Raw genomic sequence first — 72089 nt, 5'->3', positions numbered from 1 at the left:
TTAAAATATTTTAGACGTTGTGCGAGACAGTTCAAGCTACTGTTACATAAAACTTATTATTTTATCCATTTACGTACAATAAAGAACAGTAATGCCTCGAAAGTGTGTTAATACCGCGGACAATTTTTGCTATATTTGTGGGGAAGTGACATTTGCCAACCAGAAGAAAAGTATCAATTCTCAAGTGAAGAAGGCATATCATCTTTACTTCGGATGCAAGGTTGGTGACCAAGACAAGCCTTGGGCTCCGCATATATGCTGTGCTACATGTACAACACAGCTTTCACAGTGGTTGAATTGCAAAAGGTCATCAATGCCGTTTGCAGTCCCAATGGTGTGGAGAGAGCCAAGCAACCACCTAAATGACTGTTACTTCTGCTTGGTTCCTCCTCTTTCCGGCGGAATAACGAAGCGAAAGAAGTCGAGAATAGTCTACCCAAACATTCCGTCTGCATTGAGACCAGTTCCACATGGTGAGGGACTTCCTATTCCAGAACCTCCAGCAGAATATTCTCTTGATTCATCTGACGAAGACAAAGGTGAGTCGACCTGTTCTTCTCCTGGTCCATCAGCATGCAGTGATCCAGATTTTCACTGTGGTGCATCATCAACCCCACACAGAATAACACAGGAAGAACTAAATGACCTGATTCGTGATTTGGACTTATCAAAGAACAAGGCAGAATTGCTAGAATCAAGACTCCAACAATGGAATCTTCTAGAAGAAGATGTCACAATTACTGCATATCGAAAGCGCCACCAGCAATTGGAGCCTTTCTTCAGAAAGGCAAGTAATCTGATATTCTGTTCCGATATTGAGGGCCTCATGAATGCTTTAAAAATCACTCATGACCCACAAGAATGGAGACTATTTGTGGACTCTTCGAAACTGAGTCTCAAGGCTGTGCTTTTGCACAATGGAAACATTCTTCCATCTATTCCAGTAGCGTATGCTGTCCACATGAAAGAGACATACGATAACTTAAGGCAGCTACTGAATTCCATTGAGTATAACAAGTACAGCTGGCACCTCTGTGGTGATTTGAAGGTAGTTGCCCTTTTAATGGGACTGCAGCAAGGATATACAAAATACATGTGTTTCTTATGCGAGTGGGATAGCCGAGCAAGGGAAATGCACTACATGAGGAAGGAATGGACTCACAGGCAGAATGTAGCCATTGGAGAGAAGAATATCCAACACCCAGCTCTGGTTGAGGCTCAGAAAATCTTGCTACCACCCCTTCACATCAAACTAGGTTTGATGAAGAACTTCGTGAAAGCCATTGACCGGACTTTGCCAGCATTCCGATACCTGCATGAAAAATTCCCTCGACTCAGCGAAGCAAAGATTAAAGAGGGAGTTTTTGTGGGTCCTCAGATTCGAGAGCTTTTCAAAGATGACCGGTTCAACAACTTGCTGGAAGGTGACGCGAAACAAGCATGGAATGCTTTTCGCCTAGTTTCTACAAACTTCCTCGGAAATGTTAGGGCAGAAAACTATAAGGAACTAGAAGAAGACATGTTGATGAAGTATAAGAAACTTGGCTGCAACATGTCTCTAAAGATTCACTTCCTTCATTCCCATTTGGATTTCTTTCCTTGCAACTGTGGTATTGTTAGTGATGAACACGGCGAATGTTTTCATCAAGATATCGCAACAATGGAACAAAGATACCAGGGAAAATGGTCCACTACAATGCTGGCTGACTACTGCTGGACACTCCTCAGAGATGCTCCCGAACAGCTGTACAAGAGACAGGCGAAGAAATCTAAGATGTAGTCAATGACTTGATTTTTTATAGGTAGGCTATTACAGTTGACCTTTTACTATTGGAATGCATTTCGGTATGTAAACATTAATTTCTTGCAGATTACAAAAAAACTAGAGCCAATTTTGCAATTTGACTGTCATATTCGTGTTCAGCACATAAAAATTGATAAGAATTGACTAATTTTATTTCAGTAACATGACTTTTGTAAAAATCTGTTGTCCAGTGTTATTTCTTTGGAGGAAATACGGGGGTGAATTTTTTGTTTGTAGGTCTGGAGCTACCTTGAGCGCATGTAGCAGTGTCTTCTGCATCCATGCTCTCAATGTCTCCAAACCGGTTGTAGAGTTTTATGGGGTCATCTGACTCCTTTTGTTGCCTGTTTTCGTGAGATTTTTTTACTTTTTGGTGATTTTGGTGGTTAGGTATTATTAAATGTAGTCTGATTAGATGCCATGTTTTTCTGTGCTTGGTAATGGTGTATGTGTGTGTTTGAGCTTGGTATTGAATCGGGTGTTTCTGTCTGTGCGTCCTTTGTTGTTTTCGGATGGTTTTTCACTACAGTGGAGGATGTGCCAGTATGGGCTGTTTTGGTCTGAACGAGATGTCTGGCTTCTGGATAGGGTAAGTTAGATGTATATTTTACCCTCTAAATTTCCTTCTCCTGTTTCCAGGTATCGCAATCCTTGGAATTGGCGTGGTGTTCCTTTCCACGTTTGACACAATGCGGAGTTGCTCTATAATCAGCTTCCTGATGAGAACTGTCTCCACATATTTGGCTTTTTGAGCAACGGTCTTTGTGATTGCTGTATATCTGACACTTATAGCACCGAAGGGTTTGGTATGTTAATCTCGACCTTCACTTGCAAAAAGCCAATCTTTACCACTTTGGGTACAGTTGGCCTGTTGAAGGTGAGTACAATGGTGTTGGTGTCAGGCAGATTGTTATTACGTTTAATACGTATTCTTCGGACTGCATTGACACCTTTATTTTTCATTCTTTTAATGATATCTGTGTCGCCGACTCCAGCCAAGTCACGACAGCGAATCACACCATTGGACGTATTGAGTGTGGTGTGAACGAATGAGGTCACTCGGATATCAAAGATAGTTTTCATTTTCTTGATGCTCTCTGTTTGACCTCGTCGCTCACACTCAATAAGAAGACAACCCGATTTCAACTTTTCAACGCTGTTTGGTGTGCCAATCATCTTGTGATAGAGTTTTCGATCGTTTATTTTGATTTTTTGTGTGGGAATTATCCATACTGGCTTAAATAAAATTCAGCACCCGTGCTCCACGCCAACCATAGAGCCCAACAAGGGGACACTTTTCAAATGCCAGGGATACACAGATACCATACTCAGTTGATAAAATTACCTTTGATTGACCCGTGAAGTCGCCAGTTTCTAGGGTCGGTAAAATTACCTCCCGATTTACCCGTTAAGCCACCGCCTTCTAGGAAGTCTTCTAAGACTTGGGAAAGGGAAAGCAACGGTGGTATCAAGAGAGATACAAGGAGAAAGATAAAGGTGAGAGTAAATAAAGATTTCCTATGGCTCGGCGTGACCAGCAGATTTGTCGAGACCGGGCCCATCCCGACCACCCGTTTAAGAGAATTAGCGGCCAAAGTAGTGTATTGCATCAGAAAGCCTCTGCTCTACTACCAGGATCCTTTCCTTCCCCGACACGGGACGCAACCCACGGCAAACAGGTCTCTCTCTACATAATCGCCTTTTACGACACGTAGCGAGGCATGTCGGGCCAATTCTACAACCGCGGGCCCGCAGAGGGAGATATTTGTTAACAAATCCATAATTTGTAAAACATTTACAAACGGGTCGATTTAAATTTTCACAAAAGAAATTAAAAACTATTATTGTTTTATAAACAAAGACTGAATTTTGCTGTAAAATCAACTTGTTCTCTTGTAATTCGACAAAACAGTCCCAAAACCTTTACTGATACAGCGGCTCGTATCCCTTTTAATATACGAGACACCAATTTCGCATTCCTTCTGCGTTCTGTTTAAGATCTTAAACCGATGATTTTAGCTACACATCAGTGTAGTAGTTTCGCACCAAAGTTCAGCTTAGAGAGTCGATATTTTGTACCAAATATTTGGCTTAAAACGAATAGCAGTCCGTTTCCTAATCCGGGTTTCCTCTACATATTCATAACCCATTTCGACATTTAGGATGGAATGTGGGGTCTAAGAAATTGCATATCGAAAATCTGGAATTTGCCGCCACCATGCGGTAGCGGTGTATTGTAATCGCATACCAGCGGGACCATCAAATTTAAACATTTTATATCTTCTAATACCTGCATGAAATTGATATGAAAATTATTTTCTCAGAAATGGCAAGTATTAAAGTGGTTAGGTCTTTAATTCGCTGACAGACATGACGAAACTACAGCATCGATAAAACCCGACTTGGTGATCTGCATTACAATCACATTACTTCGCAAAATCTCAAACAACGAATGCCACAAAAACACTTTAAAAAAGCCATGTCAGCTATTAATTGCGATATTTAGGTTGAAAGTTGTCGTTCAATCGATATTGTTACAGACTCGGAGCTTAAAAAGGCAAATGACAAGTTAAATGGAAAATTCAAGTTGAACACATGGAAAATTCAAGTTGAACACAAAGAATGGCTTATCAAGATCAACTCAACCCAAAACAATTACTCATCAGACATGAATGTTGTTGTTCTATGGTTTAACGCCATTTTGCAGCACAAGATAGGAAATACATGGAGGCCAGTATAACTGGTGGAGGAAGAACCCTGGAAAACCCAGCGACCCACGAGAAGCTACCGGCAGGCTTTCCCAAGTACCAACGTTAGCCGAGCCATGGACTCGAACCCACGCAGACAGGTGAGATGGCAGTGATCCATAACGGAGAGCGCTTTAGACCACTCGGGGCCTCTCAGACATGAATGCAATCAATTAGTACTTGCTGTAAGATAATCCTACCACACCAATCAATATACAGAGTCTGGTTATACCTCATCATCCACTATGTTACACGTGAATTAGAATTCCACAGCCAATAACACCTACTAGTCTTGAAATCAGGTTTGGCGAAACCGGGGCTGAAAATGTCTAAATTAAACTATGCCAAAAAATATCATTAAGGGAGACTTAGATGCCAAGGAAGAAAATTCTGACGAGACTATATGCAAATGGTGGTTACAACTGCCCAGTCAGATCAGTAAAATGGTACTTCACGCATAAATCCAAAGCCTGAATCAATCAAATATGGTTCACAACAAAACGTGTTGGACAGAGAACATTTAGCTGCTTTTTTTATTGTCGTCTGATGTTTGCAAAAATGCGCACATATCTGTAAGAGATACTGCACACGATCTTCGTGCCATATCTTCGAATGCAATGACAAATGCCGACCTTCCTGCTAGGCACATTATGTCAGTCTTACCACTCCAACGAGCTTTCACTGAAACGTTACACAAGGCCCATCACTCAACATAACAAATGAATATCATTCTTTGCAATATATATTCAAATGTAGCATTGTCTCCTCAAGACTCGTCTGCAGTACTAACTCCTGCATCTGTAAATGTTTAAATGACCCCAACACACTCAAGTGGTACTACTCAAGTAAATGTTACTGAATCTGCTCATAATCCCATAGAAGCGCTATCACATAATACAATGAACTCTTATGCCAGGTTTCATTACACAATCCACCTGTCATTTCAATAAATGCACCTTCCAGTTTAATTCCAACTTAAAGTAAATGCAAACAAGATAAGGATGTACAAGATTTTCAAGTGCCCCATGTCAGCTATTCGTGCTAGAATAATAATTTACAAAATATCATGTATCACTTCTGGTTTTTATTATACTTTAATGGCAATTTACAATGAATAACTATAAATAAATCAAGAAAACGCATAGCAAATACACACAAACATAAATAATACATTAGTAAATACATGAATGTTATAGTTTTTCATCTTTATATTGATATCATTGATGCATTGTAATTATTATTGCACTATATTTAGAAGCATTTGTAAACAATAAACACACTTCTTACAGTACACAAAGAGCATTCTACACCATCACCTGCCTCTATTTGCACGTCCTTTTTCTACATTGATGTCACAAATGTGATGAGGGGGATCAGGTTACTAAAAAAATAATCATGGAATAACTATAGGGTTACAATAAGTGTTCCATTCTTTTAGAACGGTTTGCATGTGAGTCTGAACCAAAAAAGCTTATCATACACCTTATATAACCTAACCTCATACACATACATGGATTAGTCCTGCCTGTTTATAAACACAAAAATGTTTTAAAGAACGAAATTAGACCACTCACGTGTCCGAAGGGTGATGACTCTATCAAATCCATATTAGTCGTTCCATGAACGTATACATCAGTGATTCCCAAAGTGGGCGGTAACGCCCCCCCCCCCCCCCGGGGGTGTTGGGATTATATAAAGGGGCGGTACGAGGCAAGAGGGCGACGGGGGGCGTTACGAAGCAAAGGGTCGGTAGGGGCAAAAAGAGAAAAACGTGAACATGGTGGTGGAAATACTTCATTTCGTCTTTGTAGACAATACAATGTAACTTATCTGAAATATGGATTTTCCAATGAAGCGATGAAGCCTTCCAGACTGATTGATCATTTGAAGAAAGTACATCCTGACAAGGTAGACAATTGATTGATTGATTGTTTGTTTTTTAACGGCGCATGAGCACTTTTAGGCTATTTAGCGCCAAACAAAGTGTTACTTGTATAATCTTTTAAAACTTATAAAAGGTTCTATATCGATCAGCGATATAAAAGAACAAATGGTTGAAATTAAAAACGGTAAGATGGTAACGGTGCAAAATAAAGCTTCCCGATCAACGGGTTGATTGATTGATTGATTGATTGTTTTTTAACGGCGCATCAGCACTTTTAGGCTATTTAGCGCCAAACAAAGTGTTACTTGTATAATCTTTTAAAACTTATAAAAGGTTCTATATCGACCAGCGATATAAAAGAACAAATGGTTGAAATTAAAAACGGTAAGATGGTAACGGTGCAAAATAAAGCTTCCCGATCAACGGGAGATGTAAAAAAGATGAATAGGTATTAAAATGGGACGGTATATATATTGCATAAAACTGCACAAGGTGATAGCATAAAAGTCAGAGTTTAGAGTAAATATTTACGGCTTTCAAGAACTCGATAATACGAGTGATGTTTATATTATCAAAAAGTTCTTTCATGTCATGCACAACGTAATAACGATCGCGCGTTGGTTGTAGGTCAAAGCACTCTATCATAAAGTGCTTGACAGTGAATGGTTCATTGCAAGAAACGCACTCTTGTGGGTCTTCACCTTTTAGTATGTGGGTGTGGGTGATATAAGTATGACCAATTCGGATTCTTGCAATGACTACCTCCTCCCTACGAATGGTTCTGTAGGAAGGAGTCCATTCTCCTAGAGTTGGTTTGATTGCGTGAAGTTTGTTATTTACAGCATCATTCCATGATGCCTGCCATTTCTGACGTAAGAACTTTCTGATACAAGGTTTAAAATCAGTATATGGTATTTTAAAATCAGATGGTTCTTGAGAAAGGGCCATTTTAGCAGCGCGATCTGCTTTTTCGTTACCTTTAATACCAATGTGGCTAGGTAACCAACAGTATATTATATTGTGGGAGACACTCAGCTCGGTAATTTTTACGAGTATGTTTTTCAATAATGGGTTCTCCAGTTTTCTATTGTGTAGTGACTGGAGTACTGATAGCGAGTCGGAGAAGATGATACTGTTTAAAATACGGTTCTTTTCTATATGTTGCAGAGCAAGGTCTATTGCTCTGATTTCGGCTGTAAAAATTGATGCTCCATTTGGTAAGCGAACTTGCGTTGTGTGATTTCCACAAACAAAGGCTGCAGCAGCCTTTTCATCATCCTTTGATCCATCAGTGTAAATTCTGGTATAGTTTTTAAATTCGGTGAGGAGTTCATGGTAAGAGTTGTGGAAGATAGAAGGGTTTGTTTCGGACTTTTTCCCATCGTGTAGCGTAAAACGTACTTTTGGTTGTTTAATTAGCCAGGGTGGTGTTTCGGAGATGGATGTTTTCTGAATTTTAGAAAGATCTATATTTGTAGTGTCAAGGCTGGATGATATTCTAATGCCAAAGGAAGGTATGGCGTTTGGTTTTTTTTCGTATAAAGTTTTGTATTTGGGTTGAAAAGCAGCCGAAAAAGCAGGATTCAGAGGGTTTGATTTTAATTTCAGAGCATACTGTGCGGAAAGCATTTCTCTACGAAGCGATAACGGTGGTTCATTCGCCTCAGTTAGAAGGCTTTCACAGGGGGATGTTTTAAATGCTCCCAGAGCCAGTCTTATTCCCTGATGATGAATTGGATCAAGCATTTTAAGATACGATTTTCTGGCAGAACCATACACAACGCAACCATAGTCTAGTTTGGAGCGAATAAACGTTCTGTATAAATTTAGGATGACTTTTCTATCAGCACCCCAGTCAGTGTGCGCTACTACTTTAAGTAGGTTAAGTGCTTTTAAGCATTTAGCTTTTAAGTTCTTTAGGTGTGGAATAAAGGTCAGTTTTCTGTCAAAGATTATACCTAAAAATTTGATTTCCTCAACAACTGGAATAGGTGTTCCATCCAGTGTGAGGTTCGGTTCATCGTGATGTTTTCGTAACTGACAGAAATGCATGCATACCGTTTTTGATTTCGAGAATTTGAAACCGTTTGCATTGGCCCAATTTTGAATTTTGTTTATATTTTGTTGCAGTTGTCTTTCAATTGTATGCATGTGCTTTGACCGATAACATATTAGAAAATCATCAACGTATAACGAACAATCCACACCAGGAGTCAAACACTTGGTGATGCTATTAATTTTGATGTTAAAGAGCGTCACAGATAAAATACTGCCCTGGGGCACACCCATCTCTTGCTCGTGCAGATCTGAGAGGGTAGAGCCCACTCGTACTTTGAATTCTCTGTCGGAGAGAAAGTTGGATATGAAAGAGGGCAGACGGCCTTTTAGACCTAGATCGTTCAGGTCATTTAGTATCCCGTACTTCCATGTCGTGTCATAGGCCTTTTCTAAATCAAAGAAAACCGCTACTAAATGTTCTTTCTTAATAAATGCATCGCGAATGAATGTTTCTAGTCTAACCAGATGATCATTGGTGCTCCGGCCATATCGAAAGCCACTTTGGAAAGGAGATATTAAATTGTTAGTTTCCAAATACCAGACAAGCCGAGAATTGATCATTCGTTCCATTGTTTTGCACACACAGCTTGTGAGTGCAATTGGTCGATAGCTGTTGGGGTCTTCGCTATCTTTACCGGGTTTGGGGACTGGTATTACAGTTGCTTCTTTCCAGATTTTTGGTACATTACCAGTAATCCATAAATCATTGAAGAGTTTCAAAAGAGATGTTAATGATGATTCTGGGAGGTGTTTCAGAAACTGGTAATGTATCTCGTCAGGCCCAGCGGATGTATCATGGGCCTTATCTAAAGCCTCCCTAAGCTCCGATAGCGAGAACAATTGATTATAACTTTCCGAGTTGTTGGATGTGAATTTTAAACGTGACTTTTCTTTTTGAGTTTTAAGTTTTTGGAAGGCTTCTGAATAATCAGATGATGAGGAATTTTTCGAGAAACTCTCAGCAAGAATATTTGCAATGTCACGTTTTGAACTAAAGTTGTTATTGTTCAGTGTCAGATGTCGGAGAGGGTTTTGCTTTCTCTTTCCGTTTATTTTGCGTATAGTGTCCCAAACTTTTTTAACACAGGAACGAGAGTTTAAAGAAGAAACATACTTCTTCCATGATGCTCTTTTACTTTCTTTGATTATGTGGCGAGCTTTGGCCCGGGTAATGCGATATATATTTAAGTTTTCGGGCGTCGGTTGATTATTAAATTTCCTTAATGCTTCTCGGCGTAGTTTAATGGCTTCCTTACATTCCTTAGTGACCCAAGGTTTTTGGGTTCTTTTACAATATGGCGAGGACTTGGGAACGGATTCTTCTGCAATCGCTATTAAAATAGATGTCAAATGCTGAATGGTGTCGTCAACATTGAAAACTGTATCCTCATTCAGCCTAGTTTTACAGAGTGTTTGAAACTTGGCCCAGTCGGCCTTCTTTAAATTCCATTGTGGAATTACTTCATCGCCTGTAGAGTTAAGATTTACAAGAAAGATTGAGAAGTGATCACTGCTGTGAAGGTCATCAGCGACCTTCCATTCATAGTCCAAAAGCAGAGAAGGAGAACAAATTGTCAAATCGATGCTTGTGTATGTACCCGTGCCTGGGTGTAAATATGTAGGTGTTTTGGTATTATATAGACACAGATCGTGTCTAGAAATAAAGTCTTCAACTTTGTGACCTCTGTCACTTATATGATTTGATCCCCATAAAATGTTATGGGCATTAAAATCCCCGAGTAAAACAAAGGGTGCGGGAAGCTGTTGAACAAGATTGTCGAGTTCGTTTGGTACTAGGTTAGTGTTTGGTGGTAAATAAATAGAGCAAAATGTAATCACTCGATGTAGAGTGACGCTTACAGCAATGGCTTGTAAATTGGTGTTTAAATGAATGAAGCTATGAGGAGCTCTGTTGTTTACAATAACAGAAACTCCTCCTGATGCCCTATCAACATTTGGAGAGCAGGTGTTAAACAGGGAGTAGTTTTTAAATGTGATATTGTCTGTATCTTTCAAGAATGTTTCTTGAAGGCATAGTACCGCAGGATCATGTTCGTTTAAAAGCAGGAGAATATCATTGTAATTTGCTATAAGTCCTCGACAATTCCATTGTATGATAGTGTTTTTCATTATAAATTTAAATTAAAGATTGTGGAGCTAGGTTAGACCTTTCGCAGACGGAATTTGTTTTGTTATTTCTCTGGAGTTAGTACGGGGGTGAATTTTTTGTTTGTAGGTCTGGAGTTCCCTTGGGCGCATGGAGCAGATTCTTCTGCATCCATGCTCTCGATGTCTCCAAACCTGTTATAAAGTTTGATGGGGTCATTTGACCCCTTCTGTTGCCTGTTTCCGTGAGATTTTTTACTCTTTGGTGATTTAGGTTGTTGGGTATTATTAAATGTAGTCTGAGTAGATGCCGTGTTTTTCTGTGCTTGGTAATGGGGGGTGTTTGAATTTGGTGTTGAATCGGGTGCTTCTGTTTGTGTTTGAGCGTCCTTCGTTGTTTTAGGATTGCTCTTCACTACAGTGGAGAAGGATGGGCCAGGATGGGCTGTTTTTGCCTGTACAAGTTTTCTGGCTTCTGGATAGGGAATATTATTTGTGTATTTTACCCTCTGAATTTCCTTCTCCTGTTTCCAGGTATCGCAATCCTTGGAATTTGCGTGGTGCTCTTTTCCGCAGTTGACACAATGCGAAGTTGCTCTACAATCAGATTCCTGATGAGCATTGTCTCCGCATCGGCCACATATTTGGCTCTTGGAGCAGCGGTCTTCGTGATGGCCGTATTTTTGACACTTATAACACCGAAGGGGGTTGGGAATGTAAATCTCTACCTTTACTTGCAAAAAGCCAACTTTTACCACTTTGGGTACAGTTGGCCTGTTGAAGGTGAGTACAATGATGTTGGTGTCCTGCAGATTGTTATTACGTTTAATACGTATTCGTCGGACTGCAGTGACACCTTCATCTTTCATTCCTTCGATGATGTCAGCGTCGGTGACTCCAGCCAAGTCACGGCAGCGAATCACGCCTTTGGACGTATTCAGTGTGGTGTGAGCGAATGAGGTTACTGGGATATCAAAGAACGTTTTCATTTTCCTGATATTGTCTGATTGACCTCGTCGCTCACACTCAATAAGAAGACAACCCGATTTCAACTTTTTAACACTTTTAGGTGTGCCAATCGATCCTGTGATAGTCTTTTCGATGACAAATGGAGATAGTGCGGCAAGCGGTTTCGTGGCATCTTTTGACTGTATGACCATGAAGCGTGGAAATGACTCCACACTACATGGTTCATCGTCAGACTCTGATAAGGGTTTCGATCTTTTATTTTGATTTTTTTTGGAATTATCCATGATGGCTAGATTAAAAATTCAGCACCCGTGCTCCCCACCCACCAAGGAGCCCAACAAGGGGACACTTTTCAAGTGTCAGGGATACACAGATGCCATACTCAGTTGATAAAATTACCTTTGAATGACCCTGAAGTCGCCAATTTCTAAGGTCGGTAAAATTATCCCCCGATTGACCCGTTAAGCCACCGCCTTCTAAGACTTGGAAAAGGGAAATATAAAGGAAAAGAATATAGGGGCAACGGTGGTATCAAGAGAGATACAAGGAGAGAGAGAAAGAAGGTGAGAAAGTTAATAAAGACCTCCTAGGGCTCGGCGTGACCAGCCGATTTGTCGGAACCGGGCCCATCCCGACCACCCGTCTAAGAGAAGTAGAGGCCAAAGTAGTGTATTGCAGGGAAAGCCACTGCTCAACTACCAGGATCCTTTCCTCCCCCGACACGGGACGCAACCCACGGCAAACAGGTTGCCTCTACTTAGTCGCCTTTTACGACACGTAGCGAGGCACGTCGGGCCAATTCTACAACCCCGGACCCGCAGGGGGAGACAAGGTAGACAAAAACTTATCTTTCTTTGAATCACTTCGCGATAAATTTCAAAGCAGGCCAACGCTGTCAAGCATGTTGTGTAATACTTCAGAACAAAACACTGATGGTTTGCGTGCATCATGCAACATTTCGCTGTTGATTGCTAAGGCTGGCAAGCCACACACAATTGGCGAAGAACTCATTCTACCAGCGATTTGTGAAGTTCTGAATACTGTTCTGCACAAGTCTCCACACGATGTTATTAAGACGATTCCTCTAAACAACAATTCAGTACGAAGACGCATAGATGAAATGGCTGACAATGTGTAAGATATGTTATGCAACATACTAAGGTCAACCGAGTTTTCATTGCAACTGGATAAATCTCTGCTTCTAGCTTATGTGCGCTTTATTATAGATGAAAGTTTGGCTCATGAATTGTTATTTGCAAGGGAGCTGGAAGCAGACACTAAAGGGGAGTCAATATATCAAGTTGTTGATAAATTCTTCACAGAAAAGGGAATTCCACTGACAAATATACTTGGTTGTGCAACTGACGGAGCACTATTGATGACTGGTCGCCACCGTGGGTTTCTTGCTTTCCTGAAAAAAATGCTGCCAAATTCATTTTCTATTCATTGTGTCATTCATCGCCTGCATCTGGTTGCAAAAAACCTTAGTGATCGCCTGCACAAGTTATTACAAACTGTGATTACTGCAGTGAATAAGATTAAAGGTCACGCTCTCAAAGATCGACTATTCCACAAGCTCCGTGTTGAAAATGATGAAGATTTTAAATGTTTGTCATTTCATACTGAAGTTCGTTTGCTCTCCAAAGGCAACTGCCTGTGGCGCTTTTACGACCTTTTTGAGACTGTTGTGGAGTTTTTCAAGACCGGGAACCCTGTCTCAGCGTGGAACTCAAACAAATTAAGCACGATGTTGCTTATTTAACAGAAATATTTTCAAAGTTCAATGAGATTAATCTGCAGTTGCAAGGAAATGAGGTGACTCTTATTAAAGCCAAATCTGTTATCTCTACGTCTATATCAAAGTTACTTCTATTCCAGCGCAATATGGGCCGTCGTGACCTATATCAATTTCCAACCCTGTCTGAGCTTAAAGATAAAGGAGAAATACAAGATGATGATCTGCGTGTGTATTGCGATCATTTGGATATGCTGAATAAATATATGTCTGAGCGATATCAGGATATTCTATGATTGGAAATTCCAGATTGGGTGATAAATCCATTCTCAGATATTGAGCAAGTTGGAGTAATGGAGGAAGAAGTAATTGAGCTACAAAATGACATTGAGCTCAAACCAAACTTTAAGTGTAAGAAATCGTACCAAGAGTTTTGGTTACAGAAGACATTTCCACCCGCTTTCCAGCGTTATGGTCTGTGGTTAAGAAGCTTCTTGTTGCATTTCCATCATTGTATCTGGCAGAACGTGGCTTTAGTGTGGTCGCCCACCTTCTATCCAAGCAAAGAAATCGACTCCAAATTGTTAACTCTGGTGATTTGCGACTCGGGTTAAGCGACTTTAAACCGGACTCGGGTTAAGCGACTTTAAACCGGACATTGGGGCAATAATCTCATGTCATCAAGCTCATCCGTCACATTAAGCAACTACTGAACTGTTAGGAACTTAAGATGAAGAATCGATTAAGTACTTGGGTTCCAGGAATCTAGTATAATATATACTCTCTTGTAGCTTCTTACATTACTTTCCGACTTTCAATTAGAATTCATGATTATTAAAACAATACGTTTTTAAAATTTGATTTGGAATAATTGTGTTTTTGTACTTTACTCCTCAGAGTATAAAAACAGTTAATCATTCATTTTCCCGGTATATTAGTTATTTCATTCCTTACTTGTACTCATAACCACTATGTGACTATACTAATAGGCCTATGTGATTAAATTCAAATGAAACGTTACTTCATATAATATAGGAATAGATGTAGATGGGGGCGTTGTGGGTCCGTTTCTTGAGCCAAAGGGGCGTTGGCTCTAAAAAGTTTGGGGTTCAGTAATGGCGGCTATAGGTGGAAGCTAGTAAAGTGGGCTCTGTAGATTTTGGCAGTTATAAGTGGTTATTTTTACAGTGAAATGGTTCATACTTGTTGGGATTATGTGTGAATATTCAAGGAATGCAGGACATACAACATTATTGGTAGATGTTAATCAATTTTGAAAAAAAATGTGTTTTTCCACTCAAAATTCAAATATGATGGAATAGAGATGGAAGTTTAGTGGTGCAGTTTTGAGACATTCCCTACCTGATCTGTTTGACTCATTTACTTACTTCAGTGTAGTTTGCCTTCAACTGTAAGAGTTGTTTGGCACATGGTGAGTAATAAATGTCAGTGTCACAACTGAGTAGTGAGAAAAAATTAGTCCAAACAAGATTATCTACAAGTATGAGTGGAAAGAAAGATCAAGGCAAGCAACAAATAAAAACCAGATTACAGAGTGGCACCCTAATGGAGACATCTGACACAAGTATGAGTGAATCAACCTTGAGTACAATTCAGCTGGACTTGGACGAAATAAAGCAAAGTCTCAGAGGGAGCATTTCAAAAGCAGATTTTACATCTGCTATTGCTGACTTGGTGAAAAAAGATGACCTAACAGAAATTGTTACAACTATTGTGAGGAAATTGTTAGAGAATGTGAAGGAAGATCTGAGAAAGGAGATAGTAGCAGAAAGTGAAAGGGTAGTAAAGGAGAGGACAGGAGAGTTGATGGATAGGGTGGATTCACTGGAATTTGAAAACCACCAGTTGCTAGAAAAATTACAGGAAGCAAAGAAGGAAAATGATAAAATGAGGATTGATATGAAAGATTATGAGAGGAGATCACAGCAAGCAAGTGCAGCTTCAAACCAATTCGAACAATATTCAAGGAAGCTGAACATAAAAGTTTTAGGGCTGGAGGAGGAGGAAAATGAAAATCTGAGAGACAGAATTCCGAAATTGGTGAAGGAAGTTACAAAAATTAATTTAGATAACAGGGACATAGTGGCTGTGCATAGGATTCCAGGTCGACAGGGACAACCAAGGCCAGTGATTGTCAAATTTTGGAGTCTGGATTGTAAACTTCCAATTATCAAGAAGAGGAAGGATTTTCTGCAGTGCAAAGGAATTAGACTGGTAGAGGATGTAACCAGGCTGAATACTGAACTTATCAATAAATTATCTAGGCATCACGAAATTGACAGTGCATGGTATTTTAATGGATCTGTGTTTGGTAAAACCAAATCAGGAAAAAGGATAAAATTTGACATCTATGATGAAATTGATGAGAAAATTAGATTATAAGTGTAATATGCAATTCTATGAACTTATGAAATTGGCCTTATAGGTATGTGAACTTTCGTTTTCATACTCCTTTTTCTACTCTAATTTGTTTTAATATTTTGTTTATAAGACATTTCTTTCCTTCACCAATTTTATCCTTAATTAATAGGTTTGTTTATTCGCTGGTCCACTGTTATATCTCTCCCTAATAAATTCCCTCACTAGTTTATAAATCATCTTTCACTCTTATACTCTCATATACACATTTACTCAGTTGTTTACTCACTTTTCTCAACATTACTCCTCCACGATAAATCTCTCAGTCTCACTTTTTTTGCTCATACATTCAATCACCCACCACTCCCATGTATGCGCTCTTTCACCCTTTCTTTTTCTTCCCTTTTACCCCTTTTTTTCATTCATTAAGTTGTAATTTATATTCTTTTTAATCTGTGCTGTTTGGTTTACAAAACTGTCTTAGCTCCGGAAAGGTCTGTCAGAGGTGCATAAGAGTTATCGCAAATGGAGTTGTTTCACTTGTTGTCCATAGTATACTGTATCAATGTTAAACGCAGCCAAAGCTACAGCATTTACTGTAACACCATGGATGATTTTATTATGGATGTTTGTATTCTGTGTGAGTGTGAGTGTGAAAGCCATGCATATGATAAACTCAAGGTGATAATTACTTCATACATTCCTGTACAGGAATATGTATGTGTAATATTTCTGCTGTTTTCATGGATAATAACATAAAAATTATATCTATTAATGTTAGAGGCCTGCAAGGTTCAGTCTTAAAACGAAGGAATATTTTCCACTGGGTAAAACAAAAGAATGTATCTATAATATGCTTGCAAGAAACTCATAGTACAAAGAACGATGAAATATATTGGGCAGCTGAATGGGGATACAAATGTATATTTAGCCACTGCTCTAGTAAGAGTGCTGGGGTTGCAATATTTTTTAGAAATACTTTTGAATTTATAATCCATAGAGAAAGATGTGACAGTCAAGGGAGATTTATTATTTTAGATATTACAATTAATGGCAACAGAATAACCCTCGTGAATTTGTATGGTTATAATGATGATAATCCTAGCTTTTTTAGAAAGTTAAAGGAGGAGACTTTATTTTTTGAGAACTCATCAATTATAATGTGCGGAGACTGGAATACTGTTCAAGACTTAGATTTGGATACTTATAATATTTTACATGACAAACACCAACAGTCTAGGGCAGCGATTCAAGACCTGAAAAACGAATTGGAATTAATTGATCCCTGGCGAAATTCCAACCAAGACTTAAAGATGTATACCTGGAGGCAAAAATCTCCCTTGAAACAAAGTAGACTAGATTACTTTCTTGTATCGGATGACATTCATATGAATACACTGATGCATGTATCTTACCAGGGTACAAGACTGATCATTCAGCTATTGTTTTGAGTGTGGCGTTTTCAACGTTTCCAAGGGGAAAAGGATATTGGATATTTAATAACCAACTGTTGAGGAACACTGAGTATACTGATTTGGTCAAAAAGTGTATAACTGACACTGTAAATGAATATTATGTAGGGGGAAATAAAGATGACTCTCTCCATGTTTCTCTTTCCTGTAACGACCAAATGTTCTTTGAAATTTTGAAAATGAAAATAAGATCTGAAACTATATGTTATTCTATTAGGAAATCAAAAGAGAAACGGGAAAAATTAAAGAAAATTGAGCAGGAAATAATAGAAATTCAGGGGGGACTGTCGAATAACATAAATGAGGAAATTCTGGAAAATTTAGAGAGAAAAAAAGCAGAATTAGAGGAATCTAGGAAAAAATACATAGAAGGTGTTATATTAAGATCTAAAGCTAGATGGTATGAATTTGGGGAAAAAAGCACAAAGTACTTTTTAAATCTTGAAAAAAGAAACTATGTTAATAAGACAATAAAGGAAATTATTTTAGATGATGGGACAAATATATCTGACCAAATAGATATTTTAGAAGCACAAAAACAGTTTTATATGGAATTGTTCAAAAGTAGAATAGCTCAGCTTGATGACGAGGCTACTCAAGAAACTCGAAATAGATTTTTTGATCACAATATTAAACTTAGTCGAGAGGAAAGAGAATCATGCGAGGGTCTGCTTACAATTAATGAATTCGGTATGTCTCTAAAACGGATGGAAAATGGAAAAAGTCCTGGCTCGGATGGATTCACTGTAGAGTTCTATAAATTCTTTTGGAAGTCTCTGGGGGGATTTATATGTAGATCAATAAATTACGGATATACTGTAGGAAAACTTTCAGATTTTCAGACTCAAGGAGTCATCACATGTCTACCAAAGGAGGAAAAAGACAGAAGATATTTTAAAAACTGGAGACCTATATCACTTTTAAATACTGATTATAAGATTGCTTCGGGAGCAATTGCAGCTAGGATTAAAAAGGTTCTTCCTTCAATAATCAGCGATACTCAGAAAGGATATATGAAGGGTAGATTCATTGGAGAAAACACCAGACTATTATATGATATCATGGACCAACTTGAGAATGAAAACAGATATGGTTTATTATTGTTAATGGATTTCGAAAAAGCCTTTGACTCAATTAACTGGATCTTTGTGGAAGAAGCTCTACAATCTTTTAATTTTGGTGATTCCGTTTGTAAGTGGTTTAAACTGTTTTGTAATGACTCTAATAGTTGTGTTATAAATAATGGACATATGTCATCTTTTTTTAGACTTGAAAGAGGATGTCGTCAAGGAGATCCCCTTGCACCTTATTTGTTTATCATTGGGGTTGAGATTTTAGCTATAACTTTAAAGCAAAACGTGGATGTACGGGGAGTAATCTTTGACGCCAGTGAATACAAATTGGGTCAGTATGCCGATGACGCTTTTATTCTTCTTGATGGATCTAGTTTTTCTCTTGAAGCAACTATGAATATCTTGCAAGGTTTCTCTCTATTATCGGGACTTAAATGTAACATAACAAAAACAAAAGCTATTTGGATTGGAAACAGGAAATTTTCTAATGAAAGAATATGTCCCGAAATGGGCCTAATTTGGTCCTCTTCTAACTTTACACTCCTTGGCATAGAATTTTCTCCAGATTTACAACAGATGGTGGAAATTAATTATATGAAGAAACTAACAAAGGCAAAACGAATACTGGCAAGCTGGAGTCAAAGACATCTGTCAATAGTTGGTAAAGTAATTGTTGTAAAGACTCTTGTTCTGCCCATATTCATACATCTTTTTTCAGCACTTCCTAACCCATCAGCAAAAGTTGAAGCAGAACTAAATCGCATGTTATTTAAATTTGTATGGGGTGGAAAAGTAGAGAGAATAAAACGTGATATACTAGTTTCCCCAGAAAACGAGGGAGGACTAAATATGATACACATATTTTCATTCATTAGGTATATTAAGATAAGATGGGTTAAAAGATTGCTGGAAAAGGAAGATGGAACGTGGCAGAACTTAGTCAATACAACTATACTCAGAAATAAAAAGGATATTTGGAATTTAGGGAGAAGGAAATTAGAAGAATTTATTAAGTTCATTAAAAACAGTTTTTGGAGAGATGTAATTTTGGCAGTATCTAAATGGAAAGAAGAACCGCAAAGTCCTAACGAGTATCTATCCATGAGTATTTTAAATTTTGTCCCCCCTAAAATGATTTATCAATACAAATCCTGGACAGAAGCTGGTTTTGAAATTCTGAACGATCTAGTAGATGACCACGGTAATTTAATACCTTTTGAGATAATAAAACAAAAAACTGGAAGCGATGATTTCTTGAAATACTTCTCCTTAATATCCAGAATTCCTAAAGCATGGAAAGATGCCATAAAAAACCATCTAGTACATAATAATTTTGATAAGCAGGAGGATAAAATAATGAACTTGCGAAAACAAGATTCACTCAAGTATGTTTACAAAGATCTTTTACAGGAAACTAAAAGACAACACACTACGAAGCAAGAAGCTTGGATGCAAGTATTTAATAAAAATATAAGTAGTGAGGAGTGGTCTGATATATACAGCCGGGCAAAACGCTGTACCAAGGATACCAAGTTGATCTCTTTTAACTTTAAATTAATCCATAGAATAATCGCTACTAATGATTTTCTTAAAAGAATTAACATATTTGATGACAACAAATGTACTTTCTGTAAGAGTGAAACTGAAAGTATTCAGCATCTCTTTTATGACTGCAGTATTACTTCACAGTTTTGGTACCGTTTTATTGAAGATTTTGCACCTTTTTGCCCAAATATTGTACATCTGTCCAAAAAAGAAACATTTTTAGGAAGTGAACAACTGGACAGTTTGGGTAATTTTCTGCTTATTTTGGCAAAATATTATATTTATACTTGCAGATTCAATATGAAAAATCCTTCTATTTTTGTCTTTAAGCAAATAGTTGCAATGCATAAGAACATTGAAAAATACAGTGCTAAGGTAAACAAAAAAGAGGACCAATTTCTTCAAAAATGGACCTCAACAATGAACATTTAACTTGTCTCTGTCTTGATGGTAAACAGGAAAAAAATATTGTAATATCACAAAGGCCATGTCACCTAGATTGTGTGCCATATGCATGTGTATATGCGTGTGTGTGTGTGTGTGTGTTTTCTTTTTTACTTTCTCTGTAGATTATATTTATTATCCCTATTATCTGATAACCAGAAATGTTTGATTGTAAGGTGACCCTGGGATGGTTCCCCGACCCATTGGTCAAGCTATTACGGAGTTAATAAAAAAAAAAAAAAAAAAAAAAAAAAAGTTTGGGAACCACTGGTATACATTCACACAGCTATCACATCGAGACTTCAAAGATTGAGCTTCCACTTTGATGGCACGTGTCCATTTAGGTAAAATAGAAAAATCATGATACCCTTGTTCAAATCCTTATACTGGCTTCCACTGGCTGAAGGACTGAATTATGATAACCTTATTACGATCAAGCAGGACAAGCCCAAGTGCTATAAATCGTTACTAAACAGAAACCCAAAACCTGTATTACTACGCTGAATGAAGTTTTTTGCTATAAAATGAGACAAAAAAATCCCCAAAACATAACCAATAAATATAAGATTTTAACGTTTTCCCCCAGTTTATTGTAGTATAAAGTGTCAGTTGCCGACTCAAACAGCTAACATAACGCCATTTGGGTTTTATTTTTGCTGTGCGAGTCGGCAACTTACAGTTTATACCATGATAAACTCAGGAAAAACGTTGAACTCTTAACAAAAGGCACCCACAGCTCCAGGCAAGACCCTTGGCTGATGTATAGATTAAGAATTTTGAGAACACTCTACTCTTAACAAATGCAAGCAAGTATACCGCTGGTTAATATGGCACGCATCGTAGACTATATTAAACATTTTCTTGATAAACGCAGTGTCCGAAAGTGCGAACGGCAGCACCTTAATTTGTCTACCCGTGTTCTGCCAGTCGTGTTTTACTTTTAGACCTCATCTGCTTATAAACTCCAGTAACCGATTTAAATTATCACATACACGAACAGTCAAACTGCAGAGAGGATGACAACCAGGGAGTCGTTGTTGCAGCTATTAACTGTGGTGTATAATGAACAGGTAAACGAATAGTATTCGAGTTACAATATGATCGCAGTGAAGAGTCCATCAAAATGAATGCAGGTAATGCACTTTATAAGTGGACTTAACTGATGTTCAGCTTTTCGGAACTTTTCTGTCAAACACATTACATTAACTATCAACAAATAAAATTGGTGCTTTATTCCACCTTCAATTACACAAATTTCATGTGCCGATTCCTGACGCAGGTCTACCGTGCACATTCAGAAGTTGTATTGTATAACGTTTTCTTTCGTGGTATCATGTTTCGTCGTTTCTTATTGATAAAACAAACATGGCCAGAGTGGCTGTGGTGTGGTGAAGACGAACTTTGTAAGCCTGGCCTTTAGCAATGTGTGATGCTTGCATTAAACTGTAAATTCTCTTACTTGGACAAAACAATTATGGAACCAGGCCACAAACCTCATACAACACCAAATTCAACGTTTTCTTTTTCTTCAGGATCTGCAGGTACACTTTGTTGTCGTTACAGCCACAACTTGGGGAAATAAAAAGCGAGAAAAGGTGACAAAATTCTTGCAACTCTGAAAAACTATGATCCATGCAGGACTGCTGCATATGTGGGCAGAGGACTGTAGCATTTCAAGAAGCATATAGCTGGAAGACTGCGCGTACTCATGGCTTAACTGCAGTACTATATGGACATTCTACAACACAAGTCTGCACATCTTAAAACTAGTTTGCCTTTCAACCAAATGGTAGAGAACAAAGAGTTCTTAAAGACTGCAACAAATGAAGCAGACGAATAGATACAGCAGCCAGAAGGATGAAAGTAAACATGTTTCTGATTTGAGGGAATGCGAGTTTCAAGTTTTCGCGAAGAGAAGCGATAACAACGTAAATTGGGGGCGCTTCAGTCGTACCGAGTGCCACCACCTTACTAATTTTGAACAGAAAGGTACCCCTTTTGACGGGGCTTCCATTTTTGTTAACACTGATCAGATAATTTCATGAGTAGCAGGAACATTATACGTCCATATCTGCGCAGAGAAAACCATTAGGCTTTTCTTTAAACTTTACATTTTTGGTAAGAATATGATATGGCTCAGACAATATTACAGGAAAATCAACACAATGTGTACATAATGGAATTTTGAGCGATAAAGTTTTAGTTATGTCTCTGCATATGGAACGTGTCTAAAACTTTTTATTATCATCATTTTGTGGGAACAGAAAGCCGTAGTGTATAACAAATATCCCGTCTCATCTTTAACCTGAAATGTGTCAGTTCTCTTACTTGAGCAGCAGGTCGAGGTAGCAACTACAGAGTTTAGCAATAAAGTACAACGAAATCTGTGACAAAAGGAATTCACCTTATTTTCACATAAATGTGCATGTATTAAAAGTACACATAATGTGGTTTATTGTAAGATACTTGACTGATAAAACGTCGGACTCGTTTGGTGGCAACTGTTTACTCAGTGAATATACATATCGTTCCTACCACTACCAGTAATCAATTGTTTTAATTATTAATGCAACAATTCAGTATCAATTTCTCTTGATACATTTGGATATGACATTAATGTATAGCTAAAAAAAGATTTTTTTTTTTTGCTTCATCTCCAAGAGATGAAACGCAATTGTTTTCTGTTAGAAGATTACCCTCCCTCATTAAAATAAACGTTTTTAAACTTACAGCTCAAGCTATTATAGCATCAATGCCTCCGGCATAAACATCATTTGACTGTGATTTTATCCTTATTATAAAATATTTTTTTACAAGTTAATATTGTAATAACGCACAATACTACTACGCAATAATGTACAAATATAAAAATAAAAAGTATATACAGTGCTGCATTGAACTTTTAATAGGAAATATTAGAGAAAAATATATTTTTTATGTTATGCTGCATTCATACTATTAATATTTTTAGATGAATTAGTCTAAAAATTCTCAGACGGGTAGAACTTTATAAAGAACAAATACCTGAATTGTTGTAACATTGTCCATATAGATTTATTTAAAAAGGAGGTGGATATTACCAATCACTTTTGTTTTACCATTTCACATCAGTAAAGGTAAGTTTTTCACATAATTGGCTTTTGAATTGGACACTCGTAAAATTAAAAATTCCAGGTAATTAAAACTGCAAATTCTAGATGAGCCGAGGCACATTTGTTCAAAATTTCCTTTTATACACTACATACATTTGTAAATTATGCTTCAGAACTCTCTGGTCTTATTCAATAGTGACTCTTTCAATAATTAACCCTTAAGTCATTCCATCACCGGATTCCTTTTCAATAGATACTGTGATAAAACGATAACTTTTTGTTTTGGTAGGCAATACAATCAGCTGCTTGCACTTGCTATAAGCAAAAACCGTGAAAAGGATTCTATTTTATTTGTTAATTTGTGACTTCCGATGCTTTGACCTTCAGCTGAAATTAATATTTATGAATCTTACTTTAAAGTTTAAATTCGGCCTGTTAGCCCTACGAACAGGCATCATAGAGGGCGTGCGTTCTGGCAAATGTCGAATTTAACGCCATTTTTCAGCACAAGACAGGTTTAACCTGATGGTCAGTATAAATGGTGGAGGAAGAACCAAGGAAAACACCGGAAAGAACCATCAACCCACAGGACGCTACTAGGAAGCTTTCTCACGTACCCACAGTGGCCTAGCCCGAAGCTCGAACCCATGCAGACAGGTGAGGCGGCAGTGATCGCTAACGGTGAGCGCTTAGATCATACGGCCACTCTGCCACCCCCCCCCCCCGGCAAATTATTACATCGGAGAGGTAAATGTAAAAAGAGAATCTGTATTGACTTAATTTCTTAAGAGCCCTGCATGATAACAGATAACGCTTATCGCTGACTTGATGCAACTATAAGTGAATGCAGATTTTTTGTTTAAAATTCCGGTATTGAGCTTGGCTCGACAAACGGCATTTTTGTGGATGTTTTCACAAGGTTAGATAAGGAATATCGAAGATTCCTTGTACGACATCACAACTAAGCTTGCGCAGAGCTCTGGTTGGCAGAACCACTATGGCGGCGAAAGACGACGAGCTATGAGCTTATGCAAATGGATTACCAAACGAAGCGCGCGCTCGCCATATGCAATAATTAAATAGCATTAAAGATTATAAGGGTCTGCCTGATCCATATAATCTTAAGTCAGGATGAACATCAGACCCCTGCATTTGGCCAGAATTGACATTCGGCGATATTTACTGCTACCTGGTTGACACACCATCTATTTACTCCGCCGAGAAGATGAAGTCTTTTAAATCCCTGAATGCGTGCAGGTAAGATTATCAAACAATATAGTTTTTATCCATAGGAGAACCTACATGAAAAAAAAACTAGACGTGTAATAAAGACTGCTGTAGGTTTGACAGGGAATGGCGTATGGATCGAAATGATACAGTAGTGTTTGCATGAACTAATATGTATATATGAACATATTAACTTTTCCAAATATCTAACAATATTGAGCAAATTGCCCATTTAAAAATACATTTTAATTAAGCTAAAGTTATATGATGCACGACAGACATATGCATTAAGTGGCATTTCTCCACGTTTTAATACAAGAACATTGTTTTTGCATTTCTGAACAACCAGTGCTGGCTGCAAGTCATATGTTTTTCAGTTACGTTGTCAGTGGCCATGTGAAGGAAGTGTATTACCATCGAAGCGGACAGCCCTGTCTGCTTTCTTTCTGCTAAGCTGACACCGCCTCAGAGAATGAAAGACAAGCCACACCATCCTTGGGTGTGTCCAAGAAAGAAAGAAGCTACAGTCCATTGTGCAGATTGCACTTGCATGGCTGGGTAATCATTCGTTGCTTCATGTTTATTAAATAGTTGTTAAATTGATATAAACATCTGGTGATAGAAATATTACATTCTAGACCAGATACTTAAATTTGAAGTTGGAAAGAATAATTTAAAAGTATGAATTATGTAAACGCAACATTGTTATTTTTAAATGCTCTCATAAACTGCATATACGTGTAAATAACTATAGTTTCTAATGCATTTAAATCCCAGCACTTATTTGTTATGAAAATGTCCAACCAATTGGGCATGATAATTACACAAAAGTGAGAAAACTAAATTAGAAAATATGTAACCATGCTCTCTTGGAGGTAAAATTAACATGTTAATAATTATTGGATTATAAACTGTGTAAAAGCATGGGTTTATATTGCAGCCTTGGATAAGTATGCAGCCATGTGGCCGCTGTTATTTTCAAGGTGGAAATTCGAGTTCGACTTGGCATGACACAAATATCATCCACTAGTCAAGCGTGCAAGCGAAACAAAAGTTTTTGTGATGAGGTAATTGATACTGTTCAAGTGTTTCGAGCAAAATGCCAGCTAATATATATATATATATATATATATATATATATATATATATATATATATATATATATATATATATATATATGTATAGTAACAAAAAAGAAATTCGGAGTAAGGCAAAGTACGTCTATGTTCCTTCCAAACCAATGAATCAGTTCATTTTGGTACAAATTAAGAACAATAATGAATTATATTGGATACCTTTTAAACACTATCTGTGCTGCTACTTTAAAAGAATGACAGTTGATGTGTTCCAAAGTTTGGCTGGTTATAAGATTAAATACGTTGACTCCATTATACCAAGTGTTAATAACCAGCTGACATCAATAGAGACATTAAAATCACTCAAGAATGCATGTCCAGATGCTACTTTTTCCCCCCCTGTATCCCACCCCTAGATGGAGAGCCCGACACGGAATCTGTAGTTGGAACAAAGCAAGCATTTCCACCACTTTTAACTTCACTGACTGACGAGACATTTGCAGGCCTTCCAGCAGAGGATAAACGGCTCATGTTAGATAAGATTTGGAGTAATTACTCATGTTCAGAAGGGCAAGTATTAACTTTGGAAAAAATGACAAAATAACTGTCAGTGTGCCCACTGTGGTATAGACACAGGCAAGGTAGGATTACGTGAACAAAACCACACAACGTCCTAGTCAGAAGAGCAGACACTTTGCCGGACACCCTAGTTATATCGGCTTATTCTACATTTGATATTAGCTGAAAGCCGACTGTAAAATGGGGAATAAGTAATGAAGAAAATGCAAGGAATTTGTTCATCAGTACCATGAGCAGTCAACATACAGAGTTTGAGGCAAGAACGACATGGTTCCTGATTAGCGCAGAGAATTCATTTTTGGGTGTCGAAAGCGATGGCATTACCAAATGTAAATGTTGTGGCAAGAGGGTCATTGAAATTAAGTGCCCCTATAAACACAGGGAGTCATCAGTGTCAGATGCTGCACAAAGTGATAAAGAGTATTGCTTGACAGAGGACTTGACTCTAAAAACAACACAGGTATTTCACTCCAGATGCATATAGATGAAATACAACATTGTGACTTTGTTCCGTTTACCAGCAAGGAACTTGACATCACTAAAGTATGACACTGCATTCAGCCAGAAGTTGGTGATGGCATACAGATATTATGTGATCAGCATGATATGGTTAAATGGTACAATGAGACAACGATTACTGCGCATTCCAGTGGTTCCATTATGCATGTGTAAATGTGCGCTAAACACCAAGGGGAAATGGTACTGTCCCCGCTCTAACGAAATTTAGTTTTAAACATCTTCACATAGTGAATTGTACACGTGGCAGAGAAAATGAGAGGTGGTAACATGGATATAGCGTTTGTGCACTATAATAATAATGCTATATATATATATATATATATATATATATATATATATATATATATATATATAGAGGGTGAATCACTAGTCAAGGACTATTCTCCCATGAGGCCCTCTTAACGGGAGTATAACAATGTATATTATGTGAAGATAGCAATAATTACTCTTTATTTTAACATGCTTTGTATTAAAATATTACATTCCACTATATATTATAAGCACATACATGCTCATATCTCTTCATAAATACTCTAATATTTTCAGCAGATTTTCCACATAACTGTACCAGAGTATTGGAAGCTCTTTCTTGGTTTTGGTGGTAGGTTTCCATGTGATATTGATCTCAACTGGTATTTGTGTTGAAAAAGGCCTGAAGATAAACTGGTGCAGTTCCATGTAGACATTTATAAAAGAACTGTCTTGTGAAAATCTATCCTATCAATATATTGTGAACCATTTGCGTTCTGTAAATAATACTTTTATGAGATGATATATGCATCTAAAATTACGTGTGCTGCTCGTTTCTGAAGTTTATAAATCCTGCCAAGCTCATATCTAGCCGAGTTTTCCTATACATTTTAACAATAATCCATTGTTGGAAGAATATATGACTTGTAACATAGATTTCGAGTTTCCATAGGTAAATATTTCTTGATTCTACCGAGTAGGGCAATTTTGGATGACTGTTTTACAAAGCTTATCGATATGGTCATTCCTTAATAAATTATTATCTACGGTCACACCTGCAAGCTTTTCATGTTTGACATTTTCCAATGGATGATTATTTATTGAAATATATAGTTCTGGATTCTCTGACTTGTGTAGCTTTTGTGATGTTCCCAAAACCATACATTTTGTTTTACCTTCATTAATTACCTTCCTATTTTGTGCCCAATTTTGGGCTCTAATAAGGTCCGAGTATAAGCTCATTTGGATAACTTCAGTATCATAACTATAATGTTCAAAATTGTCATCGGAGAGAAGAGTCCAATGAAAATGAAAACCCAATCGTGGGGATCAGTATGCAATATTTATTTAATACAAAACCTGTCTGGTCATCAAATTTCACAGGTCAGTAGTGAATCTCAACATTATTTTATTTTCAAAAGATTCATTATACAGGTCATGATATGAATGTGATCTTGGAAATAAATATGCTCTTGAAATACAAATATCTTCTTTATGTCAATATTCATGAAATCATGGCTTTAAAGTGCATGATGCTTAATTAACCAGCTTGAGGTGCAGGTTACTTAATGATGCACATTTGGTCATGATATTACATTGTATTTGAATGAGGTACAAGCCTCAAGCTCACTGTAGAATATTTAAAGTTTTATTTTCTCAATTGCACGTTCAACATGAATGCGCACTCGTGCAATCCTTCTCGCATCCTCCCTAGCACTTAGCTGATTCTTTCCCTTTGTAAATACAGGCATGATCAAGTGAGCATTTCGTGATGCAACTTCTATCATGAAACCTCTATCGGCTAGAACCTGATCATCATACTCAAGTAGATCCAGGAATCCTGATCGCAAAGTTATCACTTAGCCTGAGGTTCTGCCACCAAATGCTTTTTCATTACTATTCAAACTATAATCTATACGACAGTTAAGAGTATTACTCTAAAAGCTAAATATGCATTTTTTATATTACATTAACTTGTTTTTATTAAAAGTGATTTTGAAATATTACCTGCATGATTGTAACAGCTTTAAACTTGTTCTCACTGGGTGGAATCAAGTTCTCAGTGTTGGTACTGCTAAAGTCAAGAAGGGCTCTTGCAACAAATAAATTATGTTTTCCATGTGCCTCCAATTCCTCGTGACCTTGTTTGTTGGCTGACCTATTCTGGGTTCGCTCAAATCTCTTCTTGGATGACAATGGATCAGCAGTGCTAACTGCATTGGATACATGACCAGGGTCATTTGGGCTGTCACTCTTCTTGTATATATATATATATATATATATATATATATATGGGAACCCATTTGATAAACCTTAAATTTCATAAAAGAAATTAGACTGCTATGAAAGCTGTATCTAAAGGATAACATGTCATAGCTATGGGCCATTACCCGTCGTCATCATGAGTATCAGCACAACCAGCAGATGACAAAATTGATTAATGTTGTTTTACTCCTTATCAATGACAAAACAATAGAACTTGTCGTGGTTCCATTGTGGATTTTTTTTTTTAAGATTCAGTTAAAATAACAATAGCATTTTCAAGTTTATTCGAACCATTTATCACTTGTGAATTTGCTGGAACCACATGTTTAGCAATGGGGTTGATTGATAGTACATCTAAACATTTCTCATGTACATGTAATGATATTTCCACATGTAAAAAAAGCTAGAGTACTGACACAATATTGAAGATTATATTTTGTAACGTTTCCTTTATTCAATTCCAGGTGACCCACTCTATGCGAGTTAGTTAAAAACCTCTACAGCCAGGGATTATTGTTGCCACAGATGGGAGTGTGGAATCAACACATTGCACATGCATGGTAGGACCGAGGGAATATTGTACTCTCGTTGCCGCAGATTTGTTTGCCTTGGAGACAGGTGCGAGAATATGCAAGGAAGCTACGGTGACTGATGTCCCTCCATACTGGATGCTTCCTACTTCAGCTAAATTTGCGACACCATATAAACGATTTAAAGATATGGACTTAGTTTTCGTTTTTTGTACTGCAGACTTTAAAATCACGAATCGATGCACATTGTTTCTGATAAACAAGCAGCGTCAGACATACAGTCGCCTACTGCAAATGGGAACCTATTTTGGGATGAACTTCATAAAAATGTGCCAAAGGATGCCATTCTATCATTAAGAGACAAGGGCAAGTTCTCTGAGAACTTCAAACCTAAGTCATTAGTTAAAGTGTGGCCAATTGACTCGAGTCGGGTATGCTTATGCAGTAAGGATACAATTTGTTCAGATTCGTCATACGAGCAGATGTTAGAGAAGTGTAGTGTGTTATATACATATCTATTTCAAAGGAAGAAACATCTTGAAAAAGAGACAAGGGGCCAATCAAATAATCTGGCACAGATATCGTACAGGAAGAATAACAGCTTCCAATTTTTATCGTGTATGTCACACTAGCATTTCACAGCCATCTCTGACAGTAATGAAAACAAACTGAACATCTTATGGGAATAAGATGCCCTTCTATAGTGCCGCAAAAGCCTGGGGAACTAAACATGAAACAACAGGAAAGATGGCATAATCAGCATTAGTAAAGAGTAAACATGTCAAATATAAGCTTGTGGACACGGGTCAAATTATTAATGAAAGATACCCCCAGTTTTGGGCTAGTCCAGATGGCATGATTTCTTGTGCATGTTGTGGGGATGGATGTATTGAGATACAATGTCCATACAGTATAAAAGACAACCCTATCCTGGATGTTCCGTGGTTGAAATCGATAAACAACCAGTTAACAATCAATTGTAAACACATATTACTACCAGATGCAAATGTCTTTGTCAGACCGACAGTTTTGTGACTTTTATGTATACTGTCCTAATGACTACCACTATGAACGTGTTTTTAGAGACAATGAACTATGGCAAACAATGTCTTCTAAAGCTTTGGAGTTTCACTCCAAATGTGGTATTCCTGAACTCCTATGTAAATATTTTTCATAGAGACAAGTCCTTAGCCCAGATGCAGTCACTCGTGAAGAAAACAACTATCTCCACTCATGCCGACAGAAAGTACTGCATTTGTGGTGGAGACGATGGGAGAAAGATCATGTGTGAAAGTGAAAATTGCCAAAAGGTATGGTTTCATGCCAGTTGTATAACACTCAAACATGTGCCGAAAGGAAAATGTTATTGCTGCGAGTGCAAATGATTAATATATTTAACAGTGCCCACCATGTTATGCTTTTTAAAGTGCATATATATATATATATATATATATATATATATATATATATATATATATATATATATGATATTGGAAATAGTAGTGTATAATGTTGCTGATGCCAAATATCTTATAAAGCAGTGTTGTGTAGATTAGAAATTGACCAATATTATACATTATCATTTGTTACATATTCAAAAATCAATATGTGAAATGTAGTCTCTTATGTATCGTTGAAATATGATAAAGAAATCTTGGGAAACAAGTTAATTAAATGTATCATCATGACTTGCGCCTGTAGATTTCAAGTTACGTCTACTTGCCATGACTATTTTGACAAATAGCAATTTATAAACAAATGGAATAGAACTAGTATTAGTATGGTACACTTTATTTGCAAATTTACATGTGTGACAATAATATATAATGGTGCGCTCAATCAACGTGCACTGTTTCACTCAAATGGAACAACTGATGGATACAAATTTGTTAACCAGCAAGCCACTTTAACAATCTTGTCAATAGTTGACCCACTCCCTCCATGTTTCAACTTAATGGGGATGATGACCTCAAAATAAAAAATTCTGAATTTCATCAATACAAGACCAATAACACGTTCCACATGAATTCGAACTGATGCAGTTTTTCTAGTTTTCTCAACTTCTAGTGGACGATGTAACTGTACTTTTCCTCGTGTGAAGGTAGGGATGGCTACTTCAGCTTGATAAAAGCGCACTGCATCTTCTATGTTGAAGCCTCTATCAACCATCACTACGTCACCTGGTAACACATTGTTGAGAAGTCCCGATTTTTTGTTGTATACTTGTCAGAGGTCGTACCTCCCCATCCATCAGAAATAAATATAACAACATCTTGAGGGGAAATGCCTATTAGACATTTCAGTCTGGTTATATTTGTGATTGGAATAAGTATACTTGATTCAGAGCACCGCTTGGCTTCTCTGTAAATAATTCGAAACAGTCTAGTACAACAACTTTCTCGCTAACTCTTTTTCTGAAACTCATAGGCATTGTTTCGATTTGGCCATTGCACTAGAAAGCCTGGTCTAACGACGAGTACATCAAGAGTATTGTGAATCCTTCTTTGCACAGTAGGCAAATAAACATTTAAATGACTGGCTGTCTTGGAGAAGATAATTCTCATAAGTCCCTCTATTAAATAAAAAACTAGTTTCAGTACACCATAATTGGGCAATCCAATGCAAAATGCTACTTGTTCAGAATTGTAAACATAAGATAGAAGGACTATAGTCCTTTAAAATCAAACTGTTCATTTTATTTGGCTACGATGACTCTGGACCTTTCTTCTAGTTGTTTGATTGCTTCGACTATCAAGTCAGTTTGGATTGCCTTTGATATCTTTTCATCCTGATATGCAAACTGAAATGATGCCTGTTCCATTACTTTGTGATCATTATATGGACTGTCATTCTGTATTATCAGCATAATCTGATATACCAGTGGCATTATTGTCCCCAAAATCTATGCACCCCTTTTGTAATGTTAATAGATGATACCGGATCTGAAATCTTTCTTTTGTGTTTCATGAACTGTTCCTGTTGCAGGTGAATTCATTTCTGTGTAACCAAGATCTAGAGTTAGCAACCATGATGAACTTGTCCTGTCATGCAAATAAGCTTTAACACCTGTAAAAAGAAAAGGAAGGCAACGGAGATAGTGACTATATTTTATTCAAATGAATTAATTAATATATTATGCAAGTCAAGAAAAAGGTCATCACAAGTCAGCATAAAATGACTAGAACAGCAGCAGAGGGGCTGTACAGACCGAAACTTTTTGCACAATAAACCCCTCCAGGAAACTATTCCTCGATAGAGGGCTTATTTCGACGAAATAAACCCTTCTATTCAGAATACAGGACAAAAAAAAATGTCCCCCGAAAACTCGAAGAGTTTCCAGGGACAAACTCGTTGAGTTTGCACTGACAACTTGGGTTACTTCAATAAATCTGAAACAGTTTCCGTGGCGGGGTCGTTATTGAAAAATCCATGGGTCGGGTCCATCCCCTCTGCTGCTCTGGGAAATGAGTTTCCAAGGAAAAACATTTTTATGTTGCAAATAGTGTATCAAGTCCAATACGGTATCTTGTTCTGGGATCGTGTAAATTTATTGTCACAAATCCGTGAGGTTTTCTTTGAGCATGACTGAAGAAATTTTTAAATTTATTTAAATCCATATCGCCACCACACCAGGTTTGATGAATATTTCTCAGTGTATGTGTATCAACTCCATTGAATATCGCAAGAAGATTACAATTATCCCTGATTACTTTAGGAATTTGTGTATAACGCCGAGTAACATAAATCACATCAGTGTTTTTGTGACGTCCCCGGGAAAATATTCTTGCGGGATTTTTTTGCTTGTCCAACATAACATCATCATACACTACTAGGTTGTTAATTGATTCATCAAGATCCTCGACGCTGGGGGCTTCTTCGATATCAGTGATAAATTCAACAACATCCTCACCGTCTTTACTCAGCGCGCTTGCACTCTCATTAAAATCTTTTATAACGTTATTGCATCGTTGATCATCTACAGATGGAGCTATCAAATACAGTTTATCCCATTTCATCCACTTCATTATCAAGTTCAGCAACAGCTGTGTTTTACCTGAACCGGATGGCCCAATTATAATCGCGCGGATAGAGTTTGGTAGCACTGAATTATGCTTTACTGGCTCTTTCTTTTTTGTCGCAGAAAAATCTGTAATTTCCATTTGTATATAAAGAATAATAATTATGGATCTATATTGTGTGAAGTGTAAGGCACGAACCCCTACGAATGATCTAACAACCATTACAACAAAAAATAACAGACAAGCACTTTCTGGTAAGTGTACGCGATGTGGCACAAAAAAATTTAGATTTCAAAAAAAAAGCGAGAATTTAGCGGAGGTGACATTGCAGCCAAACTTGGAAAGCTCCCCGGAACTCCCTGGGCAAAGTATCCCGGAGAAAAACATCTCCCAGGATACAATTACTGCGGTCCAGGGACCCGACTAGATATCAGACTTGATGAACAATCTAAACCAAAACCGGGAGAGTATCCGATAAACGCTATCGACGCAGCGTGTCACATACATGATGTTGCTTATCGAAGTAAAGATCTACAAGACAGGCATATCGCGGATGTGAAATTAATTCATGCACTAAGCGCCATAAAAAATAAATCATTTAAGGAGTCACTCGCCAATTGGTTAGTAAGATCAGCGATGAAATCTAAATTAGTATTAGGCGCTGGATAATTAAATAAAAATGCAAGCGATTTATTATTCCCCAATCGGATACTGGAGAGGTAACTCAGCAATTAATAAACTCGCCAACGCGGCATCAGTAACACGCGAGGTTGCCAAAAATTGGCTATCAAAACAAGCAATATGGCAAATCTACTTACCACCACCTCGACAAATCAACTTTGCACATTTTGATGTTAGTGTGCCCAATGAAGTTCATCAGGCTGACATACTATTCCTGCCTCATGATACTGTCCGTAGAAAAATATACAAATACGCGCTAACAGTAGTTGATGTTGCCAGTAGATACAAAGAAGCAGAACCGTTAGCGACTAAAACAGCGTCCGAAGTCGCCTCTGCGTTTAAACGAATTTATCAACGAGGACCTCTAAACTGGCCACGATTATTACAAGTTGATCCTGGCAAGGAATTTCAGGGCGCGGTGTCATCACTGACAAAGCAGCATAACGTTACCATACGACGAGGACATACTGAAATTCATCGGGATCAGGCAATTGTTGAGCGATTTAATAGAACACTCGCTGAGAGATTATTCGGATACCAGTACGCGAGGGAATTCATTTACGATACGAGATCTCGTGAATGGGTTGCAAGACTGCCAAACGTGATAGCCGCACTGAATAATGAAATTACCAGAACAACAAACATGAGACCTGTAAATGCAATCACAAAAAATATATATACCCCGCGTCAGTGAACGCGGACAACAGCAACAAAATGTTTCAACGCAGCCAGGGACGCTAGCGTCCCCACTGCTGGGTAATGTCACCGTTAGGTATTTATACGAACCAGGCGAACTAGAAGGAGGAAAAAAAAGAGCAACCGATCCCACATGGAGTGTTACTACACATAAGATATCCAGCATAACCAGATCAACTGGGAGAAACGCAATCTACAGATTAGATTCGACTGCTCCTCAACGCGGATTTAAACGCGAGCAACTTCAGGTGATTCCCGAGGATACACAATTACCACCCCGATCACTAAAGTGATCCGCACTGAAGTGATTCAATCATTTAAATAACTGCAGCAACACCTCTGCGTCGGTTACACTCAAGACAGGTCAACATCACATTTTCACGTGTATGACCGCGACTGCTATCTATTCTATCTACGGTGAATTGCCTTGGGTCGTTTTTCGAATACTGCCACAGCAATAAACAATTACAACTCGCACAGTGATTATTCTGCTGTTGTTGTAATTGTATTACAAATTCAACATCCAAACTTTGTTTGGGATCAAACTCTCTACCATTTTTTTTGTCGCTCTGTTTGTAACCGGCTAATTTCTTTCTTATTGTGTCATCAGCGATTGAGCTGTCGTTGACAACATCATCTAATACAATTCTTCGTAACTGACCTATCCTTCTTACTCTTGACACGGCTAAATAAACTAAATTTGACCACTCGATGCGATCATCAACAATCCAAACTGTTGTATCTGAAATAGTTAGTCCCTGCGAACTGTGGATGGTCATAGCGTATCCTAGCGTCCACGGGGATTTGCTCATTTTCAGTGCCTGTTCAACAGCATCAACATCAACTGTGACAATATCATTTAATACTAAATTCTGTTTCTCCGGACCCGACGCAGTCAGGCGCCCTGGAATATCAACATCAATATTCTGCAATCGCGTATCAGCTGGTCTATAACACAACGGCACTGGCAACATGGGAAATTTCTTCTGATGTAACTGAAATAACCGCTGCTGAAGTGTGTCCCTGACTATCTTTCTACTTGCCACAATTAAATCACCTGGTTTCCACGTTTCCCAAAAGTCGCTCAGCGAAGTCTCTGGAATTATTTCACGCATTATCTCACACTGGACTTTATTGGTTTGTAGCCTGATCAGTGCCTTAAACTCTTTCAGCGTTTCATCGAGTGCTCTAACATCGTTAGTTATTTCCTCATAATAATCTACAAAAGTTTTCAGCCACTCGTGTGGAGATTCACCTGTAAATGGGGGTGGTTGACCATGATCGCCGCACATCACCACTGCGGTATTTTTCTTTAGCAGCCAATCCAGAAACTGTTTTAATGTATCCAACGGCACAGTGTCTATCTCATCCCAGATGATTTTCTCGGGAATATATTTCGTTCCCATTCGTTCAGGTGTCCACGTGCCGCCGCTGTATTTGAAAAAACTGTGATACGTGCACGCGTTAACATCCCGTTGTCTCATCTCCCTGGCAAGTCTGTGTGTGGGTGTTAGCACAATCATGTCAGAGTTTCTAAATAATTCAATCGCTCGAGTTGTTTTACCAGAACCACCAGGACCGTTCAGATAAACTGTTTTGTGTCTTGTAACAGGATCGTGCACCGGCGGCAACAACGAAGTTGCCCCCGACGAAACCATCGAAGATATTTCTGCGCTGCGATACTCATCCTCGATTTCAACATCAGCCGATTTACAATATCCGTGTAACATTTCATTCTTTATTCTCCACGAGCCCCACGATGGATCATCCGATATAACATTATCCAACAGCGCTGAGTGTTTTTTATCAATATAAAATGAATCCGTTGCAACTCTCACTGCGGCAACAGGGAATCTATTGATCATCGACAACAAATTTATGGATACATAAGCCAGCATCGAAGATCTCAAATGTATGTACTGAGATGATTCTCCGTCAATATAACTAAAAACAGTCCCTAGTTTTTCCCCGTTTGACAGAAACACATCTTTGCGGTTACAGAACATGTTGTTCGTGGCTGCATCAGCGACAATAAGATCCAATTCAGTCTTGTCCATGATTAATCGACTGTGATGTTGTTTATGATCATACGCTCCACCTTGAGTGAATTTCCCTATTATTCTTCGTCCTAGATCTTTTGCTGTGCTTTCATCATTTCTGAGTTTGCTTTTAAGTACTTCAGGAGCTTTCTTGATGATAGCGTCGATAGAAGTTTCTGGATATTCTCGTGACCAATCTTCGATGACTTCTTCTAACGTAACCGGCGTTGGAGTTGGCAACCAAACTTCGGTTTGACGACAATAACATATAATCGCTTCGCTGACCGTCAGCGACAACAGTATTCGACTGTCAAGCATGTATCGCAATAACACTATCGGTGCCCATCGCTTCTCAACGAAATGTCTGCCAAACCAAACATAACACACAGGATGTAAATCCTTAGCGAATTTAAACGACGACACACAAGCAAATCCGGTCAAGTCAAAATCGGGTAAAACACCGTTGACAGCTACTCTTGTCATGGTATTGCCAGCGTGGCCAAACCGTTTAAAATATTCGCTGCATTCTCCACGCCCAAGGAAACTTCCTGGATAACACGCCGTCATGTCCACGGATATCATACCGCGGTGATCATACTGAGTATTCCACAAACCGCCGTGTCCGTATTCGACACAGCTCTGCTGGATATCAGCAAGAAAACTTTTCGGAGTTGGTCTCCATGAATTTCGTTCCCGGGCTACATGCGCGACAACACCCGGGACAGTAAAACAGTGTGTCAGTAACGTATCAGTGTTGCCAGCATGATATTTTTCTGCGAGTTTTTTCATTTCCTGCTGTAACGCCATTGTTCTGTATATTTCCCCGTTGGGTCTCACAAACTGATCATATTCTCCATCTTCGCTACTTCTGAATAACCACACAGACACTGGATCGGTTTTACTTATCTGATAAATAAAATCAAACATGCTCCCAGAATTGCTTTGCAATTCCGGATAATACTTCACAACACGGTCTTGCGGAAATATCCTAACCGAGTCAGTCCAGGCGTGACTGTTATGATCGATAATAGTTATTGGTGTTCCACGGGAATTGTATTTACACTCATACAATACCTCACCGGTTAACGATGAAACCGTTATAGGAAATTTTAGTAATCGCTCTAGCTCAGCAACATCATTTATTGACGCTCCTTTATCCGCTACTCGTGTCGCCCACGCTGTTATTTTAGTTTGTCTTAGCGGTGTTAGGCCGTTTCCTCGCATTGCATTTTTAAAATGTTCCATTACTCGCTCAGCTACACAATTCAACACCGACACCTTCATCGGTTTGAGTTTATCAACGCGTGGTTTCTTCATCGGATAAATTCCATAAACAACTGCGGTCACAGGATACGCTCTGGCATAATATGGTATATCAATCCCAACAAGTACTCCCGGTTTTGAGTCTTTACTTAACAGAACGGTTTTTCCACGAACGCCTCTGGCATCAAGAACAGGGTCTAGTTTGTCTCTGATAATCCACGTTCCCTCGCCGACTCCAACAATAAATTTTATCTGTACGAAATATCTTCTATCGTCGAGATACCCAATTATGTTACGCGCGATTGTATCGTTCATGGTAGCATCAATGATACGGTCACGAGAAATGCTTTGCATTTCCCGAGAAACGCTCGCGTTTCCGAGGATAATTTTATACGAAGACCACGTGTGTGCGGCACCATCACGACGAAACTCTTCTTTGGCATTCTTGATAACACCAATTACCTCTGCTAACTCTCTTCGTCGTGGATCAGCGGTTAACCGGTCAAGATCGAATCTAGAACCTGATATGGGTTTTATTCTGGATAGTCTTTCAAAACCCATTATTATAATTAAGACAAATATTTAAATAGACAAATATATTATATGATGAACCAATGCAAGTGGATCAAACTAAATTCATCAGCGCCGTGTAGCAAACCCTGCAGAGGCGAATACTGTGGACAACATGCTCAACAGGTCCGCGGTGGGAGTCTAGGACCGATACCGTGTATCAGATGCGGCATTGGAGTACGAGGAAAAACGCAATTATGTTCAGCGTGTGGTGGAAAACGCTATCGAGAACTAAAACGGTATTATGATAAAAAAAATCCAGACTGTGATAACGCTCTCAAATGCGAGCGTGATTACATAAATAAGTTTTCAGACAAATTATGAATTAGACAATGATTTGCTTATAGTATAATGAATCAAGAATTCGTCCGACATCCAACTATTCCAAATTATGAGGCAAACCGAGATGGCATAGTGAGAAACTACAGGCTGAGGAAACAAGTTGGTACAGTTGATAATGCTGGTTATTTAAGATTTACTGTTAGGAAAGGGAGGTATTTATGTCATCGTTTCGTCTATGAGGTTTTTAACGGAGAGATCCCTAAAGGCCTTGTCATTGATCATATTAACGGGAACAGACTTGATAACAGTATTGAAAACCTTCAAGCGATCACTCAGAGCAAGAATACCATACGAGGAAGAGTTAAATGTAAAACAGCTATAAGAAGAGCAGTGAAATCTGTGAATGTTGAGACTCGTGAAGAAATATTTCAATCAATGAGCGCAGCCGGTAGGTATTTCGGTATTTGTCCACCTTCTGTACAGCATGTCGCAGATGGGATCTACAAAACAGCATTTTCAAAGAAGCTCAAACAGAAGATTTCATTCTGTTATATAACTCTTATCGTTGACACAAACGACGATAACTCCTCCGAGAGTGTGTAACGCTTTGCAGAGTTGTCGTTGCTGGTCAGAGGATTTGCTCCCCCTAAGAAAGCCACCTTGATAAAATATTTTATCGAGTTCATAACATGTAATCATTTATTTACCGTAAAATATATATTTTTTTACAAACAATATCCTCGTTTTACTGAATATATCCGACTGTTTTGCTCTTCTGTGCTTGTTATATGACCGCGCTTAAGAAAACATACAATTAAAATATTTTAAACAAGTCCCGCCCACTGCTAGAGCGAATTTCCAACTCGCAAGTAACAGTTGGGTTATATACGAAATCGCTCCCTAAGACCTTTGGGTCGATCGAAAGTCAGCACGCGCAAGCAAAACCATAAATTTAATCCGCCAATGGCGGGTGTCTTTTGTGCACCATCCAATGGTCGATTCAATGGATGGTTTTGCTCTGCTGCTGACCGTAGAAAATGACCCACCTGTGTATGTTTGTGTCGTCATAGGATAAGGTCTTAGGATAAGTTAGGATAAGATTACATGTTCATTGTGCCTTTACTTGCTGTCATACTCGAATCAGAGGTTAAAGGTTGTCTGTTCTGTACCGTCTCTTAGGATAAGATTACATGTTCATTGTACCTTTGCTTGCTGTGATACTCGAATCAGAGGTAAAGGTTGTTTGTGTTGTCAAATAAATGTTTGCCGGGCCTGCTAGAGAACTCGATCCTAGAAGCCAGGGCTGTCTCGTCTTGTAAATAAATGTGCCTCTGAGTCACTTGGCAGTCAGAGGGGTCCGTCCTTAGGATAAGTTACGTGTTATATGTTTGTCCTTGTCAATTCACTAAACACGTCCTCTTGAGCCTATAGAACGTTATTTGACGATCTAGAGGCTCTTGCAGGGGATAAAGTGTTTCGTGTTACATGTTGTATTGTCATGTCGGAAGCAGTCCTCGTGGGGTTCTAGAACGTTATTTGACGATCTAGGCCCTTGCAGGGGATAAATGTTTCCGACTGTCTCGTTTTGTTTTGGAAAGCTAGCGTTTCTCATGCAAAGTGTTTCTATTAAAAATATAAAAATATATAATAATATGAATCACGAAAATATAAATACCATACTTGTTGAAATTAAAGAATTACAACAGCGAGGTTTTAATATTTTACTAGACACTGAAACAATTATGTCAGATTTTGAATCCTTGAATGAGCTATCACGCTTGGGGAAGAACAATCTCCCTGCTCGTTATAGGTTCATTAAGGGTTTGCAAGATCGTGTTTACAGATCACTTGCCGGGATAACTGAAAATCAGGTATCTGAATTTATTCCACTGTGCCGTGCAGTTGAGAAGATTCGTCTTGGATTGTCACAAGAGTATGAGACTCGAAAATTAATTAGCACCAGGGTGAGACGGTTAAAAGGTTATATAAAGAATCTAGACACGGAAATGCCTTGCATTTCTGACAAAAATACTAGTGTTTCTGACTACGAGGCCGACAAGGAAGTATAAACCGCATAGCGTGTGACTCACAGCACAAAGTGAAAGTAGAACCTGAGAACGCTAGCGCCCCCCCCCCCCGCTTGGAGTGTAAAGCACATTTCCACGGGTAAAAAAAAAAGTGTATTATTTTTTTTGCCCTTGGAAACTCAAAGAGTTTCTCAAGTGAAGGGCGCTTTCAGATTTTCAGGATTTGCTTAAGCGTTTCAACATCAATACAGGAATGAGAATAGTTCATAATCTGTTCTCGTTGACACCAAACTATGATCATATGATTTTGCTGTAGCTCTGTTAATTGTGACGGAGTTAACAAGAAGTCTTCGTCACCATACACGTCAATAACTATTTTAACGGGGAAATACTGTTCTGGGAATGTCTGTATTTGAAATGCGGTTTTTATTGCCTCGTAAAGAATTTGCTTATCATGAATATGAACTCGTGCATGAATGTACTCGGGTTGATACATTATACACAACCGTTTTTTTTTAAATGCGTGCTAGCACTTTCAACGATAACTTATGCTGGTTTTGATAGGGTATTTGCACGATAAAATGACGAAAATGGATCAGTGCAGAAAAAAAACTATTATAAATATTATGGATCCCTTGACTTAGGACTTCACCAGTAAGTTTATACTAACAGTCTCGTCACGCAGGTCCAACAAATTCCCCCTCTGGTCGGTGAGTTTGAAATTTATCGTTGACAACCACGGGTTATGACACCGTAGATAGACCAGATTGATTGGTTCTTGCACAATCAGAAAACCAGGGGGGTCTCTTGGTGTGAACGTATACAGGATAAACCCCTGTTGTGCCGTCGTAGTATCTGATGCGCTGTAACTGCCATCGATGACGTCACATACAAGATTGACCGCAATAACATCTGTGATATTTACGATCCCGGGTGAGATGTGTCTGCCATCGGATGCTGTACTGTTGTCGTGCTTGAGAATAACAGGTTGTGGTTTTATTCGTTCGTACGCGGCAAGAATATCTTCGAAAGATTGATCGATGAGATCAGAGACTGATTTTCTCAGCTCGGGCACGTTATATCCAGGAAATTTAAAATCTGAAATATCATTCACTTGAATACCATATTTAATTGCAAAATCTGCTCTGGCTATCTGTCTATAATTATCATCGATATAGTCTTTAAGATCCAGTAAAGCCTGAATTATTCTTAGATTTATAGTTTCCATGGCCGATGCGAGTTTGTTTAGTTTTTCTATGGTTGTGATAATATTATCACGCGGACTTGTTAAATCAGAAATATAATCTTGGAAATATACTCGCAGGAGTTGTAGCTGTTGTTTATGTACTAGATTGATCGGAATAAATAATTCAGATTCTATATCATCTAGACGGTAAACACGGAGCTCCTGCCCCCCCTTAACACGTGGAGCTTCTATACTCCAAGTATCGGGCATTAAAGTACTTTTTCTTGCTAGTAATTGATCTGCAAGGAGTAAATAATAATTGTACTCGAGGTCGTGTAGTGCTTCTTTATAGGTCATAAAATCCGATTTTTCAGGTTTTGGTGGACGAGGTTTAACCTCGGGGGCCTTTGGCCATCCTAATAATGTTCGGATTGAGCTGTTATAAATATCCACGGCGTATCCTGGCGTTGAGATTTCAATGACCGCAGACAGCGTTGGTTCATGAGCTGTTATAGATATTTTGGCTTCCTTGCCGGTGATTCGTTTTATTTGGCGTTGTATCTCATTATTGATTTCTTCGATCTGATAACTCCCAGTGGGAAGTGTAATTGTATTCCAGTCAAGTTCACCCTGTTCGCCGGAGTCGGCTTTGCTTTTCCCGAACACGAATGAATTATTTGGCTGCAGACCACCAAATGATGCCGACCTAACATTGGGCCAGCTGTGATACACACTGAGCTTTGCTAACGCGATTTCACTCACTGGAATTGGAGTTCGAAAATTAATACCGAATTCTGGTGTCGTCGAGGACACTGAGATCATTGTGGTCCTTACCGGTGTTGTGTTTGTGACTATTTGTTGAAGCAGTTCTATTGACATTATTTATTTGTTTAGTTTTCAAATAGTCATTGTACGCATCTGACATTAGTTTGAATTCAGAATCTGATATCGTAGCGTCGCTACTTTGCACGTCTAACGATGATGATATCAGCGATGATAATTTCTGATATGCGGTCGTGGCTGTATTTAATTTTGTCGTGTAATCGTGTAATTTTGTGTTAGCACATGATGATATTTATTTTGCTATGATGCCGAAAACTCCAGCTGTTGTTGTGGCCGCGGAAACACAGATCGTGGCGGCGACTGCTGCAGTTACCGGAGTGACCGCTGATAGTATTGCTCCGGCAGATGCAACAACGGCAGATACTGAATAAACCATAATATCCAGCACTGTTATGCGGCGCTTGTATTTTTTTACTTTTTGACTAGTTACTTCGATGACAGTTTTTAACTCAGATTGCCACTCACGGACTTGATTGTATCGATATTGTTGAGCATCTGGCGTCGTTGACATTATTCAATTACGCGGTAACCAATTGAGGCGTTGCAGCGACGAATTCCAAACAAAACCAGTAAGATGTTGCTGTTAAACTATCGTCCTCGGCTTCAAGCATAAATGTTTCCTCGGTTCCGCTGTTTAGTATTACAGTGCAAACCCCGGAATACTTATCGGTGGAATGTCTCCAAGGATATGTTGTGAAGATTTCAAATTTAGCGGCTGAAAACACAGACAACCTGTAAACACCGGTGGCTGTTGCTGTATATTTGATAGTGTTATTTTGTCGTGACCATGTTGCGAATCCCGATGATACCGTGAATACGATGTTGGTGATATGCCCCGGAGTAACTCCAGTGGGAACTTTAATCAAACTGGTTTTGTTAACGATATCAGGAATACCCGATACGATATCCTGCTGTGTTTGTTTGATCGTGTTAATGTCGGTCTTTACATCAGCGAGTTTTACATGGACGACTGGAGGAGTCCCAAAGAACTTATCCACGACCTCATCAGTTTTTACGAAGTTTCTTCGAAATCTTGTAAACGCGCCCACGTGAACATCATGCTCTGCACGCAGCGTATTTAGTTTACCGTTGACGATGTCCACGTATTGTTTGTTTGACGCATCCTGGTCGGATTCGGGATTCGCTAACGCGGTTATTTTGTTGCCGCTCATGCTGAGTTCGCCTGTCATCGTGTCACCGGCTTTTTTCACACATTTATCAACACCTTTATCAATACTGTCTTTGATGCTTGCGATTGATATATTCGAGTCCTTGATCCGGCCGCCATCACTAAATGCAACGAAGTTATCCTTGGTAGCTCCAAGAACTCTGCGAATTATATCATTCCACTTAATGTTGCTCGTTCTTAGTTTTCCTTGCCTGTCTTGGAAAATAGCAACTTCATCTGGGTCAACTCCAGCTATATTCAAAAGATTATCGACTTCATCTTTGGTCGCATATTTTGAGAGATCAGCATCTGTGCTTGGTTTACCTCCTCGTGTGAAAGGTCTTCCGTAAATATCCACCATTATTCTTATTGCTGTTTTTCAAATGCTAGCATTTCTCGATGCGGTATATTCATACACTACTTTATGAGGAGGAGTTGCTGGATTTCTTGAGATTGCATCAAGAACATTTAAAACCTCCCTCCCACAAATGGGCGGATCAATTAATGTTTGTGTTGGTAACGTCGACTGCCACACTGGAACATTAGAAAATCTGCTGACATACTTGAGAAACTCAACTGGCGGTGCTAAACCGTACGAATCAAAATAGATAATTCCACGTGGATCGATCGCGTAAGCAACCCAGTGAGTTCCCGGACCATCTTTGTTGTCGAGATTGATAATGCCAGTTTCTGGATTATTCGGTCGTTGCGGTAATTGATCTCGCATAAATACGCCTCTGAAATGTTTTACACGCAATTTTTTAACAGCATCGAGTAAATCAAAATTGCTCAACGGCGTTAGAATTTTTTTGGATACCATGATGGTGGAGTTCCTGGTAGTCTTAGACCGCGTCCCTTTTTTTTCTTGTATCCTTTTCCCGTTGCCTTTTTTAGTGCCATTCCAGCTGCAGTTCCAACTGCACCGAGTGCTGCGGCTTTTGCTACGGCTGGTGCTGCCGCGGCAATCAACGCCGGTATTGCTGCGAGAAGAGGAAATATTCCACCGGTTTTAGTCATGTCCTTGATAGCTGCAGCAGAGAAATCAAGTCGGACACCGGTTTTTGCTGTTAGTGCCTTATTAAAATGTTTAAGCTGAGTATTAGTCAACGACAATTTGTTTGGACCACCAGTAATCTGATCTCGTTTTAGTGTTATTGATGTCCCGCACGTGCTTTCGTTCTTTGATTGCAATTTCTTCGTTTGACCGGAAGTCAAGGTGACATTAACATGACTGTATGACATTATATCCTAAGTTTGATTTTAATTGCGTTACATATTCTCGATTGGAGCGTCGATGACCCTCATTCGTCCGCCAACACCTTCAAGCAGCATTGCTTTATCGGAGAGTATGACAGCAATCGCTCTGTAACCACCAGCAGGAACACCTACACGAGCTCGGAAATGTAGGTCGACAACAGATTGTTTAACCAGATCAAGATGTTCCAGCGAAAAGTAATAAATCGGATATAAACTCATAAAGTCTCGCTGTGATATTTGCAGGCCAGTGTCTACATTAAGGTCGCGCCCCATAAATGACATCAGACGATGATACGCGCGTGCGACACGATGATGTTCGAAATCTATTAATATATCCTCAGATGGCTCCTGATGCCCATTTATTCTCAACGAAACTTCAGAAACTCCAAGTGTATCAAATACCATTGGATTTCTTTCCTGGCTATCTGTTCTAGCACGGTATTGAAATGCAATGAAAATATGTCGTGGTGCTGATACTCCTTGTTGCGATGATATATGCCATGTAAACAACCCACCATTATCACCCTGAATAACGTCTGTGGTTGTTGTTTTCCAGGATAGCAGTGATTTACCGCCCGTGTCCATGAAAGACAACAGTCGTTGTTCTTCGGTGATTGACGGAGACAACACTGGCATCCACAACCACAGTTTAGTTAGTATTACCTGACCAGGGGCAACAGCAGCATCTCGCCAGATAGCGTCATTATCATCAGGTTTTCGCACAAGTACAACTGTGTGTTTGGCACCGAATATGACCTTGTGGACATCTCTGCAGAATCCAAAGATGTGAGACAATGGAATCACACCTGAGAACTCTTCATCTCCACTTAACATCGATCTACGTGTTGCAAAACCCAAATTAAAATTTTCGTTCATCGATGCAACTGCGTCACCGGCATTATTCATTGTTACATTCCTGTTCTCGGGGCTGTCGGTTATATCCTTTGCAAACATCATTGATGGTCCGGCTGATCTGGTGTAATCATCCGAGTATCTCGCCAACCCGAGAATTGTTGTGGCAACGTCGACGTTATCATGAATTGTTTCAATTTCTTTTCCATCTATCATGTAAATAGCGGATTTAAATAACGCCATGATGCCGTTGTTAACAAATCCAACTCGGTCGCCGATTCCGTAGTTAGTGTTATCATTCTTTAAAAGCCTACCTTCAACTTCGATGAAGGCCTCAGCGGGCAAGAAGTATCTACTTGTATCCTGGACCTGTAGTTCAATTCTTCCGCGTTGGTTAGGATCACGTGCTTCATAAGAATAATATTGAAAATCACGTACAGAATCATCTTTAAGTACTGGTTTGGACATATCAAACGCGTCATTGGATTTTCGTGCAAACATTATTATTATTTGTGATGATCTAATTAAAATGTTATCGTCACCGGAAACCACTACCAGCTATCAAATTAGCAGTTACACTATCTTGCAACGCTTTGGAGGTAATTCCTGCTGTTGCGATCTCAGCTAATTTCTGATTTACGGCCTTATTTACTACGCTACTAACATTTGCCGGCATAGCTTCAGTGGATGGTAGTTTTACTGGCACCAACCTCTCGACTGGGTTTTTTTTTCGTATCAGCTGTGCTAGTCGATCCTTGATTGATTGAAATGCTTTCCCGGCAAGACTACCAACAGTGCCAATGGCTTTATCCTTGACAACATCAGCGGCTTTCATCGCGAATTGTTTTGCTAACGGTCCAGCTTTCGGAGCGATTCTTGTGACTAAATCCCTAACAACATCACCGACTCCATCTCCGTAAACAACCTCGTATACTGGTAATCGTGAGTTTACTACTCTGACACTTCTTGGTCTGCGAAAAGAATCGTGTAGTATCATTTTATTTAATTATTGTTTATCTAACTGAATTTGCTAGCAAATTTAATTATTAGTCGCTGTGGTAACCGTCTGCGAGTTCATCAATGAGCCCCCGGTAGATGCTGATATCCATGATGCCACGCTGAAATAGTCTCTGACAGATATCTGCGGCTTCATTTATAATTTCCGGAGAATTGTTTCCGGCACGTCTTCCTCCGATGAGAACTTCCAACCGTGATACATCATCGATGATATTATTAGGGCAGGCAATAAAACCGGATCCTAAACCCTCCCCTGTTGATGGTACAATTCTTGGGGATAAAATGTCTTGAGGCAAACTTTCAGAAGATGTTGTTAAGCTAATTATCGGCGACCTAGTTTGTTTGAATTTTTGGCCCCGCGGACTTCCTTCAGATGCAGCCTCGTATTCACTTAACGGAGTTAGGTCAGGATCTATTGCTCTTCGCCGTGAAGGATATTGTTGTCGTTCTGTGTGTTGCAACGGTGATTTTTCTTCTTGAGGTTGCGATGGTGGAATTTCAAGTTTACGTATAGCATCTACAAGTCTATCGTATTTTGTATCGTCCCTGCTGATTTGTTTTTTATTTTCACGTATACGATACGAATATTTGATAAAATTATCATCTGTCATAGAACCGTGTTCTGGGTTTAAAGACACATCTCTTCTAATCAATCCTAACAGTATTGTCTCAGGTAATTTCTCTTCTGGTACATTTTTAAGAAGTTCAATATAATCCGGCGTAAATCTTTTGGCGGGGTCAGTCATTCTCCCTGTTACTCGCTTACCAGCAGGTACTGACACAACAACTTCATCGGGTGGAGGCGGGGGTTTAAGTCCAGCTGAAATATCCTGTAAAATTTTCCTTTGCTCTATTAAAGCCTCTTTGGTAACAGCTGCGGATTTTTCAGTAGCTTTGGTCACGGGTTTAAATAATTCCTCCGTAGTCTCTGCAAAGCCTTCCCGTGCTTGCTGTCTTAGTTGTAATTTTTGTCTGACACTATCACGGACAGGAAGAAATTTCTGAATTGCTTCGAGACGTTCTCGAGCTAATCTAGTCGTATGTGCTTCTCCAATATTTGCCATTATTTATTTGTCAATGATTTAATTCCGCTAACATAAAAATGTTTTTCCTTGGAAACTCATTTCCCAGAGCAGCAGAGGGGATGGACCCGACCCATGGATTTTTCAATAACGACCCCGCCACGGAAACTGTTTCAGATTTATTGAAGTAACCCAAGTTGTCAGTGCAAACTCAACGAGTTTGTCCCTGGAAACTCTTCGAGTTTTCGGGGGACATTTTTTTTTGTCCTGTATTCTGAATAGAAGGGTTTATTTCGTCGAAATAAGCCCTCTATCGAGGAATAGTTTCCTGGAGGGGTTTATTGTGCAAAAAGTTTCGGTCTGTACAGCCCCTCTGCTGCTAGAACTGTCAATATATAACCTTGATACTTATGATCTAAAACATAACATTATCATGTAATTTTTAAAAATCTAAAATGACTGGTCCCTGCTGCTTGCACTGGGACTTGTAAACCAAGATTATCAGTATTATAGCTTGGATTAAAATGTCTGTAAAAATCAATCTAAACATATAACTCAATTGAAAAATTAATTTTAACATACCTCCGACGAAAGCGTTCGTTCCCATCTCTCTTCAGTTTGAATGTCATTTCTGTTGATAACCGCCTTCCATAAACGACGTCTTTCTTCCGATATTTCATTGTTTCTTCACCCTGATCAGTCACAATATTCGGTACTTACAAGTTACATCGTTTTTTTTTTTTTTTTTTTTTTACACCTTTGCTCTTGGAATACCCGACAATACCACAAATCGGCATTATTGAAAACGCGCTTGTTACACCCGTAGTCAACGGCTTGAGACTCAAAATGGCGAACCTATCCCTGCACATTTTCTGCTACGTCACGTGAAAACAACATATATTGCAATCCCCTGCAGTTCATCATCCGTATTGAGCGGCAACGTCTAATAAAAATAGAATTTTAACATTCCACTTGTTTATTTATACAAAAGCATGCGCGGACGGATGAAGTTATTTATTATATTCGTAATGTACAAAGACAATGTTTGTCACCTAAAGGAAAATATACCAAAAAGCTGTATTTGCTATATTTTCATAAACAACTAGAACAAATACATTTGTTGCTTAGATTGTACATAACACAATCGCCATCTATATCTATGTTAATATTTCCTTGATGGTGTCAAAGATTACATCCCGGATAAAATAAATTGAAGTCGAACTAGGGGAAATTAGAATGGTATTTTTTTATTGGCGTAACGTATTTTAGGAGGGATGTTCCCTTTGCTGTTTAATTACAATCTTTAACAGCCTCACTGTTATCTAGGTAAGAAATGATTTTTCGTTTAGCCTATTTTTTCGTTGTCCTTTTTATCACAGTTTTGACTTGTTCCGTTCTGAGTAAACTACAACGCTACATGCTGGTTGTTTATTGTAGTTTTATCATTTTGATAATTTTAATCTTTGCTACAATTAAAAAGACTTTGAGCAACGTTACTTTTCTGGAAATTAACAATAACGAAAAATAGCCGCCCCCGCACAAAACTAACAAACAAGAATACCCCCCCCCCTTAATATAACATTTCACTAATATCTCCTCTATCTTCGTCCCACATGCAGATATAAATCCTTTACAGTTGATAGGTCAACCGAATCACGTCAAGCTTCGCTGAATAAATTCATGAAGTTGAGGAAGGTGTATAAATAGTACAAGCATATTCACATGTCCGACCATGTTTACATACCGTTCACTGCTCAAAATATGCGTTACAAAAAGGGTCGCGTTGAATTCTTGACCTTATCTCAGAATGTTGTAATCATTTACAACTGTTTCTTTTGATATACTTATTGACAAGATATATGATATAATACCAGTTATTCATAATAATCAATGCTCAACAAAATAGTCTTAATTAGCAAACAATAGACAATGCATTTTAATACATAACAAAACAGAAATTAAGGAATGAAAAACACGAAAGAGCGTTGTTTCTAGAAAAACAACAGCTGCATGAAGAATGTACAGAACCGATCTATTTAAACCTTTAACACCGTAACCACAGCATAGCCAAAATAATGTGAGCAAGTAGCACCATCAACAATATAATGAAATGTAGAAGACAATTCTGCAACAAAATTATTATGTAAATAACACACATAGACAAACATCGTCTACAGATTTCATTTGACACATCGTAGCAATTATTATGAAGCAATAAGTCTGGAATAATAAATATTCGTTGAATATTTTAAAGGGTGAGGGGGAATGTCTGTCCAAACTGGACTTGCTATACTGTCATTATTATTATTATTATTATCAATTTTGTTATTATTTTTGCTGTATCTATTTTCACATCTTTGGAACCAGTGTCAAATAATTCTAGGAGTATACAAAACATTATTTTTGTTCTCTCTCTATTTGAAGCCCTAGAGCAACTTCCAACCATTGTATTCTTTTAAAGATGCTAAAAGGCAACATCATAAATCTTTGATTTAATAAAAAATGTATCACTAAATTCAGTGCTTTTCCATATGTTAGCTTATATAGAAACCAAAGTACTATGGAAAACAAGAAACATCACGCTGGAAAGTTTAGGTATAAAATATTTATAGGCTGCTTAATGAAAAGAAATGTTTGTTTGTTTTCTTATCGCAAACAATTCTGGGATCGGCGAGAAATGTATAGCAAAATATTATTGCCTTTCTCATACAAAGAATACATTCAAATACAAAATGTTTAATATAGCTGAATTATGTACTATATTAATTTCCTAAATACATATTACAATAGCAATATCAAAAAGAAATAACAAGGAAAAGAAATAAAAAGGCACACAGGAGAAGATTCGATATGTCACATGCACACAGTTTCAAGCATTTTTGTAGTTTTAATACACTTTTGTATTACCAAGATTATTAGTTTATTTTGCTTGGTCGTTAATTTGGGATTTCATTTTAATAATCAATATAAATTTAAGTTCGATTGGTTTAATTTAAATAATAATCTGATACGATATGAAAAGAAATAATAATCATAAGTTTCGGCGAATGCACACTTTACACAAACAGGAAATTCACGTAAACTACTCTGTTGAGCTGCTGCAGTGGGGACCTGCAATTATTTTTTAGCCTTGCTATACAGTCGATAAATTTTTATCACCGTGCCAAATGTTTTTGAAAGTATTAGAGTCTGTAAGCAGGGATCGTTTGAACTCCCCATAGTAACGTTATCTAACGAATATACTCTGGAAGATTATTCGCAAACAATGATATAATGATCACACCGACATGATACGGAAACACTGTCAGACCTGTTCATGGAACACTGTCAGACATATTAGTGGTGTAATACTCTTTACATTCATATATAAAGTTCTTTTTTTTTTAAATTGGTTTTCCATTCAGTCAAGGGAATTAAACATGTTTCTAAATATTAGCACTTCTTACATGCATCACAAAGTAAATCAGTCATAATTAGGGCAGTTGAAATTTGTATTCCTTTTCTTTTAATAAAATTCTCCTTGGTACAACTCTCCCCAAACTAGAGTGACATATTATAATAAGGGTCTAGTCCAGTACAATTCTGAAAGTGTTGTTTTGGAAAGCTTAATCTTTAATATTCGCAGGAATGATACTCTCTTATTTTGGTTATATCTTTAGTATGATAGTTATAATCAAGTCTTTATTGAATCAAGAAACCATGGTATATAATGATACTTTAAAAAATGTAAGATTTTGCTACCAAAAATAATACAGGTGCTTGTATAAATGACCTATTTAAAAACATCATTAATTTTGTTTTCTTAAAATTCAATATCAAAAGACATGGACCTAATCACTCATTTAATTATTTCCCAAACATGGGTAATGACTTGTGCAATGTCAGCATTATCAAGAGATGAGCAACATAGTAAGCAGCCAAACGATGAGTAAGGAAATTCTGTAATTTAGTATTACCAACTACATACACAAAGAATGATAACGGGATAAAATTGAACCTTTGGGTATTCCTGGATTTATTTTACTACAATAAGATAACGAATCATCAAGACTAACACTTTGCACGTAATGGAAAAGATAGCTTCAAACCAGGCTATAATATCATTGTTTGTTCCATATTTCCTAAGTTTCAAGATAGGTCCTCATGTCACACTATGTTGACTTTCTTCGAGAAGTAAAATAACACCGCAAATGTACATTCGTTGCTTTCTCTTGCTAGATATTGAATATGGCAAATATCGCTCAGTTGAAATACTGCATAGTTAGAATACCAGAAGACACACGTATGCTTATAAAACAATTTGCATGAAAAAAATTATAAACATATTTATGGACAATATTTTCAAAGTTTTCCAAAGCACGCATTCGGTGGGATATGTCTGTAGCTGAACACCATGCTTTTATCACCATTCTAAAAAACGTATACATCATTACCTATGTCCCATTGTCTAGAATAACTTTTTCTCTTCTTGAGATCTACTGAAGTTATTAGGATGAATTTTAGGCTTTGACTAAGAAACAGGGTTCAGCATAGTATGACTAATTACACTGGGACCTCTAGCTTTGTTGACATAAACGTTTCCGATATTATCCATGGCGCCCTATTCAGTATCCCTAATAATTGATAGTTCATTATACATCATATTGTTCAGTTCTATAGAGGTCTGGTTTAGATCAGAGATCTTGTATATTAGCATAAAGGAGTTTTAAAATTTAGTGTTTTCAATATTATGAAATGCAAACAAATTCAACTGACTAGGATCCGAGGACAGCAGAAGTGGTACACGTTAATAGGTTTCGGTTCTGACATGAAATATCTCATAATTGAACAAAATGTTTTCGGATTGTTTATATAAGTCATTTTTATATTTGCATCTAAGGTGAAGTTGTTTCGCTTCTTTGTCTGAATATTATTAACTTTATTTCCGAAAGTTTTATGATTATTCAAGTATGTAAGGATGCTGGTGTGAATAACATTTTTGTGCGCACTATCCCATTTTCTATTCATCGTCCTGATAGCTAAATTGTATTTTATTTTATCGCCTGAATTTATCATTGTATTTAAAATGCAAGGTTTGAAGAATATTAAGAATATAGTATTCAAACTATTAAGATGGTCTTTATTATTCGAGCAGTGATCAAATAATTAATTATTAATTAATCCCAATTAAAACTATTAGTCTGAACATTATGTTTCTTAAGGTCAACATTTTTATAATTCCAAACATGTAGTTAGATGCATCAATTAAATTGTGATGCTAAATCGATGGAACATAACGTTATTTTATGATCCATAATACTAAAATCGTCAGCATTTGTACTAGCAGCTATGATTTTGATATTATTTGGAACAACTATTTGGTCAGACAGGGCTAAGTTGTTTATGACTCTAGCTGGTTCGCTGATAGCATTGTAAAGCATATGTACTTAATTGTAAAACCATAAGTACTTAAGGTCTAGAAGATTCTCCTATTTTCGTATTTCAATTTTAAGAAAGAAAGATTCATTAGAATCTAAATTATGCTGAATTCAAGCTGCCCAGACCGCACTGTCAACCAATGATACAAAATTATGACCTAACTGATTGATTAGGGATCTGTTTTGGAACTAAAGAAGCAAACTTATTCGTTTGAAAAAATATTCTACCCACAGACTCGCTATGTGACGTTGTTCTAAACTGAGGCTTTTAATTCGTAGTAACGTTTGTAATACGTACAGCTCCACCTCCCATATTTTCTATCTTTGCAAATTGGAGTATGAAAACCATCGAATTGTATACAAAGGCGTAAAAACGTTATCTTCTATATTACTTTCATCTTTAATATTTACATAAATTCGTTCACAACTTCCTTAGGAGACGATATTTTGTTTCTCAAACATCTGGTACGATGATAAAGTATTTTAATTTCTTTTTTTCGTTCACGTTTTGGGGTTCGGGATATTTTTCTATAATTCGCATATGCGTTAGAAGATAGAATAATGTGAACGTGATAAGGATGTTGATTACATTTTCAACACTGACATGCATATTAGATAAAGAAATATGCAAGAACACATCTAATTTTCTCAATTACATTTCCAAATAACTGTTATCACATTTAGAGTTGCTAACCTTAGCTACTTTTTAATATTTGTAAAAACGGACTTTATTGTAATATATCAATGAACAATTCTGCATTAACCAGCGTCAGAAAACAATATTAATATCAGTTGCTGTCGTTCTGTTTCTCCGTTTGATTTTTGGACACTGTTTGATAGATAAAGGATAGAAACAAGAAGAAGATGAAGAAAGAGGTGAATCAGAAGGAAGAGGAAATCTGTATGAAAATGAGAGCAAACACAAGTTCTAGAAATAATTTTGCTGACCTATTTTTTAGCTTATGTCAATGGTAGTAGTCGTTACACGGCTTCTTGCGCTTTAATGTATTGCTAATTTTCCATATATTAGTACTAATTCAAAGCAATGGCCACGTAGTTTTCTCTGTGCTTGTGTACGTGGGTGCAATGCAGTCATTTTGTCATCCCATAATATCTGCAGCTTAAACAGGGCTTCTGTGCAACTGCATAAGGATGTCAATCGAATCTGTTCCTTAGGTAGTTTTATTTAGGAAGTCATCCCAAAATATTTATATATACATTTCGAAGTCATACCCAAATACTTCTGTCTTAATTGAATCAGGAGTACAGAAAAATGTGAATGAATTATTTGCTCTCTGTTTGCTTACGATAATAATTTGTTAGCGGGAAAACATAACTATAAAGAAAAACAAAAGTGCTTAGACTTGCTAGAGAATAAAAAGCACATCAAATTGAGTGGAAGCGGCATTTCTACACATACAAGTCCAGAATAAAGTTTGCTGTAATAATTATTCAAACTTTGATGAATGAACGCGGCAAGATACCATACACCTGTCATGGTATAACTTTAGCAAGTCAATCATGTGGATTAAGTACTGATCAGAAAATAGACAACACTCGCGGTCGATATCAAAACAATAGCAAGAGTCCAGGTAAAGATTCTAGTATAGATGCTATTGACTGCCGAGATTACGAGTCGTTTAAAGCGCTCCAGGAGTAGAAAATGGACTTCATAAAGATGCGTAATAAGTCTTTTTCGCCTAAACGTCTTGCTTCATATAAGAAATCCAAAAACAAGATATTTAGTGGCTTTTATGCTAAAGAATCAGTTGCAACCTCATTCAGTGAAACACGTAATACATGCCCTAAATATCTGAGAATAATTAAACTACGCAATGACAGATACATTCAAAACGAACATAGTATATCACAACAACAAGAGTCCTAACTATACCCTTTAATTTCTTCACTGTGCACAGAGAACCTTGATGCAGAAACGCATTTTGTACATGAACTCGATCTCGTCAATAGGTTTGTACACTAGCGAACATAGAGGGAAAACAAGAGCGGTGTTGTTTGGCTTTGAATTATTTTGCTCACCTTTTATTAACAGATAAGTGCCTTTTATTACTTTGCAAAAACACCATCTTGCAACTTCGACTTCTTGTTTGCAATAAAAAATGTTTTCCCATGGATTTCTGTTTCTTTCGTTCTCTGTTGATCGCTTTATGTGAGTAAAGTGGACAGAGAATAACGTGCCCATTCTACTGTGCACACTGTGCGAAAGGAAATTTAACGAGTTATTGTTACAGATTACATGAGTTGCCATGTATAATGACTATAACTGAAAAGATACAAAAATTGCCTAATTTTGCGTTAAGATTTGAATGGGACGAAGTTGATGTCTAATCAAATACTGATCAAAAGCCGTACGCTTCAAAGTTTCTGATCACCGATTAATGTAATGATTATTAAAATTGTTATTGTTAAATAAACCATATATTTTGTTACGTCGTTGACGCTTTCAGTCGTAAGATAAAGAACACCATACTGGTTGAAAGAATGTATTTCTTCACTCACAGAAGCCAAATGTTTATGATCAGTTTGTGTTCATTATAAAAGCATTGATCTTTTAAACAGTTAACATCCAACAGCCAAAGTTGTAAACATATAATATAGTGCTATGGATATCACATAACTCTGAGGCAAATATTTTAAGAAATATCATTTACTCTCGTCGAGTAAGTTCTGAAAAGTAGTTTGTGTTTGGCTGAGACAAAATATCGAGCTTAAAACCAACTCTCAAACGTTGCACTATCTCCAGGACGGTTTAGTCTATCAGCTGACTATAATTCTGAGCTCGAACCAATTATTGTTGCATGCCACTGTAGTAACCAAAGGGTCTGAATGAATACAGTACACTGGCTATAACGTTACACTAGGTATAACGGTACACTAGGTATAACGGTACATTAGGTATAACGTACATTCAGTATACAGTACCTTAAGTATACGGTACACAGGGTATACTAGGTAAAGTCTTCAAAAACACCAGATTATGAAGTCATACATTTTTATATTTATTGTCCAGAAAAGGTTATAAGCGGAAAAAGGATCTGTCCATATATCGATTAGTCTGTGGTATAACATATAGCTTTTATTGTTTGTTATAGTATTTTGATATGCAGTCGGTTACGTGATAATTCCTTCCCGACTTGATCGTCTTATGTCCAATTACTTTGTATCTGAAAAAATATATTAAAGTTCAGGTAGGTGCGTATGTACATTGATGCTAGATAAGTAAGTTTATGGATATGCATATTGCCTTAGAGAGAGAGAGAGAGAGAGAGACAGAGAGAGAGAGAGAGAGAGAGAGAGATGAATACAAGCGGTCGAATGTACCTCAATTTTCCCGTAAGATAGATCCGCAGACTGACAAGTGTGTGTGTCGGTGCGTTTGTATACGCATGTATGTTGAGATATAAATATATAGATATATATATTTATAAGTAGGTATGTAGATAAATAGGTCAATAAGAAGTCAGAAAGAAGTAAACTTGGGAACGTTTATTTAAGTAAGAGCCATTTGAATGTTTCATATACCGGCTAACCTTTTTGATTATACAGTACATGCTACACATTGACCAATACTTGCAGCAGATGTTTACAACCACTGGTAATAACTATATGGAAGGTCTTGAATGATATATTATTAACGATGTCCTTAAATGATGTGACATTATGCTAACATCACAAAACACAGTGCATATTATGATCAATTGGAAGTAAATTATTAACACAGAAATATGCCTAATATTGTGTTATTTAACAAGTTATGTAATCTTCCGTTTTATTGAACGAGAGCTTCATCTGTCATCGATTGTGTACATGAGTGTAGATTTACTAATCTTTCTAGAAAGATGATACATGATGTAATGCAAAAATACCCAACAACCTACGATATTTCTAAAACAAATAGTTATAGAGATCGTCTGATCGTACTACACAGCTGTTCCAGATCAGATGAGCGATTGCCAGGTCTTCAGCGATTACATTTCCACTTGTGTTATATCCAAGACATACCCTTCTTAAATGGTAACTGCACTGTTATAAAATGCTTTCGTGGTAGTAGGAGCTGTAGGGTTTAACGGCATGTTAGGCACAATACGAACTATATCTTGTTTATCAAAACGAACTTGTATAAATGTGAATATAAAGAAATGCCAAATCAAGTCTAAGATACAAAACCAGCCCCCCAAAAATAAACCAATACCCCCCAAAACTTAAGATGAACTAAAGATAAAGGAAAATGATAACAATTAATAGGAAAAGATATTCAAATTCCGTAAAGGGTATAGAAAATTTAACATGCTGTTAAACATACGGTAAAACATAAACTCCTTAACCCATATGGTCAATATTTGTTGTACAAACAGCATTGCGTCAAGAAGTTCAAAAGTTTATCTGGTTGTACACCATCACAAAGCTTCCAAAATTATTTAACATTGCATCCCCTCCCCCACCCCAAAACTTTGACAAGAATGTGCTACTGGACTCTGACGCGGTATGCACTCAAGTCGGAGTTCATGCTTCAGGAGGTATGTTTGAGTCGGGACCTGCACAATACCTCCTCATATTTACGATTTGTACTATACCAAAGATGTAAGCGACCACCTTTCGAGTAAACTGAATCTTTCTGATGTTATACCATTGAAGCAATTAGAAAACAATAAAACAAAATGTTACCTGAAAATTGTGTGTCCATATTCTGTTCGAAATAAGTATCTAATTAGGCAGCCAGAATCAAACTTAATAATGTCAGTGCAATAAGGACACCAAAGCGTATTTGAAGCATATCCTGAGGAATGTGTTCCATATATGGCTTCTAAATTAGATTGAACATAGTTGATATTTTATGCCGCATTTTTGGGGAAGGATGACAAATTGCTCTGAAGAACTGTATTCAACATTTTGATATTGTTTGTGCTATTACCAGTTCTTCATGTCTGGAAAAGAAGTGAGGAAGCAGAATTACCTTCTTTGTCAACTGCACGTCGCTTCCTGATATCATTGACAATGACGCTGTGAAGGATGTGATCATACGTGTTCTTGGCCATGTCGATGATAGTTTGTGCATCCTGTTTCAGATTCAGGAGAATGGACAGTAGGCTGATCCTGGACATACCTTATCATTATAAAACAGATGTAAATGAACTGCTTATCTGCGTGGCGTTAAGAATGCCCTCATAGTTTTGCTATGGGAGAAGAGCATCCGCGTCTGATATAAAAGGCTTGAAAGATTATATCATAGATATGCTTGTTATATTGGGTTAATTAGCGGATGAATAACCAGCTAAGTATGTGAAATGGATCTTCTTACTAACGGAAATAAAATACACATACCTCATTCAAAGACATTTGAACTAAAACACGTCAAAAACCTAGTGTACCTGTCCTGTAAGCGATCATCTAATACCATCACATCTCTACGATGTGCAGAGTGACAAATCTCCATAATCACAAAGAATCACGAGGATTTCATGAGTTTGGATAGCACTGTTTGCAAAAGTGATGCACGTAATCATATTAATAATGCACGTTAGAGATCACATAATGTATTGCTGGACGAGCTGAAAATGTGTGCCCTTTTTATGTTCTAAGTACATGTTTTAGTCAGAGTCTAACGATTTTCGTGCATATCTGTATTACCTGTACAATGTTTGTGCCGTCGGTTCAGAACGTAAGCAAAAATATGAAAATTGTGGCCGATGATTTTATAAAGAACGCTATCTAACCTGGTAACGAACCGGCGCCTTTAGAAGATTTTTGAAAGGCATCGTCTGAGGTTTAGAATCGTTTCTTTTAAAAACAGGAAACGGAACCTCTTATGGTAATGATTACACGAAGTTGTGTCTGAGGACTGTTTGAATGAGACTATTCCACAAATGACTCCACTAGCCGTCGTTTGAAATGTCGAGAGTGCCTAATATAAACTGTAAAATCTATTACATTGACGTAACATAAATAAAGCCTAAACATAATTAAGACTTGGTTTATTATTCAATCTTGGAGGACAGATATACGTTAACAAAACACGCATGCACTTACTCCAGTAGTTTACTAGACGAGTATCCCAAGTTGTTGTGTAATAATAATCATCTGAAATGAAAACAATACAATCATACATTTGATGATGTATCTCATACAAATGTTGCGAACTTTCCAAGGTGACTATATGAAACGAATGAAACAGTTTCCATATAGTGTCCTTAGTAATTATGATAGCTTCAAGTGTGATGTTTGCTAAGCTCTTATTCAATGTCCATGGTTTTCCTTTTAAACAATGACAACATCACTCCTCAACGTTCCAAAGACAATTGTGGGCATCACTTCCAACACCTTATGCTTAAATACATGGTTTCTCAATTTGTCTAATACAACCGACTTATAAAATTAAGATCAAGTGAGAGACTTACATGTTAAGCAGACACTGAAAGGTTGCATGCCTGCTGGAAGGATGAAGAAGGTCGCTTTGGAGAATCGGTTTATGTAGGTAAAATTATACAGCGAAGTAAAATATTGCTGGGTATAAGATGTTGCTTTCAAAAGATCGTTTCATATCCTGCCAGCTTCTGAATTTCTAAATAATCAATATTTAGATATATTTACCTCCTTCAAATATCCACTTCCCAAAAGAAACATTCCTACAGAGAAGTGACTCTCAGAGAGTAATTGAGGGTTTTAGTCGGCTCATCTGAATTCAACTGGACGAGATATTTGCTTTTATCGTCATTTGAACATTTCACTTGGTTTCAGTAAATCTGAAGCATTTAATCCATCACAAGTAAAATTACAGAGCGTAAGCCTCTAATACGGACACCCTAAGTCTTCTTCGATAAATGTCCCAAAGCCAGTCTGAAATGTTCACCTTATTCTCATATATAAAGCTGAAAAGAAATGCCTATGGAAATAGTAGCGATAGGAATATAACATATTTGCATTATATCCAAAGTTGTTATTGGATTTCCCAAACTGCCGCAAGAAAAATTAATATTACAAAAATAGTTAGATACATTAAAAAGTGTTTATATCGTTACAAACAACAGCGGGAGACAAGTATTTCGTTAAAGAGTATGACCACCTCGAGTTATTTTTTCAATGGCTTTTCCTGGAATCTCTATTGTATCCAAGTTAACAATGTTTTAAGGCTTTGTCATGTTAGAAAACGTGCATTCAAAGATGATGTTTTTCTTAAACAATAGCCTCCCTGCCCCTCCAATGACCACCGTCAGCACTGTCCATCACCTCCCTAATTCAATACAAGTTGTCAGAAAGTTTCTAATATGAACAACTTAAAAGATAATGATCAGGAGAAATGCACACACACACACACACACGCACACATATGCGCGTTAGGTAAGAGCAGCTAATAAGTTTCATAAATGTTGGCAGGGTAAGGTAAGACGATAGTTGTTAAGAACATATTAATATGAAGAACCTTCGCTTGAGTTGAGAGGTTGGTATCAACAGAACATTTCATATCCTGCCAGTTACGGAATATCTCAATAGTTAATATTCAGATGTGTTTACTTACCTCAAACAACCACCTCCATATAAGAAGAAAATTCTTCCACCTACCAGAGGTCTGGCAGAGAGAAATTGGGGGCGTTAGTATGCTCATTCGAATTAAATTGAGCGAGTTATTTTCCTTTATCGTCCATGTGTACATTTCAACTGATTTCAGTAAATCTAAAGAGAACATAAGCCAGTGGTACTGCCACCTTGAAGTGTTTGCATCGATAAACGTATCCAAGCCAGTCTCAAATCTCAACTTCATTCTCAATATAAAAGACATGACTATGGAAATAGTAGAGATAAAGCTTATTTAAGATTCCAGAATTAGAGCCCGGATTCCCAGGACCGCCCTTTGAAAATTATTGTACTTAATTGGGTACATTAAAATATGTTTAATTCATTGTAATCAACAGTGGGAGACTAGTGGTTCATTTCAGAGTATAGCCATCTTGATTTGTTTTTCGAATGGCTTTTCTTGGAGCATCTATTGTATTCGCCTTGACAATATTTTAGACTAAGTCAAAATAGAATTAAGTCAGTATTTTGACGAAAGTGTAACGGAGTCAGTCTCTGTTATAGAAATCTTGCTATATGATAGATGGGTGACCGCCACTGAAGACAAACATCGGGCAAGCTGCTCGAGGGAATGTTTACAAATATAAAAACAAAGCAAATATAAATTGTCATTCTTCTGTTAGAAGTAGTAACAATGGATTTAAAAAAAAAATATTATATGATTCAACGAGCCATTACAATGCTTGCTGTTGTAGAGGTAGTTTCCACGTAGAAACATGAAAACGTTTTCAGTAAAAAGCATCGGCCGAAATAGGTTCGTTTAGCTAAACAGCCTCAAAGTACCCCTGTAAAAAAATTGGCGACAAAATCCGAACCTTGCGTTTCTTTCAAATCCACTCATTCCCTCTGATGAATGTATTTTGTATCGCTGTTGAGAGATATTAACAAGAGAAAGTACTGATGGAAATCATAGATAAAAATGTAACTTTAGCTTACACCATCTGCCCCCTGACTATATTATAAACCAAATTGATTTCAACAAGCTGTACGATTACACTCATAAATAGCCATACGTTACAAGCAGCTGTACCAAACATTAAATGTAATTAAATGTAATTCAAGACATTAATCCGCTTAAAAAACAAACAAAACTAACAGGTATTTGCATGTATGCAATTTATGCCAGTCTTCTATGTTTGAAAAAATCAGAATTATATAGATATATCAAATTAAAGTATAACATGCCTCCTGAACCTATATATCCATTACTACCTAAATGGATATAATTGCATTAAACGCGTTTGCGTATCTGGCACCAATACTTTATAGATATCAGTGTAACACCAGTAGGAAGAAACCAAACTTATTATCTAAACATTCGTGTATTTGAAAACCTAATAGTCACTCAGATTAATGTATGTTTTCATATTTGTTGTATCCTTGGAAAACGGAGTGTATTTATTTAAGATGTCTATAGAGCAAAACGTGTAAAATCTGTGTCATATTACCCAAAATAAACCATATTACAGCTTTTAATTACTGTAGGCAGCAAACATACATATATTTTTTCAACTTACATCGATGTGCTTTATAGATAAAAATAGAACAATCTTAGAATGTCCGATAGAAAAACGCGACCTGTCAGCTTGAAGCGCTGAAAGTTACGCAGGGTGACCATTCTTGTCTAGATTTTCAAAGTTTCAAGTAAAAAGGAGCAAAAGCTCTTTTTGACACAAATCATGAACAAAACAAGAATTAGCATGTACACCTTTATAAAATGCTAATGATATATACAAATTATCCTTTAAATCCATCAACAACTCTTAGGATAATTTCTGTCAAAGATTGTCATATATTACAACCATCTGTAAATCAGAAATGGAAATAACAGGAAACAAAATATGGGGAGTATAGTGAATGGTCAACATGCATATCTTCAGATAAAATAATAATTATGTACCCGGTATGAAAGAAAGCCTTCAATAAGTGTCAAATTGGTTGCGTTCATAAGATATTGTCATATATTCCATCAATCCGCCAAGTAGAAAAGTGTAGTAACTCTTCCAGATATTGCCCGGATACAATTATTTATTAATATGTGCCACGTCTCACAACATAACGATCGAAATGTGTACCACGTTTCACTGTGGTCGATCTAAAACTGTAAGAGTAGCTACCTTACCGATATTCCAACATATCGTATCCGGCTTCAGATCGATAAATGGCAAAATCTCTTAAAACATGGGACACAGTTTGCGTATCTTCATATGATGACTAAAATATTTAATAAGTTCCATGTCAATAAGGGTAATAACTCGCACAACCAAAGTGGGAGCACATTATTATGCACGACCATTTTTTGTCGGATAGAAGGATGGACACGGACGCACATGATAAATCCTATATACCCACGCTTCCATCGAGCGGTATATAGTTGTTCATATTGTGATCCAGAAGATCATCTTGATGAAGTACGGACTATTAGTCTGACTGGCATACATTGTGTCCTTTCACACTTGAGAAACTAAATCTACTATTCTCCAGTTTCAAAATTAGCTACACAGAATAAACACGCTTAAAAGGAGATACGTTCATTTTAAATACAAATTAAAGACCACTAAGGAAATGCAAGTGACAATGATGATATTAATATTAGTTTCAGAATACATATTTACAAGGATCAATAAGCGTCAATTAACACAATTTCTATTAAAAAGGTAGAATCTACATCGGTATATGTGAACTTGATACATGAAACCAATTATCCGTTAAAAGTGGGTTTATATCATTGTTATTGTACTGTTCACATATCATACTATAAATCAAAGATGAATAATGTATACATTTTATGGTAACTGTTAAGGTTATTTCGACAGGCGATTCTAGAATCATCTATATATCAGATATACACATGATATGGCTTTTTTCCTGTGAAAAAGCGAAAGCAAAACCGTAACTTACTACTAAAGTTTGTAGGATTGGCAACACATCTTCAATACCAATATTAGGATTATAATGAAATCAGATAACCTGAAGAATCCAGACATTTAAGTGATCAAATTTGTACATCCTTCAGATGACAACTACAAGGCTGAAACGTTTCATTTGGGTATCTCTGAATCAAACACAACCTAAATAAGGTCACTTTAAGTCATATGAATAGAGCATGGTATATTTAGAAAGCATAATTAAATAGTTACAATGTCTGCACATAAAGAAAGAATGATTTATCTTAGTCTACATCAAGTGCAGTGCTTTTGTGAACACAATAACACTATTAAACGTTTACAACACCACCATCATCAATTCGTTCGTGTACAAAAGAATCTATTCTTTATTTCAATCATGCAAGCAAGTCCAAAGCTTATGAGTTTTATCTCTGGATTAAAGATTAGTCTCTGACTGGGTAACATAATCCACGACCAGTGTAAGCCTTTTGATCTTGCCCTTTGCATAAAAACATCTTTTGCACTGAACACTATTAAATTAACAAACAACAACTCTGTCTTGAACGGTCAGATATGGACTATAGCCATGTGCTCTCCGCGATACTTGATTCATTTTGCCCACAATATTTATAAATATTTTAAGTTATTTAAAGTTAACACAAATCGCTTCAAAATATAAAAACAAGAAAAGTCTCTTTAAAGATTAAGGCCACCACTTGATGAGACCTAGATATGGCTCGCAATATTTCATTCCTACACACGTTTAATAGCTTGCATAGTTCTAATTTAGTTTAAACGATACTATTCAATGAATCTTTAGAAGAACCAAAGCATTTATAACTCGTTTGTGTTTTAATTTAAAGTTTTGTATCCAACCACTTCCACTGGCATTGGTGGCACCATGTATCAATGGCCACACATGCCAGCAATGTCATGTATTTATTGCATTCCATTTTCAACTAAAATTGATACAACCTTATGTTGAACACACAGACACACACACACACACACACATATGTATATATTAAACGTAAAGATGTATCATTTATAGGTGGCAATGGAATGCAATACATATAGAACATTTGAAAGTAGCTTTAGGGGGATTATTTGAGAAATTTTGTTTTCATTTCACGTTGTTCGTTATTGTTTCAAAATCATGAAAAATCCTAAATGGCATAGTATATAAGGATTTTATGGGTTTTAAATTTACGTTTCCAATTTCTGCGTTTTTTAGTGAGCATTGACCATAAGGCCGTTGAAATTACCTAAATGAAATATAGTGTACTGTCATTCTTTAACGTATGCACCTTTATACACAAACTGTTTCTCACTTGCCTAATATATTTATGTACGTAGTAAACTTTAACGGCGTCTCAGCACGATAGTGTCTATATGGTACCAAGTAAATGAAACTTCAGCAAAGTTATTTTAAACCAGACAAAATATTTGCAATATAGAACATTGCTTCTGAATAAATGTAAACGTGATGCATCAGGTAAAATATAAAAGGAAAGGATGTTAAAAGGCTGCAAATGTATCTGAGATAAAAAAAATTAAAGTAACACATACAAAAGCCGTTAAACATATGGTCTGATTTTTATATGTACCACAAGCTCTCAAAAAGTCAACGACGGTCTCGGGTGGTGCATCAACGTGCAGTTCACGTCAAAATACGTTGTCTTAAAGGGTAGAAATCAACACACTGGAAAACAACCTGTTGCACTGTTATTGGAGACTAGCATTCTATGTGTTCTGGTCGTGATTTACGTTTAAGGAGGTATGCACGAGTGATTAATGTTTTTGTTCGATACACGATCGGCACAGTACTACTTCATTTCGTTTTGTCTCTAACGAGGAGTGCCACTATCCAAACTTGCGTTTGATGTTCTGAAGTTTTCTTTTGTGGAATTTAGATTCCATATATTTTGCCAATTTTGAAGAAGATACTAATTTATACATTTCAAGACAGTGGATGAGACTTTCCACTCGGAATAGGGTGACGTGAAAGGTTGCTTGATTTGTCCTTCATTAGCAACTATATTAATATGACCACACAGCCAACAATTCATCGCATTACTTCCAGACTCTGTGAACACATTATGTTGTTGTCATATCTGTGATATTAATGGTTTGTGAAATTTTAGGCTATGCATTTGGAATGGAAATCAATAAAGATGACGAAATTTGTTTTTAGAGTTTACAATACAGTTCGACGATTTGTAATTTCTGCACTAAACAATGAAGCCGTATCTAGTAACAGGCTGGAAATTGTCCCATCGGATACTGCAGTGGCAACTCAAGCTTTATCTCCATCTTTCGAACCGTTTTATTCAGTAGCATACATATATGATAAGAGGCTCTGATTGCATTGACTTTACTCTGGAAAAGAAGCAGATTTCCTGTAGACTTCTTGAATGCGTACCAGTTACATATTTATTTTAGCATGATGTGACGACCGCCGTTTTTATCCGAAAATAAACGCTGTTGCACTATTTACAATACTGGATTTTTTCCAGTTCTAGTAGAGGAAGAGGTACGTCAAAAAGTGGAACGAAAGTTGCTTTCCGAGTACACAAGGTTGGGTATTTGGGCCAAAAACGTTATTACATGCGTGATTATATGGATTTGATAATTGCTTGGTGGTATAATGAAGAATCAAGTTCTCTTTTCTGTGACAAAGTAATGGTTCATTCGCCTCAACATAAGGGCTTTACACAAAGAAAGTTCTAAATGCACCAAGACAAAGTTTAAGTTCCTGACTGTGTATCCCTTGAAGCATTTGCAGATACTATTCACGTGTTGATCCGGATACAATTAAGCAACAGTCAAGTTTATAGTATACTAATGATCTGTATAACCGTTGCAAGACCTTCCGATAAACTCACCGACATGTGCTTGTCAAGTGGTGTAATACGCTTTCTCCAAGTATATAAATAATAACTATATGTTCTTTCTTTATTAAAGCTAATCTAATAATTGTTTAAAGTCTTACGAGATGATGTATTGTACTTCTCCGGCGTCTTTATCCATATTGAAAATCTGATAGCAATTTTTTGGAGTCTAGATACCAGAGACTCCATCATTTATCATATGTCTGATGATTTTAAAAATAAAACTTGGTAATGAAATAGAACGATAGTTTCAATTGTCAGTATTGTCTTTTCCAGATTTAGGTACTGTTCTCTTTTTTGCCTCCCCGGAGACGATGGTAGTTTCTCATATTTTGTTTAGAATGTTTAGCGGTGTATTGGAGGCTGTGTTAGATGAGTATTTCAAATGTTATTAGTGGATATCATCCGGTCCTCGCAATTAAATGGACACTCTCAAAATAATCGTTTAGCTTCTTGACATTGAAAACTTTATTGTAATATGTTGCGTATGCAGGTTTGTAATTTAGAGGAACCTTTTCTGTCACTTGTTTTATACGGCGGAAGTTTTCGCAGTAGCATTCTTGACAACCTCTCCAGTCGTACCTAAAGAATACAAACATATATAAAGAAATACGTAAACATATGTAAGAACATACAAGCACGCACACACACACACAGGATTATATGGTTTTTCGAATGTTCACGTGATATACATGCGTATGCTCTCAAGTGGTTAATTATCTGATATGGGATTTATTCAGCGAGTATTCAAGAAACAGAGTTGAGTGTGTTTACTCCAATATGATAACGTTTAAACCACGCTTAATATCGTGGTGGTGTGCCAGTTGTAGGTTCCGCCCCATCTTACAGAGCACTGTTCATTGACCAATACCCTTACTTTCATTTTGTAACAAGCCTATATGTGTAAATTGGCCATATTCCGACAGACGTAATGTTGTTTCCCAATGCCATTTGGCACATTCGAAAGACCTCCGCCAAATTGTTAACAGTAATAGTTAAGAAAATTTCCATATGAAATTTCCCACTGTCGCAGCCTAACAGATAAGAGGATATTTGGTAGGAATCGTATGGGCTTATTTGGACAGTATTAAATATAGTGAGATGTTAAGATTTTGACATCAATATCAACACACAAATACACACACATACAGATAAACAGACAGGCATAATGAGTAATGTTACAAAGCAGAAATGGGAACATAAAATTTTGCAAACCATTTATAGAAGAAACATTTTGTTTTAACCATGGACAATGAAGCCATTGCTTATTTGGTAGTTTTCACAACCAAAACCATGCATGGCTCTCATCCTAGACACATGCCAAATTTACAAATAAACAGCTTACTAAACCGTCTGAGGAAATTAGTATCATATCTTCCAGTTTCTATCCGAATTCATGACTAGAGCAGCTAAATCTGAATCCTTGTATTGAAGGTAATTCTATAAAGAGTTTCAAACATTTATGAGAAATTTATATTGCTTATAACGTACATATTCCTTGTAGATTTGCTTACCTTTTGAAGTCTATTTTGAGACATACTGTCTTTTAATCTTGGAGAAAATTCAACATTACCCACTTTAATATCAGATATCTTGTGTCATGCAAGCGAAATCAAAACAAGATGTAAATAGTTCCTTACGAATACAAGATGTTCATGTTACTCGTCCAGTTTTATCTAAAAATATCACAATCATATTCCAATTAATAGGATATTGATTACCAGCAATTTGTAATAGTTTGCTTCAATATTTAATACAACTGGAATACTATTTGACACAGAGAGGAAATAATCTTGATTGTTTATCATTACTTGTAGTTTTTCATGGACGGTTCGTGGTATAGCTCAGTGTTTCAAGTTACAATGAGTAGAAGAAACAAATCCAGAATAACTTAATAAAGTTAATGAAAGTACAAATATATTCGCGTCAATGTCCTTGTCTTAAGTCCCCACTTCACCGCATCTATAATAATCCTATTCATTATTTTGAACATGTTATCGTCCTTGTACAAAAACGTCCATTCAGAGCAAGCATCGCCATGGTGACGATCTCGTAGGAATTTATTGCATGAAACGATATGTTGATATTCGAAGGACGGATTGACAGACAGACATGTGCAACAGAATATTGATCCTCCATTTCAGGGGCATGACCGAAAACAAGAGCTTTGCTGTTTTTGCTCAGTAATATCAGTTACTCTATCAAGACAGAAAATGTGTACATATGTTTAAGTCCGTTAAGAACTAATACACCCCAATCACCCAGAATGAATGTGTATTAATTAATGATGTACGTTACAAATTAAAACTGTAAACTTTTTTTGGCTGCCTATTAGGTTGCATAGTTTAAGGATTCATTAAAATATAAGAGTAAGCATTAATGATTTGGTCTCACACGTGCTGCTCAGAGTGAGACTGTTAAAACAGATCGCAGTTTAGTAGAAAAGTAATTTCTTCGGTCGAAAATATTTAAGACGAATTATGACTAGATTTAAATCCGGTGGACAATGTTCTGAGCATTCAGTTCAAAATTGCTTATACGTCTATTTGCAATTGTGTCCTCTACACACTTGGCAGAGCATGGGAGTCGTAATACAAGGGTCGCGGTGGTCAATACCGACGCAGGACAGCCCGGGTTGGCCGCCTCAGCGTATCCTTGGAAGAGGCATTTCCTCGGCCTGATAGAGGCCATACTGTCTTAAATGTTCCGCAAAAAACAACATGATAAAAGAAACACGCGAAACGTCAACACAAAAGCGTTATTAAGAGACATTAGAAAAGTCGATATTGCCTTGATGTCAATGGAAGCGATATTTATATATCCTTCGCTGCTCATACATTAGTCACATACGTACAAGAATAACATTCACTGTATATTTCAAACGTTGTCCGCGACTATGCACCATTGTTTTTCTTCCTTGCATGACCGTACCAGATTTCATTGAAGTTAATATGCTTCTTAAGATCTTTTATTCACCGACAGCGACAAAATGAGAAAATTAGTAAGCAACCTTACGGTTGTAGCATCAGGTAAAGTCGTTTAGCGGCAGGAACGGGATAGGACTATTATATAGACATAAGAGTAAGAAAATAACCTTTTTTATTTAAATTTGTATGAATATTTACAAGTTATTGATAGCAAGCATTCACATTAAACTGAACAATTTCTACTCCTCAGCACGATTATCATTTCTTCACATAACTAAAGCACTCGTTTCATTGTGTACCTATTTCCAACATGCATAGCATAGCAATGATACTTTCAGTTTTGTCTATAGATTCCTAGTTTCAGAACCACTGCCGTTTCAAAAAAATATAAAACTCGTACAGCTAGATAAGTATATATATTGTGACCATATATTAGATTTGTTTGAAGTTTTTGTGATTCTTATTTATCAGAATACTCACCTGTAACTATAGTTGTAGTAGAAATATGTCGGACATGGCGGGCATGTTGAGGGAGGACACGGAAGTGCCGTGCTATCAACTAAATAAATAAATAAATACATAAATAAATAATGAAATAAAATAATGATTCTTAGAATGGGCAAACGAAAATATATTTTCAGTGAAGAAAATCTACTATTTTATGCTTTTATTTATGTTATATGATTTGTTTAATAAATTGTTGTCATCTACTCATGATCGTGTAATGCGATGATCTGCATTTATTTTGTTTCAAATTATCTTGATTTGTCAGTCTCTTCTAATTCTTTTGATTTGTCAGTCTCTTAATACATAGCCCTTACTAGATAGTTACTCTTGTATTTGGGACCACTTTATGGATGCTGTTATGTTGTTATACTGAAGGAAAAAGAATAAAATATGTTCTTTCAAATATATGTTAAGATGTATTATTCGAACCGCATAAGAAAGTTCATCTCTGCAAAGTTCGTTAATGGAGTTCCTATAAAAAACACAAACGTTTTGTCCTACTGGGTGGTGTCGATACACTCGACAAGAATGCTTTCCGCCATCAATGGATAGCGGCAGAGTATACACTCTCGTTGATGTTTACCCTTTTGGAAGTATTAAATTGGCAGGCATGTGTATCTCGTACACAATCAGGACAAAACCACTTCATCGCTGTGATTTGTTCTATAAGTGGAATGCTACTCTCCAATGATGGTTTTAATATCACGAAGTTTGGGGAGGATTCGTTTCACAGGTATTGATAGAACATGCCGATTTGCGGCATCTTACAATCGAAAACAGTTTATTGTAGGAAAGCTTTGGCTGTTTTATGTCCTCTTATTACCTTTGATATCATCGTGATTATAGATATTTTTAGCAATTGCTTCCGCAGGATATTATTAACAAATGATGGGTCTGTAATATATGGGATATTATGGCGTGGTTAAATTTAACGTTTGTAAGAATTTCATTGTCGAAAGGGAGACCGAAAAGGGAACGATATTTCTTTTTTTAACAGTTTTCAGTGTCGTTCGGTAAAGTTTGAGAGTAATTTCTGTGGCAGAAATGGAGGATTTATCCGGTGATCGGTTCGAGATGTGCTATGGAGTGGTGAAATGGCAGCCCCAAACTTTTCCTACGTTTCGAACTGGCGGTATACATGAATGGCCGCGATAGATGGCTCTGACTTCGTCTAAAGTGCTTCAAATAAATGAGAGAATATGCTGAGGATATGTTTCGACTTGACAACGATCGACTCGAATGAACTATTGATGGGTCTCATACTTAATTTGGTATTTGAAGCATATAACTTTTGAGCATTTCCAATATTGAATTTTGGCGGTTCAAGGTTATGTATGTATGTATGTATGTATGTATGCACGCACGCACGCACGTACGCACGCACGTATGTATGAACTGCTTTTAAATGTCTTTGCAATGAAAGATACAGTTAAAACATGCAATATTCCTGGTTCAGATTTATATTATTCACA

At 37.3% G+C, this 72089-nt stretch overlaps 1 long non-coding RNA gene across 1 annotated transcript; it reads right to left on the bottom strand.

Moving 5' to 3' along the window:
- Positions 1–31044: 31044 nt before the first annotated feature.
- On the bottom strand, positions 31045–49511 carry LOC149774967 (uncharacterized). Its single transcript, XR_016416661.1, has 2 exons — positions 48980–49511; positions 31045–32541 (listed from the first exon to the last, which is right to left on the bottom strand). It is a non-coding gene; the product is annotated as an uncharacterized LOC149774967 (long non-coding RNA).
- Between the last annotated feature and the right edge of the window lie 22578 nt (positions 49512–72089).

The sequence above is a fragment of the Sinohyriopsis cumingii genome, unplaced genomic scaffold (genome assembly GCF_028554795.1).
Source record: "Sinohyriopsis cumingii isolate HCF-2022 unplaced genomic scaffold, ASM2855479v2 utg000066l, whole genome shotgun sequence".
In the NCBI taxonomy this organism is placed as follows: domain Eukaryota; kingdom Metazoa; phylum Mollusca; class Bivalvia; order Unionida; family Unionidae; genus Sinohyriopsis; species Sinohyriopsis cumingii.
The sequence above is the reverse complement of the archived record's forward strand: the minus strand, read 5'-3'. Positions and strand labels throughout refer to the sequence as shown.